The 72,089-nt window shown below is 32.1% G+C and overlaps 1 protein-coding gene and 1 long non-coding RNA gene across 3 annotated transcripts; one reads left to right on the top strand and one right to left on the bottom strand.

Annotated features, from left to right (window-relative positions):
* Positions 1–1,632: 1,632 nt before the first annotated feature.
* LOC127736560 (uncharacterized) lies at positions 1,633–3,365 on the bottom strand. Its single transcript, XM_052247122.1, has 4 exons — positions 3,274–3,365; positions 2,614–2,787; positions 2,045–2,079; positions 1,633–1,757 (listed from the first exon to the last, which is right to left on the bottom strand). Exons 1-4 carry the CDS (start codon positions 3,363–3,365, stop codon positions 1,633–1,635), a joined length of 426 nt encoding a protein of 141 aa, XP_052103082.1.
* A 42,700-nt stretch (positions 3,366–46,065) lies between these two features.
* On the top strand, positions 46,066–49,296 carry LOC127736554 (uncharacterized). 2 transcript variants are annotated; one of them, XR_007999019.1, is made up of 4 exons: positions 46,066–46,339; positions 47,528–47,568; positions 48,219–48,287; positions 49,177–49,296. It is a non-coding gene; the product is annotated as an uncharacterized LOC127736554 (long non-coding RNA). The 2 variants fall into 2 exon arrangements; XR_007999018.1 differs by lacking the exon at positions 47,528–47,568 and having other exon boundaries at positions 46,069–46,339; positions 48,178–48,287.
* The last annotated feature ends 22,793 nt before the right edge of the window (positions 49,297–72,089 follow it).

The following is a 72,089-nucleotide window of genomic DNA, read 5'->3' as shown; positions in this document are numbered from 1 at the left end:
ATTTGTAAAAAGTAACAATTATAGATCAAATTATAGCCTTCAACACATATTTAAAATATATACAATATACCAAACATAACATGGCTATATCAATTCAATTCAAAAAGCAAAAGGTTTAAAAACCATTTGGTTTAGTATCTTATGTAAATGCATGAAACCTTATTGATAAATAATTGAAGTCAATTAATAAGGTAACAAATACTTCTTTGTTTTTGTAAATAAGAAGATTTTAACTATGTTATCAATGATTGAATTATCTCCCCTTTATATTATCAAACTTGTACAGTGTGTATAATCAAAATTGTGTTAATTTTCAAATTTTTGATAACAAAGCAAGTCTAAATGACTGTTGTGTAGTTTGCTAATACATTTTTAGGATAAAGTTCAACATTTTAACTAAACCCCCACCCAAAAAAATTATTAAGGGATACAACTCTAACACAAAATTAATTTAACCTGTCCAAGTGTAAGTAAATATAAATCATTAATTTATTAATTTTATCTGGACTTAAATTTTAATAACCATTATTGCTATGAAAAAATTCATTTGATAATATACTATTATACAATTTTATTTTGTAGAATCTATAAAAGATGCAGGTGGCAATGTTACAGACACAACTATAGCTAGACGTAGTGAGATGGTGGGTGTGTCAAAATACCTTGCCAGGTTCATGAGCCAAGTGTGTATTTCTGCCTCACAGCATCATCGCACCAGAGGTTCTATCAAAAGAGAAGATGATATAATTCATCTTGTTGACCAACTTTTAAAAAACAGCATGTGCAAAAAAGGTGAACCAAGGCAACATTGTGGTTTTAATAATATTAAACATAACAATTCAGCAGCCCATCCAGTCCATATGAGGAAGCGTATTGAGAAACTACTGAAGAAGAGAGTGAAGAGAAACAATCTGTTACAATAATGTGTTGCTGGATGGATAAATGATTGAATGAATGGATGGATGGATGGATGGATGGCATATTCATGATGAGAACATGATAATTTTTGTAAATATTGACACATTGAGTATGAATTTAACCAACAAATTTATAAGGTAAAAGTGTTCAGGAAATCATTACACTCTACCTTATTATATTATTCTGACTTCTGGCTGACCAGTCTTTGCTAATTTTCAAAATTTGTTAATACCTATCAGAGAAGTATCCAATAACTATTTTCATGTATTTGGTTTGAGTTGGTTCATATCAATAAATAACCTCCTGCACTCAAGGTTAGGTCCATTATAAGCATATAATATTTAAAAAAAATGAAGAAATAAAGTTAATTAACAATAAAATTGAGATTCAAGTTACATGCTATAGAAGGATGAGTTGCTTCTGCTACATTGCACCTGATATATTATTTGAATGGGAATGACAACACATGAGTGAAAAGTTATTTTATAATTTAAGATGTTGTGTGGTATTTTGTCAAGTGATTAACTAAATTTTTTTCTTTACAAAAGCATTTCATTTTGCAATTACTACAGCATCTACACATCTCACATTTACAGACATCACAATCATTCATTACACATGCAGAAGGTGTTGGGAGGGCTTCATCCATGCCATCCAAAATAAAAAGGCTCAAAATATGTTTGCGAAAGCACCCCTTTTCTTTAACTATGTCTTTCATTTTTTTGTCAGAGCATAGTGACAAACTCCTTGAATATGGATAAGTATAAGTATAACCGTCACGACACCCCAGCTGACAACAATATTTATGTTTGGGATATCAATCCCTAATCCAAAAGCTACTGTAGCAAAGATTAAATTTATTGTACTTTCAGAATTTTTAAGGTCACTTAGTATTCTGTGCATACTATTTTCGTCTGTTCTGCTATGATACATTTCTATCATTCGGTTTTTTATGTTAACAACACCATTTACGTAAGCTAAACTTTCTAGGCCTCCGTTAACCATATATACAAAGTTTCACATTGTCTGAGATTTTGGCAATACACAATTGTCTTAGGCGTTGTTGATTGTAATTCAGACAATATATCAACTTTCCACTACAATTGTATTTCATGGTTTTGACTACAGGGTTGCTGTTCAACATGTATAAATACATTAGGTCTGCAAAACAATTATCAATTTGCTAAACATAAATTACAATGCAAACCGCAACACTTATAATCTTATTGTGATGTAAAACATTTGTTCATGATTTTAAAAAGAAGGGATATGTGGTTGATTTTCTTCAAATAATCATATCATGATAATAAAATAGAGGAATATTGAAGATTTATGACAATGTTTCGTTATATATTTTGATCTTTTATTATTCATTTTCATTTTCCTGCATATAATCCATTAAACAGACATACATGTATAAGATTTGAAAATGTAAGCAATTTATATTTTTTTTTAGAAAAATGTAAAGTGTATAATCTTGAATATAGTTTAATTGAATTCATTGTGATGTTCTATGTAAAGTTTTGTTTTAAATGTGTAAATATATTATGTTATGGATATATATATATTTGTGGTAATGTCTGAATGAAGTTTTTTTGGGCAATGAATGACATCAGTTGCAGTTCTATTTCACAACTTACTGTGATCATAAATGTTTTATATACAAGCAGAAGCCATTATTAAAAGTTAAATTACCTATCAGGAAGTTTAGCAACTACTCTAGTGTTTTCTTCATCCAAAGCTAGCAGGTTGTACAAGTCATTTTGGACAGACATTGTAGCTGTGGTACTAAGTAGAAGTGTTTGAATATCGGAGAACAGGCTTACAATATCTGATACTTTCCTATAATCTGGCCTAAAATCTAATCCCTGTAGAATTAAATATGCACCTATTTTATCTATCTAACAATGTATGGTGTAATTATACTGTATGTGTACATATTGTACTTTTATGTAATATATATATATTTTTGATTTTATTTTGAAAAAATTAATCTTTCAAATACTTCATTTATCATCCATGTTGATAAGTAATTTATATCATGTTTAATTTATATTTAATCTATGCAAAATTTTTTATTTTCTAACACTTTTTCTATAATAGCAGCATTGCCATGTACGGATTTTTTATACTATAAGATGACATAGACATCTTACATCTTACAAATAGATATCAGATGAAAAATAATATTTGAAATCTATTGTTTTCTTACTGTATTGATTATTTTTCTGGTACCTCTATTTGAATTCCTACATATTTGAGAAGATATCATGCTGAATGGTCTCACTATTCACCATCATTTTATTAATAGTAAAATAAATATCATTAAAATGATCTAAAGTTTTTATTATTTACCATTCAGAAATACAGTGACATTCATCAAACACTAATAATGAAATTTGTGATTGGTGGTACTTAAGGACATCAATTTTGACAGGTCTCAGCATTTCTGGTGACACAAATATGATGTCGACAAACCCTTTCTTGATATCTGAAACCATATATAATACAAATATTGTATTCTTTTATTTCAATGTGAGTTTAAAATTGTTAATAGTACAATTGTATTTACTGAATATTTCACAGTTCTCACATTGTTTTAATAGTTTTTGATAATGAAGAAATTAAGTGATATTGATGACATCTCATGAAAGACAGACCATTAAGTAAAAGAAAAAGAATACATACAAATGCCGGTAGATTAAATAATGCAAACTTGAATGTGGCAAAAAGACAAGAACACAACCAAAATGTACAAATCAATCCAAGACCAACAATGTGTCTTCAATACAACAAAAATCCTCTCCCGGAGATGTACAATGTAAATGAGCAAGCAACCAAACAATATAAGCAATATAAAAATACATGGACATCCATGTACAAAATTAAATCCCTAAATTGAAAAATTAAAGAGTAATGACTAATCTCGACATAATGAAATCAATTATGTATAACCTTCCATCATGTCTGGTGGTGTATCTTTAGTCATGTAAGCCGCCTTCACATCATGCTTTTCCAGTCTTATCACCTGATCAATCTCTCAATGGAGACACTACTAAACTTGTCTTTCTAGAATAAATCATGTAAAAAATTTATGTCAACAGTAATAATTTCATTCAGATGTAAGTTACAATATAATGTAGTATAGAGAGAATGGACATAGAGAATTTGTTAGAGACAACAAACTGACAAAAGAACAGACAACTCCATTTTAATTTTAAACTTGAACATGAAGGAATTAATGAAACAATCTTGTGAAGAATGGTGTATATGTATCTGTTTTCAATTTAAGCACTCTGAATTCACTGCTTCTATCAAAAAGGTAATGAAGGCAATCATTTGAGGAAAGTGGAGCAACACTTGTTCAGTAAGCTATTTATTTTCAACATTTATTGTTTTGATATATTCACTTAACATGAACTCTTTTCAATCAACGGTTTCACTATCAATTAATTGAAAAATGGATTTAAAGTATATCACTCTACCCTAATGGAAGTTTATATATATGATTGAATATATTCATACCTTTTTCTGTATAAGAGGGAAAAGGGTATATATCATACTCTTGCCAAACCCTGTAGGCAGCATAGCAAACACATTGGTACCATTCCAAAGATGCTTCAAGCACTCGGTCTGTTGAGATTTGAATTTTATATTAAAACTATGATCATGAAGAACTTCATCCAAGAACTCCATTTTGATATTTTTATCTCCCCTTTGAGACCTTGTTTCACATTACCAAAAAGAAAAGAAGACAGAAAGGAAGAAAGAATAAAAAAAATTTAAAAAGGTAGAAATTCCATGAAAACTTGTTATTATAATGAAAGTGATTGCAATTATTATTATTGATTTATAAATATGTGACCTTTTATTGTATCATTGGTTGAATTGAATTTAAAACCAATGTAAATATATAAAACTATTCAAGTTCACCTTTTAGTTGCGCTCAACTTAAATTAATAATGATTTTCTTTTATAAAAAGCAAGTTTCAATACTTCTCACACTGTACAAAAACATAAGCACAGCATGAACAAACAAATTATTTGTATCCAATGCTATAAAATATCATGTAAAAATATTCTGTTGATGGCCCAGATTGTCCCTAAATTCATGTTTTTTATCATTAACATGATTAATAGGTTGAAACAATCAATGTTAATAATGTGAATGATATTTCCTTATTTTATTTGTTTAATATAACATTTCTATTTCATCTATTTTATTAACTTTTTGTGTGTAAAGGCACTTTGAAATTTAATAATTCAATAATTGACATTGTTTTTTTTTCATAAGATGGTTCACTATGTAATCCAAAATTGTGAGGAATATGAAACAACTGTGTTTCTTTTAAAAGCGGCCAAAGTAAAACATTAATTATTTCAAATTAAAGAGGAGTGTACATTCACCGTTTATTATAATTTTAATTTTAATTCTTTTTAGCGCTTTTTCAAATTTATCGCTGTTTTTTACTTTGCTTAGGTTATAATTAGATATCCCGTGTTATTCGTACGCCAGAAGGTAGAAGATCCGAGTAACCGGAAATCAACGTTGATTGGTCGAAATATTTCAAGATGTCAAACTTGCCTAGAATGAAAGTAGAATGCATTGAATGTTGCAAAAAGTCGATTATCTCGACTCAGAAAGGTCGTTGATCATAGTAAGGCACACGAAAATGTAGAAAACCCGTTTATCTATAAGTGTATATAGGTACAAATGTCTGAAAAGTACAAAATAAGCGAAAAAAGAGCGCAAACAAATTGTATGCGAATCTCCTGTTTTGAATGGACACTGCTTTCTGTCTCTATATTGCACAAAAAAAAAAACCAAAAAAAAAATAGAAAATAGCAAAATCAGTAAACAGCAAATGTAAATTAGGAAAAAATGCATTATAGGGACAGAAGAATTCGGTCTATTTGTCCATTTACGCTTACCCCATATCTTTTTTTCGGTACGTCTGAAAGCCGCCCAGCGATTAATTTCACAAGGAATCTTACGAGAAAAATACTCGTTGTCATGAACATTAAAGTATAACTTGCGATCAATTTTTGTAGTAAATTCTTTTTGGGAAAAAAGCCCCCTCAGGACACTTTATGGTCATCGTATATGCACACAGAAAAAATAAATAAAACAGTCTCAAGCTGTTTGAATCAGTGAATTTTGAAAATGTTGTTTTGACAAACCGGTAATTACTTTTTTGTCCCTTTTCTTAACAATTAGGACACGTGCCACTGATTATACGACGAGGGGATTTTTAACGACCTTGACTACCTATGAGGGTCTTGCACGGTCGACTGATTATACAACAAGTCAACTTTCATAAATAGTCCAAACAGCAAATTTTTGATTGGTTTGCCATAAATGCTTATGAATGTTATATTTTTTCAGCAATATTGTAACATCAGGGTTTATCCTTCAGTATAAAAAAAAATGATTTGGTATCATCAGAGACATATATTCACTCTAGTATTATTTAATTAATTATATTCTTATGGTACATGTATAATAGTAATATTTTTAGATTGATAAAAATATAATTTCATTAATTTTTTAAGCATTATTTATATGATTATTCAATATAGTTTGGCAGTGCATTATTGAATTTAGCAAAATCATGATATAGAAGATCGCAAGGTTAATTCCTAAGAAAAAAAACACCTTGTTATTTAATTGTATGTAAAAATACTTTTCTATTCTTCATCAACTGGACACACAAATATGTTATAGTTATGGAACAATCAAATCGGTAAATTGCATTTTTTTTCTGCACGGCCCGGGTGACATTACTTGACCCGAACGGCGTAGGAGTTTGGGTTGAAGGGTCATCCCTAACGTGCAAATTAAATGATATATACCGATTTGATCGGCCAATAACTGTTTTAACACATGACAGCACCATATTACATGAACGTTTTGGATATATTCGGACGCTATTCAATCAACGGCTTACGGGAAAGTTTCTTGTAGGGTAAAGGAAGGGGGAAAAGGCCTTTAAGTAGTAAAACTTTAATATTGGTAACTATTAAATTATTAACTTTTTTTATATTCAGGCTTTCTCCTAAATTGTTAAATTATTTAGAGAATCGTGTTTAAATGCCAGATCTTTGCTTGTTTCTGTTACAACAGAGACATATAATACATGTATTTTATGTTTCTGGTTAAATTTATTTACAATTTTGAACTTGGAATATTGTGTAGACACCTGTCTATTGTTGAACACTATATATGTTGCCATCTAGATGTCCTTATGTGGATTTTGTCGTTTGATTGCTGTCTTATTGACGTTAAACCCAAAACTTCTACAGTTTAAGTTCCTCCAGTATAATATACTTTTAAATCGATTTAAGACAAATAATAATTGAAAGTGATATTGAATATAGATTTCCCCTCAAGAATTTGCTCAGAGGAAGATTAATAGAAGAGGTTGGTACATAAATTTTTAGTGCAAAGGAAACAAACAAAAACGTTTAACCTTTTCAAATTTTAACTACAACCAATTTTTAAACAACGAAGTCTGGTTGATCTCCAACTTACTAAAAATATAGAAATAAGGAGATGTGGTATGATTGCCAATGAGACAACTATCCACGGCCTTCAACAATGAGAAAAACCCATACCGTATAGTATACCTGTACCCTGTTTTGGCACATACCTAAATGTTTACCTCATTACATTTGATCCCAAAATAGTCACTGAAAAGGAATTAATATTTAATATGTCGTAATAAATTTCATTGAGCACAAAACATTTCCAAACCAGATTTCAATTATATATGGATATTTTAAAATATCTTAAGAAATTGTAAAAAAAAATAATTATCTTCTTTGACTTTAAAACAATATTTAATAATTAGATTGTGCACAAAATATCATAAAATATTCCTTGGAATGAAAATTACTTTCTATTTCCGACGAAGTTTGTACAAAATTGTTAATTGCAAGGCGAGTGGTTTACCCTAAAATCGTTAAATATTTTCTTCTTCATAGAATTAAGCCCCTGTGCCTTTGAAAAGTCCTGGATCCGCCCCTAAAGATAAGAGTACATTTGAACTGTGCATTATTCAGATTATAGCATATGAACTACTGCAACAATTTTTTAGGATTTATAGTTTTATATTTAGACTTGTTTAAGGAACGTAATAATGGACAAGATAAAGGCAACAGTAGTATACCGCTGTTCGAAACTATAGCTCATTAAAAATGGATTGGTTGATTTTTGTTTGCTTTTCGAGCAGTGGCAAATAGTTCCTATGTATTGCGGACAAAACAAAGATGTACAATAATATAATAAAGTTTACTGTAATAGGAAAAAAAATATACAAACTTTATGTCACAAATAAGTCAGGTTCGAACTTTCAATGTAATGAAAATTTTGCTGATATTTTTCGGAACAAAATTAATTATAGCAAACTAAAACAATAATGTTTCTTGATATGCCAAATTTATAACGTCGAAATATTTTGCGTAACTGTTTCAATTTTTCTCGTTAAATACAATAAATACCACTTCTAACTGTCAAAGATTCAAACGTGACAACTTGCAAACGGGCTAATTGTTTTATTCTTCTGAATTTCATTTCACTCAAGATTTTCAATAAGCATGATTTTTATGAATCCTATCATTTAAGTTCGCTATTATTCAACAATTTTTAAAACTGTGGATCTCACAGCTGACAATAAAAGTCTTCAGTGCACAATTTTTCATGTTTAAAACTTGTTTATTAGATAATTTCTAATCATCGTTGATATTCACAATAAACATTGGTTATGCATGACATATCACAAAAGTATGACACGCGCCGATAATAACCTGCAGCGATAATTTCATAAATATTGCATTCATAATCGTCAAACAGGCACATAAAATAGTTTTTCGAATTTGTCAATTGATTTAGATTTTTTTTAATTTGATAATATATTCTGTGTGCACGAAAGAGTCAGACCTGAGTAAGGTAAAACGTTCAACATGTTTTCTCACATTGCAATACGATACGTCTAAACACTGCTAATGACTCCTTAGTGCGTGCACTAAGGATTAGAAGGGGTGCTGTTACATGTTTTTTTTTTTATAGTATGGTAGAGATAGATATTAAATGCATAAACTCCAAATTTTATACAAAAGGAACCACAAATAAATGAGTAATTGAACACTTTTTAGGCACATACCGGTTTTTCTTTGATACTGCCGAAAATCAGTGAACCGAATGACACGTGTCAACATTGTATAGGATCTTTACTGAAGTAAAGATTTTGATTTAATACTGCAACTGATAGATTTCTATGATGGCTACCTTCCTTAAACAAGTCAGTGATTCTATGATCTTTTGCTGATGGATATTTAAACACAAAGTGTTCTGTTACCTCCTTTCGGGGCTGCAACGGCGGCGGCGGTGGTGAGATAACTTCCTTCTGCGGCGGCGGCGGGGTAACTTCCTTCTGCGGCGGCGGAGGATCCGCATGACTGCTCTGCGGATATGTTGAGTGATTTCATGTTTGTTTTTGTGATGTCGCATCATAACGTCTTTTCTTGAAAATCTTAGTTTACACACGGGACACGTTTTATCATCAATCTGCTCTCTTTGATAATCAATCGTTAAATGAGTATATCTACAATATGTCCGTATTTATGACTATCAAGCAAATATTGGTAAAGTTAGATTATTTAAATCTTTATATTTTCCAGAATTATTTCTTTTGTACTAGAACTATAAAGAAGGAAGGATGGCACAAAAATACGAATGTCAACAATGTGCAGCTTCATTTTAAAACTTTGAATGTTAATCAATCATCGTCGACAATTTGGACATTAAGCATTAAGATATATATCCATGTACAATTTGCCAGAAAACATTTGGACGAAAAGATAATCTAGATCGTCATACATGTATATTGAGACCCCAGGATAGGTCGTTATTTCAATGTAACGACTGTGGTATGCTTTTTTCGATGCATGACAATTTACAATGCCACAGAGAAGAAAATCATATTCAGATTGGTAGAGGTTTGAAAAGACCATTTGAGGATGACCTTAATCAAAGTTCAAAACGTCAAGTAACGAGTAAAGACGATCCTGAAGAGTTCTACGACTTACGTGTTTCGTCAACACAACATATGCATAAATTTAATACATCGACCACTCGTTACAAGGTATCGTTGAAGGAATTAGAAGTTAATTTTCTACCTAAAATTTTGAAGACTTTACGCTTGTTATTTGCATCTATAATTAGAAATATCACAGAGTTCATGCAGTCAACAGACCTCATACGATTGTCAGTCTAATGCCCGGACTTGGATTTTCCTATAACCATACCTTTCAAGAAAGTTTCTCAGTTATTAGTTGAAACATTACTGCATGATATAGAGAGAGTTTTACAGTCCTATGAACAATTTGTGTTGGATAACACGCTTGAAATTGAAATGACACACGTCGAACTTCCAACGGGAGGGACGAAAACGCCAAGTAAATACGTTGACCTAGTGCGGTTTTTGAAGACCAAACAATGCATTCTAAGTATAAAAACAAAGAACAATTATGCTGCGCAAGGGCTTTAGTTACCGCAAAAGCAAACATCGACAATCATGAAAAATGGAATAGTATTCGGCAAGGGAGAAAACTTCAAGATTATCTAGCAATTGAATTACATACTCTTGGAAATGTTCCTCTGCATAAATGTGGAATTGAAGAAATCAAAAAGTTGCAAGCAGTGATGCCAGAATATCAAATTCATGTTTTTTTCAATGGAGCACTTCAATGGAATCATTTTCCAAGGACCAGAGGCAGAAAAAAAGATGTATTTGTATTTTCATGATGAACATTTTGATGTTATCATTAGTATGCCTGCTTTTTTATCCCGTAGTTATTATTGTCACACATGCAAAAAGGGATACCAGCACAAAGAGGAACACCGTTGCAATAGCATCTGTAAATCATGTCATACAATTTACGAGAAAAGAGATGAGAACTGGATATACTGCACCGACTGTAACCGTCATGTTAATGGTGAACTATTATCGACTACACGCACAGAATTTAATGAAAGGTCATTATACACACATGACACATGCAAACGTACTTTAGTTGCAAGGTTTGCAGTCAAACTATCAATCAGAAAATGCATAAGAAGGAACTTACATGTGGTGAAATCTATTGCAAGACTTGTAAAGATTTCTATGAGGTTGGACATCTCTGTTTCATGTTGCCGGTGGAATGTGAAAAATTTACGGAAAACACTCTAAATGATAATGTGGTCACCTCAGATGAAAATCACATAAAAACCCAGGGTTATATTTTCTTTGATTTTGAATGTACTCAAGACGATTTAGTGGCATGTGTAGATGGGTGTAAACCAGACGAAGACACCACCAAATGCAAGAATTGCAGAAAATAAAAATGTGGAACTTACGAACACAAACCAAACGTATGTGTGGTTCACAAAGTATGTTTAGAATGCTGGGACCTTACACCACTAAGCGAATGTACTTAATGTGGAAAGAATGAACTTGTTTTAGTAGCATCAATACGACAAATGATTTTTGTCAATGTTTTTTTCTGGAGAAAACAACGGAGCCACAGTCCTCTGTACTAATTTCAAAGGATATGATTCTTTTCCTGTCCTACAATATCTATACCAGAACGGTGTTCTTCCAAAGATCGTCCCAAGCGGAGCCAATAACATGTCCGTTGAAGTACCATCTTGCAACATACAAATGATTGACTCAATTAATTTTTTTACCTATGGCACTTTCAAAACTACCTAAAGTGTTCGGTATTGAAGAAATACAGAAATGATATTTTCCACATCTGTATAACAGAAAAGAAAACCACACCGCTGTGTTAAATCATCTGCCAGATGTCAAGTTCTATAACCCTGACGCCATGAAATCAGAGGATAGAGAAACTTTTCTTGAATGGTGTTCGAAATTTGTATTACTATAGCATCGGCGTGTAATTTGGTGTTTCGCACTAAATTTCTACGTGCTGATACAATAGGTATCATTCAAGCACAAGGATATCGTCCTGAAGAGAAGCACTCTGTAAAAGCCTTACAATGGATTAAATATATATCACAATCTAAGAGGTTGCACATTCAACATGCAAGGAATGGTTGTGAGAAAATCATTGACCAATTCAAAGTAGATGGGTACTATGAAACCAGCGAAGGTGAAACAATTGTAATGGAATATCATAGGTGTTTTTGGCATGGGTGTCCAACCTGTTACACAAAACATACCATTAACACTGTGAATAAATTATCGATGGAGGATTTGCATAATCAAACCATGGAAAAGAAAACTCACTTTGAAAAACAAGGGTACACATACAATTGTATTGGGGAATGTGATTTCGACAAGAATATCCAAGATGATGAGTACATCAAAAGATTTATTGAATCCGTCGATATTTTCACCCCTTTGGAACCGTGAGATGCATTTGCAGGCAGAAGAACAGAGGCGTTTAAACTTTATCACCAATCTTCAATAGGGGAATCTATCAAATACTATGATGTAACTTCACTTTACCCATACATCAATAAAACAGGGAAAGCCGTATTAGGTCATTCAAAAATAGTAACAGAGAATTTTGATGATTTAACGACATATGAAGGACCTATCAAATGCAAAGTATGCCCACCACGAGTTCCTTACATTACGGTCCTACCCACTAAAATCAAAAACAAATTGATGTTCTCCTTGTGTAGAACATGTACTGAGTTAAAACAACAAACCCCGTGACATCTCGACAATGAGGAATGTTTTTTTACTGGAACATTGGTGACAGATGAGTTGACGATGGCTGTACAAAAAGGATATGTTCTAAATTAAATATATGAAGTCTGGCATTTCGATGAAGTTGAGCAATATGACCACATTTTAAAATCAGGAGGGATTTTCACGGAATACATCAACACATTTTTAAAGATGAAGCAAAAAATAAGCGGATGGCCAAATTGGTGTATAACCAAGGATCTCAGACAAAATACATTCAGGATTACTTAGAAAAAGAAGGCATTTTACTCGAGTACAGTAGAATAGAAAAGAATTCTGGATTACGAGCACTGGCTAAACTTATGCTTCATAGTTTCTTGGGTAAATTTGGACAGCGGACTAATTTACCACAGGTCAAGTTTGTTTCCGATCCTTCTATATATTTTGATATGCTGACCAGTGATCAACAGGAGGTAACAGGGGTGAACTTTGTTTCAGATGAAATGATTGAAATGCGTTGGAAGAATAAAGAAGAATTTGTTGAGTCATCAGGAAGAACAAACGTTGTTCTGGCGGCATATACAACGTCTCAAGCTAGACTTAAACTGTACAAGTACCTGAAAAAATTAGGAAAGCGTTGTCTTTATGCTGATACTGACTCTATTATATTCACTGTGAAGGAAGATGAATGGGAACCGTCTTAAGGGGGCTACTTTGGAGATCTTACGGATGAGTTTCAAGAGAATAAAATTACACATTTTGTAACAGGCGGTCCAAAAAACAACACGTACAAGTTACATAACCCCGATGATAAAGGAAATCAAACCATATGTAAAGTTCGGGGTATAACCTTAAATTATAAAAACGCTTTGACCATTAACTTTGAGACAGTGGGTGAAATGGTGACACATAGTAGAAATGATGACATAATAACTGTTTGGGAGATATCAAGATTTAAAGAGACAAACAGAACACTAGAATTATAACTAGTAGAGAGAGCAAAGATTATAAAATTGTATTTGACAAAAGAGTTGTAATTGAAAATTTCAAAACAAAACCTTATGGATATTAGAATTTGTTTAATGTCATTTTGTTTTATAGCTGTATGTAATTGCTTTTCAATTAAAATTTGATTCGTACAATGCTTTTTTGTCCTTTGTCTTTTCATGTAATGAACTTATATTACTTTTTAAATTGTTTTGCAATACACGAGATAATATACAGTTTATTCTACCACTGGTCATCAACAATAAACGTTTTGTCTGGGTTAATTGATTTGGTCAAACCCTTGTTCTAACGGTCCTACAAGAGGAGAAATAAATCAATAAATTTAATTAGACACGGTCCATTGTAAACACTAAATATCAATTAGGAATTAAAGTAATATCCTTAATCATATTACTAATAATCAAAACTAATTATTTGTTAAGAACACATATAAATATGCTTGATTATATTACTAATTAAAAAAAATACCCACTTGACCCATATCGAAAATTCCCTCCTCCAACCAGGATGGCGGCTTTAACATTAGGTCTACGGGGGGAAAGTGGTCTAGTCTAACAGGGATGACTCCTACATCAAACAAAGCATTTTAAATTACATTTTAAAAAATTGTCTTTTACAAATTGCTTCATAAAATTTTTAAATTTTCAAATGTTCACTTTCCATACTTTTTCCGTCCTCAGATCATTGCTGGTGACCTTTGTTTTTGCGACATTTGAACCTAACGGGAAGTTGTTTAAATGACTTTTTTCCCGGAATGGACTTAATCGCGATAAGGTGTATAATGATGTCGCTTATAGACATTACCCTTAACGACACCATATGTAACCATATCTATGAATATATGATAAACAGAAAACAGTTTAGAACAATTTGATGTCAAAATAGAAAAGATGTGATTATTCACATTGAATATAAATGTTTTGAGCATTTTCAGCCTAATTATTTCTTATTTTATGGACAGCGTGGACACATTTTATAACTTTTTAATATATATATGTTGTAACGGGTTAGCCGTCTACTAGTCCTATATGTATTTGTAAATCTAAAATAGCCTCATCTATCTATGGAATTAAATAAACCTTAGCTTACTAAACTAGCTAGCCAAAGAATACGTATGAGACCAAAGGTAGCTTTCATATTTTATTGATGCCATAGATAACGGAACGATATAATGCAGTTTTCTAGTAATTGTAAGATATAGTTCAACATGTTTAAAAAATAGATATGTATATAATAAAGCTATATTCAATTTCTCTTCTAGCTGTGATACTGCCATGTTAGTTATTGTCCTAATTCACATAAATATATAGCCGCATTCGACAGTCTCACTTCACATTACTGTCAAAAAGCCAGGATTAAATCTAGTTAATTCTAAATGATATCAAATAGCCTTCTAAAAAGCCTTTTAGGGTTAGCTTAGGCTAAAACACTGAGTCATCAAATACTTCATGTTTTAGTATGAATGACGATTGTATAATAATATCAATAATACAAAATATTTGCAAACCATTTTCGCTGAACATAAAAAAAAAGATTTCCCAGTTTTATCAGAGAAATTATATATATTACTACTTAAAATTGTCATTTTTCAAATATAGCATAGCCGACTTAATTCTCTCAGGTAAATTCATTTACAAAATAGCAATAGGATAAACACATATCCCCAAGTTCCTTCTTATTATTCAGGATGCCATATGTCTAGACCTGGATATCAATTGCAAATATATGCGACTGTACTATATTAACGTAAGTAACTTCTTGAGTTCCAAGATCAAAATAACAAATAAAATTATTTTTTCTTCTTTTTCTCATCTTCATAATTTACTCAGTTATTGACTATAAAGCCAAACAAACTTTTTTCAGGTTATTCTAATTCAAGCAGTGCAGGTCTGAGCTGAAGGCAGCAGAACGACTTACTTACTAACCAAAGTACGAAATTTGTCGCTACTTGATTTATATATTAAGTATTGGGTAAAATGGTCCTTTTTATTGGTTACAACAATATTCTACGAAATTTGATGGTCATGTGACTGCCAATATTTAGGCTATTGTATATCTATATACTTATATTGTATGTAGAGGTGAATCAAAGTAATATTATATGCTATTAATAAAGGTATCTAGTGTATCTGATTTATAACGCGAAGCGTTATTAATCTAGAAATGTGACTCTTTTCACAAAAATCTTACGATTAAAATTAATCGTAAGTTATACTGAAATGTGTATGACTTACGAGTATTTTTACTCTTTAGATTTTTTGTGAAAAGAGTCGCAGCATCGAATTGCCAAGTAACAACAATATAAGTGTAGCGTAGGTAGCGAGAACTGCGAACTTCTTTTATGAACACGTGAAACTAAAATGCTGCTGCTGTTCTAAGACAACGATAACCTGTTGCAGGCTGATATAGTCATTTAAGAATGATTTATACTATAGACGGTAAGCATATACATAGTTTTAAGAATTGACAATTTCTAATTAATTACGAATTCCAGAGTCCAACGATCATAATAAACACCAACAAAAAAGACTCATAAAAATAACACTAAAATACTCCGCCATTGAGTCGACGTGTCCACAAATGCAAATAAATATTAACAAAGGCAATTAATTATAAATAGTCAACAACATAAATAAGCTTACATTATTATTTTATCAAATTATTACAATACATTTAACAATTATACCATTTAAATTATTGTGCAACATTCACTCTGTCTATATACTGCACTGTTAAAGATGGATCTGACTAGAATATTACATGTTTTCATACATGATAACACACATACTATTAAATTAGAAATTCACCTCTCAGAGTAGCAATGAAAATACACTATTTCACTAAATCTTTAAAGTAAACCCTACCATATGTTATAATATATAAGTAAAACATATTATTTCACTAGTAAATATATAAAGTCATGACTGGGGAATAACAATATGGTTTCGTTGGTCTTCTTCCAACAGGCGAGAATACCCTTGCGAAAGTGGGGCAACCGTTTTGCTGTGCAAGATGTATAAGTACGCAGTCACGTCCGGTCAGAATAGGAACATTATATCCGATGAATCGTATAAAGAGATTGTCAAGCTTTCTGCAAGTTAAGAACCATTGCAAAAATTGTTAAGTTATACTATAATGAAGTTAGTGGATACCATAGACATTGATTTGACATGCTTAAGCCCCATGCAATAATGAAGTGATTTAATATTTTCAACTTCTTTGACTCCGGAGTAAATAAGTTTTTGACAGGTTTCCTATTCTGTGGTAGGACATTCTGGTGCTCGGTCAAGTACGTGCAACCCCAAGAAGTAAAATCAAGGTTATAATCGGTGCAACTTAGGGAACAGTTTGTTCCGATGATTGTATGCGTGTATAGAAATCATAAAACCATTATTGTTTTCCTCAAATTTCACCTCTTGTAAGCTTTATTTTATTTCTTTTATTTGCTCTTACTTGACCAAGTACCAGAATGTCCTCTCACAGAGTAAATAACCTGTTAAAAAAATATATACCCCAGAGTGAAAATCAATCAATCTACAGGTTTCAAATCTTCAAAGGAAAAGTTTATTAGTATTATCGTGAAAATAGTCTACTAACGATAAAACAAGTAAACTTTTTTTGACGATTTGAAACCTGTATATGGATTGATTAATGATTGACTGTTGGTCTTTAACGCCACTTTCAACACTATTGGCTCTATCGTGGCGGTCAATTTTAATGGATGAAGAAAAAGTGCCCGAAGAGAACCAACGACCGTCGGCAGGAAAACTGACAATCCTAGTGAATTAAGATATGAGTCGAACGCACATGCCACGTGCCGGGTTCGAAATCACACACTCAGTGTTGACAGGCAAGTGATAGAGTAGATACATACATATGTTGGCGATAATTATTTTAATAATTCTTCTATAAATACAGTGGGATATCCAGTGAACGAAAACAAAAGAAAATTCATTCTTCTTATGATAGATTCGAGAAAGCCAATAATAAAACAATGCCGGTGACGATACTGATGAAAAGTTATCTCTAAATAATAATTGTACATTTTAAAGAAATTATTTGTTAAACTGTGTTATTAGAAATAAACATGCAAATACACGATGTTTTATGTTCAGTATTTATCGAGATAATTGCATTAGAAGCTTGTGATACTGAAATTTAAAAAATGCCAATCTTTGCTGCATATTGATAAAAAAAAATTGGAAAAAATCATGTACATACAAATTCTAAAATCTAAAATCTAAAGATCTTTCGGGTCACCAATTTTTGGAGTGTTCCACAAAGTCCTTAACATGTTACAATTTCCCAAAATATACTTATTTTTCATATTCTAAGTTTTCGAGAACACCAGTCACGTGAAAATTCCACATAGAAAAATTGTCTTTTCATAAATATAACAATATAAAAGTCTGTTTGTGCAGGTTAAAAGATAAATATTCTTATTAAGCAGGCGTCTTTTAACTTTTTTTTATACAATTTTAAGAAAAAGTCGTCTCAATTATGTACAAGTATTTGCGGTCTTCTCGATATATTCACATTCAATGTTTACATTCGGATAAGGTCCGTTTGAATTTGCTTAGTAACTCAATTAAAAAAGTGCCAATCTTTGCTGCATATCAATCGATTCCTGTGGAATTTTTTCAATGACTTTCACTGATCTAGCTGCATATATATATACGGATATTTAGCATGTTCCAGATAGGTATGGAGCCAGTAAAAAATAAATTGAAGTTTGTACTCCAGGAATTCATTCGCATAGCAACATCTTAAACCAATTTTACACCAAGCTCCTTTAGTGTGCTGCACTCATCATGCTCATCATGCTCATCGTTTTCTACTTTAAGAGGCAAATGATAACATAAAATGGAAGTTTTGTTTTTATTTCAACTTATTTCTATTTTCATTATTTACCAGAACGTTTTCCCGTGAATCTATAATTGATAGCCTCCTTGTTAAAATGGGACAAACATTGAAAAGATCAAGTTTTCAGTGTTTACAGGGGAAGTAATATTTTGTCACTAGATTTCCCACTGAATAGCAAGTACCTGACTGTGATTTTGCTGTATAGTCCAATATATTGGCACAATTGATCACTTTATGGTAAAAGCATGAAAGTTTGGACAGAGTTAGTTATGATGCTTATAAACAATTTTGGATATGGAACCATCTAAAATAATTCCATAATGGCCACCAAATTCAAAATGGCCGTCAATAGGCTACTTCCTATATATTGGTATGATTGATCATTTCATGGTAAAAGCACGAAACTTTGCACAGTGCTAGTTATGGCGCTTACAAACATTTTTGGATATAAAGCCATCTAAAAAAGTTCACTTATGGCTGCCAAATTTAAAATTGCCGCCAATAGTCCAATGTATTGGTGTAATTGATCTCTTTATAGTAACAGCTTGAAACTGTGCACAGTGTTAGTTATAAGTTTTTTAAACACTTTTGAAGATAGAGCCATATAGAAAAATTCCAAAATGGCCGCCAATTTCAAAATGGCCACCAATAGTCAAGAGACTAGATTCAATATATTTGAACAAATTTTGCAAAGTATTAGTTTAAATGCTAATGAACATTTTCTAATATGAGGCCATCTATTTAAATCCATAAGAAGCGTCTGTACCTCAGTCATTGCTGTCTTTGGTCAGCATGATTAAGTCTGGACCCAACCTTCTGGATCGTTCATATTCTCAGTCGAAATTAACAATAGCACAGCTTATGATGTATAGTTGTACAAAGAAACAATCCAACCGTAACACGGAAGACCATGAACCCCCAGTGTGTGCTTATTTGGAAATCATGATTCACTGTTAGACTAGAAAACGTGATCTAGTAGACACTTTCTTCAAAATTGGACTACTAGTACCTGTTTCCTACGACAGAGGGTTAGAAATTTCTACTTGCCAATAATGCTTGTCGTCGTTATATTCAGGAAGGTATTGTTTGCACTACCCATCTACGGTAGAATGTTTTCACTTCGTCCTGCAAATCTTTATTCCAACATATTTCATAGGATGTTCAAGCAGTTTGTTTGCAAACATTTGACCAAACTGAAGCTATTTTAAAATGATTTTTTACCAGAGAGTTATTCGAATCTTCCGCCAGGTGAAATTAGATTCAGCGAACCAGATATATCATTAGTGGAAGGAGAACTATCAATTGATATGTCTCCATTCCAAGTTGCATTAAAAATGGAAGTCAAATAGCTCAAAGATGTTGCCGAAAATTCAAGTGGTAAGGCTGAAGTTTGAACAAACATTTCCTCGTCCGCCTATCATGCTGGATGGAAATAAACTACCAGCAATCTGCTCTCCTACCTCTGTTTCACTAGGAAGCTAAATATGTGTTTAAAGCGATTACGACATTTATTGAACTGTAACATTTGAAGGACCCACACCAACTTATTAAACCACCAAAGCCACTGTAGATAATGTATAGATGTTATTTTATAGACTATTTTACTTTATTGTTTATAGTAATTTTAATAAAGTTCATATGTACATAGCACACAAGTTCCGGAAAGTTTTACACAGTCACTCCTACCTAGGATTCTACTCCCGTATTCGGAAGAAGAAGAAGAAGAAGAAGTGCTTATTCGTAGAGCTGTAAGAAAGCTAAATCCAGGTCAAACTCACGTTGTTGTTTTTGACCAAGCATTTTTCACAGTAGTAAAACTAGAACTGGTCTCGGATATATGGTGAGGAAAACTTTGTCATGTTCGGCGGCCTACACATAGAAATGGCTGCGTTCAAAGCCCTTGGTAGTTGGCTTGACGATAGTTGATGGACTAGTGTTTTTGTAAATGCTCAGGTTACATCACCCGGTACGGCAGATCCATTCCTGTAGGCGTCTGTTGTTACATAAACACATTAAGTTACAGCATGTAGATTTAACCATATATTGTCAAACCCTTATCGACATTACACAGATACTTTGAATAATAATGAGGTAATCCTAGAATTCGAAAAGGGGTGTTTGGAAAGGTCAAAGTTTCTTCTTATTCTACATCCTGGTATGTAATCCTGCAATTTCAATTGACAGTATTGATATTTGTAAGGTCTATACGTTAGACTCACGCCTTGTCGATCAAAAAAAACGTCTGTCGTTGATAAAATCAAAAAAACAAGTTACAACTTTTCCAAACACCACCTCCTGAAAAGAAAACTTTTACGATAGATAACTGTATTTGAAAAGTAATTGTTCTTTATTTTCAAAAATGTATTTTGCTAGTCAATCAAGAGATTGAAACATCGCATAGTCAAAATGGTACAATCCGTCTTATAGAACTAAAGCTGACATAATTTCAAAATGTCTAGATTATTTGTCGTCTCTAACAGATGCTCAATCTGTAGTGGCTTCTTTTATTTTTGGTGGATCTGCATATTCTGAATATTGGAAAAGATGGACAAAGAAATGACATTGTGTTTGGTACGTACGTTGATAGTAGCATAAAAACGTCAATACTCGTGAAAAACGTGTTAAAGATATAAGTAGGCGAGTTCAAGATGAATCGAATGTTCCAGGACCCTGGCAAGAATTCTTGCGTGTAGACGATATTAAAGTTGAGTTCGTTCATTTTCTCGCTGATAAAATAATCAAAGCTGGCATTGATAATGAGATCGTAGTAACTGACAAGGACAACGCCATTGGAAATACTGCAGAACACAGCAATGCATTATTCAGCTCATAGAAATAAGAAGATGTGGTATGAGTGCCAATGAGACAACTCTCCATCCAAGTCACAATGTGTAAAAAGTAAACAATTATAGGTCAAAGTACGGCCTTCAACACAGAGCCTTGCCTCACACCGAACAGCAACTATAAAGGGCCCAAAAAAGACTAGTGTAAAATAATTCAAACAGGAAAACCAACGGTCTAATCTTGAAAAAAAACGAGAAACACTTATGAACCACATCAATAAACAACAACCACTGAACAACAGATGCCTCACAGAAAAAGTCACAAAAGAATATTGATCAAAACAGTTGATACAGATATTGTATTGTCTGTGTCTTGTTTCAACAGACTGCAGATTAAACAGTTGTGGTTAGGTTTTTGCACTGGAAAAAACTTCCGATATATTTCATTGAAATCATTGAAATAGAAAGTCCATGCCTTCACAGATTGTGACACAGTATCAACTTTTCTGAGAAGGCTAAGAAATCAGCTTTAGACACATGGTCCGTATATGAGGAATTGTCAGATGCATTTGTGCAAATTATTAAAAATCCAAACGAAGTGGCAATATAATAAGCAATAAAAGTCATAGAACGGTATGTTGTGCTTTTGTTTGATCGGTCTAGTTAATCTAATATAGTGAATAAATTAAGAAAACATCTATTCACACAGAAGACAAGAATAATTGACAATAATCCTCCGACACGAGATGCACTACAACAAATATATATACGAAACATGTAGCGTACCAAGGTAGTGTTATTTGGGGTAATTATTTTATCGCAAATTCTGATATGCCATCACCAGATTTATTTGGTTTGCAAAACCTTGATGATACATGGGTATTATTCTTGTCAGGGCTTGCAGAAGCTGCAATGTCATGTCAAGAGCTCATCCACTGTGGATGTATGAAAGGATGTCGAGGGGCATGTAAATAAATGCTTGAAAGCAGCATTGAAATGCAAAACATTTATTATGTAATGCTCACCGGACTGTGAGAAACTGATTGAGACTGTGCTAAATTTTGATTATCCTGCTATGGATCTTCTTTCAATTATCAATAAATTGAAAATTTTCTATGAAGTTGTTATGCAAAATAGTTACTTTTGAATAACCATTTTTATTTTTGCTCACATTTTGAAAAAAAGAAATACTTGTCTCTGTAGGTTTTTTTCATTGCTGGTAAATTGAATTTTCTGAAGTCATGTTAACATTTACTATAACTGGAAAAAATATAAATGGGAGAAACTTTAAATATTAAAAAAGTACCAATACTTTTACAAATTACTCTTAATTGGATACTACAACCCAAAATATAAGTATGACTGTAATAATAGTACTGGTGTGTATAACCTGACTATACCAAGCTCAAAGTATCGACACTTAACATGGAAGTAGTTGGAGCTATAGTGCGCCAGTAGAGGTTATATCATCAGACTAAATTCAACTTTACGTTAACGGTAAGTCTGACAGATATCAAAATATTAAAGATGTAATGTCAAAACAACAACAGGCAATTGTTGATAAACTATATTCAGATCAGTGTTTATTCAAATGATGTGTTTCCCTGCAATTGCAAATTTTTGACAATTGTCAATTGCATTTAAATATTTCTTCCGATCGTCAGAATTGTGTACCTATTTTGATCCAATGAACAAAGAAATCAAAACTTTTATCTGATTTTGACTCAGTTGCACCCAAAAATCATAAATACAAATCAAAGCATATCTGTTGTTATGGGATATCCTATCTGACTTGGACTTTCATATATTTGAGTTATTATATTTTTATACAAATATTATATTAATACATGTAGCGGGTGTAGTGATAGAAGTGAAAAGATTAATTTTTTACTAGTATCCCAAATTACCTGTGACACATAATCAGTGTCCAGTGGCAAATAGTTCATGCATGTTCAGGACAAGAACAAATTAACATTGGGGACTGCCACTGAAAAATGAAGGCATATTGGATGGGGAAAGAAATTGTGCCTTACAACAGGTCAACTACGGACCCCTCACGTAGTTGTTACAAGTGTTCTTAACGTGCATAGAGCGTGGCAGAAACACTGGCGTCATTGAATAAAAAGCTGTCATGTAATCAGAACGAAATGACGCCATACTTATATTTAATTACCCGAGCTGTGCGCATGGTACATTGTGTGAATGCACGAGGACATTTTTCTCATGGCATATAATTCACTGAGTTCTGTCATATTTTAATCAAGAACTGAAAGATTCATATGTCATTGACGTTTTATTCTCCTGGATATGTGATCAAATCAGATTTTTTAAATCCGACTATCAATTTTCGGCAGGACGCCATCTCGACAGCATCTCGATTCAAATTACCACATAATATCTTAATACCCCAAAGTCCCAAAACAAGCATGGCATACCAAAGTTTCATTCAGTGTCAAAATGATGTTTATATGTATATGGTAAAACAACTTTTATTCATTATGGGTTCATCCATAATTTGATAATCGACATAGCTTAATAAATTGTTACCAGAGGTCGTCTGAAAGTGGCAGATTCGGATATTTTTATGACTTCCTGACGACCTTACAAACTCAACATTACGCAAAACGGGTATCCATGCATCGCTTCCCTTGTGAGTGAACCAGGTGTGCACAGGTAAAATGTATAAGACATATCATACCAAAAGCTATTAGTTGTAATATACATCCTGTGTACTACTTTCTGTCACGACTGATAGTTACATGTATATACAAGATATGAAATCATACATCATTTCAGGACGAATATGTTGGGTAGTGGCAGAAAGTTTGCCTTGCAAAAGACCGGTTATGGATCCAAAAGGAAGTTGTTGCAACTTTTTTTGACCTGGAGAGAGTACGGCCCTCTCCTCCTACACAAGGCATCAAATTTAATGACCGTCCATGGCTGCTAATTTATACATCCCTCACAGCTAAAAGGACGCCACATTTTAGCAGGTTGTCTACAACTGGAACTAGAGTGACAATATATCCAACTCTTGTCAACCCTTGGGGTTAATTTAAGTATGAAGTGGATCTGATAAAAATTGAAGGCGCTATCTAGGCCAAAAGCTAGAATTTGAGTTTTGCTATTGAATGTCTTCTTATTCTTATTGGAGAATTGTCAAAATCCATCGAAATTGCAGTTTCGAGTCATCTTTAGATTTTAAAAGTGTTTAGCCATACGACATAATGTTGTTTACAGCTCAAAGAAGGGATATGATGTTCAATGTTACTCTGAGTTGAGATTAACAGACTTTTAAAAAATGACACTCATGTGAAGCTATTTTAGACGAAATTGCCCCTATCTCTTTTTAAGTTCACAAGGAAAGTTGTAATCTCGATATATTTCTTGTGATTTTGTTCAAATTGAAAGCTGTCATGATGGTAGCCTCTTGTTGTTTACTGTTATAATGAAGAAAACGGTAGCCCAATAAATAACGCCCTGTCATAACTATTTTGAAAACTATCAATCTCATACAAAATCAAATAAAGACCCCTAATAGAACGTTTTTGTCAAGCTGAAAAAAAAAGTTGTCTATGAATAATAATGACGAAAAAATAGAATTGCCTCTTGTTAAACAAAGGGAAAACTAAAGAAAATTTAAAACATTTCAACGACCTACTTCATAATTTTGGAGGTATACAGTAATCTGATAAATGTCATTATCTATATGCTTTACCACTGTTGTTACAGTTCCAATTGCAAACGTAATCATAACCACAGTTCCAACAGACAAGGATCCAGTAGAAATTATATCTCACAACAATCAAATTTTCAACTGTAAAACAAATACCGGTCGCCCTTCATCAAGGATACAGTGGTATATATCTGGTAGAAACATAAATTGTTCAGCTACTCATCAGACTGATGTATGTAAAACTGGGTGTAATGGAAAATTTATATCATCTAGTGAACTAACGTACAGTGGGATTATTGCAGACAACGGGAAGATTATATATTGTACGGCTGTGAATATAGAAGGACACATTGTTAGATCAGAGAATAAATCGATTGTAACCGTGTGTAAATTGAACTATGTTTAAGACATTTCGTGCTGGCAACGAGATAATACTTTGGATATATATTATGGAACGCCACAGCTGTCTTATGTGGAACTCTGATATTACTTTATGTTGTTTTATTATTACTTGACGATATTTTGTCTTTACTTAATATGGTTTTGACATTACGTTATGATGTTTTGATATAACTCAATATGGAATAATCATTACTTAATGATATTTCGATATTACACGATATAGTTTTGTCATTACTCGATGTGGTTTCACCATTATTTAATGTGGCTGTGTCATTAGTCAATGTGGTTTTAACATTACTTGATGTGAATGTGACTTAACGTAATGTAGTTGTTTCATTACATGATGTGGTTTTGTTATTTTGTAATGATGATTTGCCTATTCTTTATATGGTTTTAACATTACGTAATGATGTTTCAAAATTTGACAATTTTAAACTACATGATGTGTTTGTTTCTTTATTTGATGTGGTCCTGTCATTCTTTGATGTGGTTATCCCATTACTGGATGAGGTAAAATCGCGTGACCAATTCGGAAAAACCTGTTCTATTTTTAGATAGATTTCCATGTTGTATGTGCCTTGGATGAGTGTTGCCATCCATCGAATTAGAGTTCAAATTAAAGTTCGGGTTACTGTTTGAGTTAAGCTTTGAGTTAGTCTTCGATTTCGAATTCAAGTCATTATTAGAATTAAAGTTTTAATTAGCACTGAGTTTCGAGTTGGACTTCGAGTTTGAGTCACATTTAAAGGTAGAGTTCTAGTTACAACATTAAATTTGAGTCACTTTTTGAGAAAGATTCGAATTTAAGTCTCATTTAGATTAATTAAGATTTTGAGTTGAAATTCGAGCTATCTTATATGAGTTCGTAATTAAATTTTCTATCGCGGAACAAGGACTTTTGCTCGGGTTTCCGACAAGAGGGCTCCGGGGTATGCGTACTAAAGATAAACAATGTAAAAGTATACAAAACGCAACATAGAAGTTGAAATAAAGTTAGATGTGGTGTGATTGACAATGAGACAATTATCCACCAGAGTTTAAATGCAGTGGATGTAAGAAATCATATATAGGCAACCGTACAGCCTTCAACACAGCGTATAGTCATCTACAAAAGGCCACCATGCACCATGTGAAAAAATTCAAACGAAAAAACAAACGGTCTTATTTATAAATAAACAATCTACAAAAAAAAAAGACACACATTTATACAACGACAACAATTGAACTTCATGCTCCTGACTTGGGGCAGGTACATAAAGAAAGTGCACGTGGCGGAGTTTAACATGTATGTGAGCGCTAAATCCTAACCTTAGATCGGACTGTTACAGTTGTGTAACAGCACAACAGGAGAAAAAAAATGTAAACTAGACAAAGTGATGCCCCCGCACTCAACTCATTTAACCGCTTATACCCCAAATTGACAAAAAAAATGTTCGATTATCTCCCAAAAGAGCAAAAGATAATAAAGATAAAAACCCTGACCACATGCACACCTACAATATATGTACAAACAGACAGTAAAGAGAAAACTTCCTAGGATTCAAACTGTAGGAGGAGTTATGCGGAATAACTATATACCCATAATGGGACGGACATACGGACGGACGGACGGACGGACAGGGGTAAAACAATATGCCCCCCAACTTTCAGTTGCGGTAGCATACAAAACAGTTTCATTTGGCTGATTCAATAGATCGGTATGACTGGGTAATATAAATCCATGATCTCGGATGCTCCAGAAAGGCACCCGTTGTGTTATTCGAGAAAGTACAAACCCAGTGATTTGGTTTTATTTGGTAGTTTACATTCAAGGAAAAGATGACGGTATTATGGTTACGACCACTGTAACATGTTCGTCGTCACATGTGAAACAGATATTCCAAAAGTTTATTTTTCAAATAGTGCGAGGTAGATCAGGGAATTCAATTGATTACAAATAAAAGATTGATATTCGTATAAGTTCAAATGATCATTTACGCTAAAACAAATTCGGAGAATTCTTATTTTATAGTATTGAAGCTTTGTCGATTAGTCCGAGCCCCCTCCCCCGTTTCCCTGTAACTTTAGTGTGAGTTGATTTGAAGTGTTTCATTTGTTAACAATAAAGAGCAAGTCTTTTGATTTGTGTCGACGAGACTGCGACATCAATGTAGCGGCAGTGAGACACAACAAATCTATATTTCGTCGTCGATAGTGGCGTCGGCGTCTCCATCTCCATTTTTTTTATTTCTATTGAGTTTAACCTTTCATTATACATGTTACTAAACATGTATGCCATCATAATTTTGTACTCTTAGAAAATCATACTGTATTTGTTTACCTCGACTATTGTATCTGTATTTATATTGTATGTTTCTCTGTAAACTTGTATTTAGTTTTTAGAGAATAAAGTATATATCTATCTATCTATTGATCGTTAGGTTTCCAGTTTTTTACATTTTTCATTTCGGGACCTTTTATAGCTTACTATAGGGTATGGGTTTTGCTCATTGTTGAAAACCATACAGTTTTGTTTTAGTTAAATAAAACCGAATTAAACTGTTTTGACATGATAAATTTGTAAACCTCCATGAAGTGTTTTAAAACTTGTATAGGAGATATTCCTCAATTTCAAGAAAAAGCATCTACAGAAAAACACTTTTTTTTTTTATTTTTTTTTTACCGATAAATGTATAGATAAATGTACAGCCGATCAACATGACGCTTTTACACTTACAGCAGCAATATCAGGCGAGACACAGGGTTCCGTGGAATATTTTACAAATTTATTACAAAAATACTGCTTCCGTTTGAGAACTTAGGAAAAAAACAACTGGACCAAGTGGTTTGGGGACATCTTAATTATGTCCGAAATACTGTAAACTTTTTAATACTTTTTTTCTTATTATTGTCTGCCGTTCCCCTTTTTCATACCAAATAACTCTGAACAACTACTCGAACTTTAATTTGAACTTTAACTCAATGGATAGCGATACCCATCCAAAGCACATTAAACAAACGATATATTGAAATCTGTTTAAAAATAGAACATATTTTTTTTCCGAATTGGTCACGTGGTTTTACCTCATCAAGTAATGGGATAACCACATCAAAGAATGACAGGACCACATCAAATAATGAAACAAACACATCTTGTAGTGTAAAATCGTCAAATTTTTAAACATCATTGCGTAATGTTAAAACCATATAAAGAATAGGCAAATCATCATTACGAAATAACAAAACCACATCATGTAATGAAACAACTACATAACGTTAAGTAACATTGTTTGTTACCTTGCTTTGTCTTCTTATCGATTTATGAGATTTGAACATCGATAAGCAACAATATTGTTGCCTTAATTGCTACTAACAATACCACGTTAATGTGATCAGTGATTTACAAAAGTACACTGTATACAAAATACACGTAAACAAAATGATTCCTTATTGAGATAAAACGACCACTGGTTCTGCAATTGCCTTCCTCATGACAGTGTAGCCAAACTTATTGCCAAGAAACTCCTTTCTCAATTTTGCCGAATGGAAATTAACTTTTGTTTTAAACTTATAAACTAAAAAGAGGAGATATGTCAAATGTTCCTCAATACATTTGACATATCTCCTCTTTTTAGTTTATAAGTTTGGAACAAAAGTTGATTTCCAATCGGATAAATGCACTTGAATAACTGATGAGTAATTGCCTACACATTTAGATATAATATAAATTACATTTGTACATGATTTATACTTTCCAAATTAAATGTGAGAGGGCTTTAACAGGATTTGCCTCTTGATCAATTCATTTCATAAATAAATGAATGCAATATGTGTCAAATAAAAAAATGAACAATGCTTTGCTCAAACAAGATTAGAATTAGTGAAGATGGTGCCCATTTTTTTGTGTGCAGATGGTCCACTAATTTCAAATATTTCCAAACACCAAGACACAATAGACATGATAGAAGGACACAACTTCATTGTTTCTCCTATAATTGATGCAAATCCAGTGGCTAGATTGATATGGTGGACCAGACAGAATGATGCAAACTTTATATATGATGGTTATGTACTTAGAATCAACACAATACAGAGAACATCAAGTGGAAACTATGCTTGTTACGTAATGAATACCCTTACACCTTCAGGAATGAATGAAACAAACAGAACAACTCGCGAAACTTTCTATGTTAACGTAGAATGTATGTTTTAAAGATATATTGAAGTATTTCAGTAAAGTTCGGGTTTTCTTCTTATTTCCCACGATTATCACTAGTAAGTGAATTTAAGTCTTAAACGGACATTCTGATAAATGATTTATTCAGTCATGTTCAGTCTTTCAGTAATAAATGCAGTATTAATAATTGACATTTTTGTAGCATGGTAAAGACAAGATATGTTATCAAGCACAAAAGAAAATACGGCATGTTTGTTGCAGGAATTGTAACATTGGTTGTCGGTTTGTTGAGTCTTACGATATCAGGAATTATTGTTGTCCGGAACAGTAGGTTACTTTTCTCTCAAAGAGTGATTTAAAGAATAGAATATGAAAATGGGAGATCAATGAACAGCAGCCTTTTCAAAATCCAAACGAAATATCATAATACGTTTTAATTGTATACCTTTAAGCTTACAAATCGTACTTTGAGATACTAGTATGTACACGATTATTCCAAGAAACGGAATCAATAGTATGTAACAGAATTATAAGAAATAAATGAGGCATAACATTGGACCAAAATTGTATACATAAAATCTCTATTTTGGTTGAGATTTCAGAGTTTTTAAAAGTTTAAGTTTGAAAAAAAAAGTTAAAAAGAAAACGAAAAACGAACTCAAGACAAAAAAGCAGTATACAAAGCACAACATAGTAAACGAAAGACTGAGCAACAAGAACCCTACCAAAACAGGGGGTGATATCCTACTCCATATGTGGCACCCGTCGTGTTGCTCTTGTAAGTACACAAACGTCAACTAAAACAGAGAAATTTAAACGCTGTCTATATTAGTTCTCTAGCAGTGGATCACGTGAACTGAGTTTGAAAATCCAATCTTGATAAATCATATATACAAAAATAAAACAAACTATTCTTAATAAAAAAAATTGTTTCAATACAAATACACCGTTTCAATAAAATACTTTACTAGCATTTCATCAGAACAAAAACCAACGACAATGTTCAAGAGATTTTGCAAAATGTTTATTTTCTGAAATATAGATAGATAAATAAAAATTAAATTTAGATTCAAAGACAAAGATAAAACTTTCAATGCATGCATAATCTGTTTGATTGTTAAAATCTCATACACGAGGATCATGAAAGCATTATCTATGAGTACAGTTGAAACTAATCCAAAATTCATCGCACTGCATTTTCAAGCAAACTCTGTAAATACAATTGAGAATGGAAATGGGGAATGTGTCAAAGAGACAACAACCCGACCAAAGAGCAGAAAACAGCCGACAGCTCCCAATGGGTCTTCAACACAGCGAGAAAATCCCGAACCCGGAGGCTAGCTGAACCTAAACAAAAATGTGTACTAGTTCAGTGAAAATGGACGTCACTAAACTCCAAAACATATAAATGAACTAAAATTAAAAAACATACAAGACTAACAAAGGCCAGAGGCTCCTGATTGGGACAGGCGCAAAATTGCGGCCGGGTTAAACATGTTTTGTGAGATCTCAACCCTCCACCTATACCTCTAGCCAATATAGAATAAACAAACACACAGCAATACGCCCAGTAAAAGAAGTCCGAGTCCGATATAAGAATAGGTAACAAAAGAAACTAAGCAAAATGACAATGATACATAAATTAACAACGGACTACTAGCAGTTACTGACATACCAGCGCCAGACCTCAATTAAACTGATTGAAAGATTATGTGTACTTTGGGATTCTATCAATACATTTAATCACCAGGTATATAATTATAAGCGAGTGTATATGAAACATTTTCAGAACTGACGAATATACTGGTGTTCAGAGAAGCAATACTGCATTTAGAGATGCATATACTACGTTACATTCTGATATCGGTATGAACATTATAAACACGTAGATATATTCTGCATATAATATAGTACTCGTGCAAATACGACGGTATAATGTCACCTGCTCACTTTGACATTTATAGTAGTTTGGTGAATAGTTGTATCATAATGACATTGGAAATCATACCATACCTCCTTTTTCAATATTTCAAAATTTCGACTCAGATGATGCCTTGATGTATCAAGTAAACGAATTAAGAACACCAAGTAAAATTCGGTAGTGAAAATGCATCTGATTCAGTGGTTTTCTAAGTCATGCTGGATTTTATGTTCGTGTAAATTGTGTTGATGTTATTTTCTTCTTGAATACTTGTCTTTTTGAAGGGTATTTGTAACATATATGAAAAACAAATAAAATTATGAAGTACCACCATAGGGAACGAAAGTAATCATAAATGTAATATAAACCTTTACATCGAGGATAGAAAAAAACTATTTTAGTGATTCAAATGTACAACATAAGGGACTTACTAACCATAATATTAAGATATTTCATTCAAATTAAACGTGCCCTTTGGAAAATCTAAAGATAACCTCCTCCACAAACATCGAAAAAATTCATTTCTCAAAATTTTGAATACTCTGCGCGAGGACACTACTGATTTTAAGCATACAAAATGTACAGTAATATTAGAATAAGAAATACATTATATGATGTTATCATTTCATTCCTCATGTACCTAGCGACGAGGACAGCAGGCTATAGCAGTTTTGTGTTTAATTAATTTGAAATCATGCTATGGGAATTCATTTCTCACGTTTCTACTTCAATCAGATTTATTTTTGATTTTAATGTCACTGGATTATGCCAATTCTCCGTATATATAGCAACAAGTACAGAATAGTGCTTGGGAAAAATATGCAGCAAAAATTAAAAAGCTTGAATTTAAGTCACTAGTCAAGTTCAAACGGACTTAATTTAGATATTAAATGCGAATACACCGATATGATCGAGCAGGTATGTATAAATATCGAAACGACCTGTTCTTAAAATTCTTTAAAAAATAGTGAAATCATTTTACGAGTAATCAGTTTTGTAAAACTATTTATCTTTAACGCTTTACCTGATCAGAAATACATTTAAAATCGTTATATTCGCACAAAGACAATAGTTTGTAATGAAAATTCCTTTTGCAATAACATGCCCGAAAAAAATCATAGGACATGTATCTTCCAATTCAAAATACATGCATGTTCATATTCAATACATGTAACCTGCTTTTGACTAGACTGACATGCTGATCAAGATTTTTAACAGTTCACGACCTTAAACCTGTTCTTGGAGAAATTGCATTGTTCTTGGACAAATTAGTATTGCCAATGTTCTGTCTCACTAGAAAGCAGAAACTAACAATTTTTAGAATACTAGGTTTGACATGACCAGGGGCTAACCGTCTACCTTTCTTTTTTTTTTTATTCGAGGCAGATAAGTTGTCAGTTTAAGTACTTGCGGATTAGGTAGAAAAATGATAAAAGAGTCCTTTTGTAAATTATCATTTATTATTTGTAGAATCAAGGGCACTTCAAGAACAAATGTATGTATTCTTTTATAACATACAGTTAAGTCTGTCTTATATCTTTCCTAACATCTACAAATTGACAATCAGGGTAATCGAGAACAAACATGACCGTAACGACAAAAGGAATTATTTCAGCTTCGTAATTGTGCACTTTCCTTTTCTAAGTAGAAACATTCCAGCAGCGCCTGCATATAGAGTATTTATATTAACGCTTAATAAATTTCATGCGTCCGAAGCGCTATTCTGGATTTACCTTTATCAGGAACGCTCAAAGCCGAATATTTGAAGCCAATTAAAAATCGGTAAATTAATATAAAGCACTTTAAACATAACTACTTTTAAAATAGTATGAAACTATTGATATACCTTATGAAGTTCTCTTTTCCAATGACTGGTGTGTTGTGTTGTACAGGTCAAAATTATCTGTTGGTAATGAGGTTTTACGTAGATTTGTTTAGTCCTTATGGATCATTTAATCAAGTGGGATTTAGTTGAAATGAGGAAACACCAAATACCAAATAATCGTTCGTCAATAGTCGAAGAAAAACAAAAAAATAGTAGTCGAACGAAAAAGACAAAGAGAGAAACATTCGTCACAAGACACTTTACAGAAACCTTCAAAAAGAGAGACCCCTTTAAACACAGACATTGAACGCAGATTTCGAAAGGCTTATTAGCTGTCAGGTGATAATTTGCTATCGGTAGTGTCATATATATTTTGACAATGAAGATGTTAACTTCTTGAGCTTTCGTACTTTAAAAATCACATCATGTTGATGGTGATCCCTTAGTACATGCCAAATCGGCTAGGAAATTGCTTTTTATTCGGCCTTTTTTACATGATATAAAACATATTATATCAAGCTGGTATATTCTTTCAGTATTAACACTTATGAGGAATGTGAGGGGACTCTTGAGGCACATGCATACAGTTCTGTAGACAAAATGGAATCTGGTGAGAAAATTAATCTTTGGGGGTCGCCAACCTTGGTTTATAAGCAGCAAAAATGCTCACGCAAAACGTTGTTTGTGTCACTGAGGCCAAATATTTGCTGGGAGAATGTTAGTCCTCTAAATTACCTTCTGCCAATAAGCTATTCCATAAGTCTACGAGTTAAATAATAAGTGTTGTGTATAACTTTCCAGATCATAAATTATGCAATCGTACTTTTACTCATAAAAAAATAGTCAATATAAATAACTGTTCAAACAATATAAAAAGCACTTAATCAATCGAAGTTGTAAATTAAAACTAAAACGGACAACAAAACCTCTGTTGTCAATGATACGTAACATAACAAAAGAGAACTGCTGATAAGGGTTCAGAGGCTCTCTTCTGAAAAATTCTGTCGAAAAAACTCGATCGTTACTTATACTGAAATGTTTATTACTTTTCTGGTTTTTTTTTCGTAAGATTTTTTGTTTTTTAAATGATTCGATTGGTTTGTACAGGTATGTAAACATAGTTGTTGTCCAGTTAATTTGTTTTATCTCTGTCTCTATTTAATCACGAATAAAATCGAAATAAAAAACGCAGAAAGAGATCATTCGGGAAAGCATATTAATCTAGATGCCATATTTTTTTTTCCAGATCCAAGTCAACCTCAACAGCATGAGTATGTATACTGAATACTATTCATTGTGTTTTTGATATTGGGAAACGATATGTTGCGATAAATTGTAGATAACAATTAAATTAAAATGTGATGATAATATTTACACTGTCATTTCAAACTTCATGTTTAATAATATAATAAAAAAAATATGAAACAATTCAATTGAGAAAACATACGGCCTAATTTATAACAATACAATTAAAGAAAGACAAATATAACAGAAACGAACTAGCGGGTATTTGAACATTTAAAGATTTAGATATCTTCTAAATTAAAATTAGTTTTTTATATAGATGCTTATCTCGATCTATAAGATTTTGAGGCATGTCTGATTTTTTGATAATATTTGAAATATCAAAGCATCGTGTCAGAATATTTTGTCGCCAGTCTTACTTTTACAATGTTGTATGTTGTTTAATAACCCTTGTTTGTGACTTTTTTACTTTTTGTTCATGTTCTCATATAGTACATTTTCGTGTAACATAATGCAAATTGAAATGCTGTGGACCATTGATTGTTTGTAAATATAGGTTATTTTCGAAATATAGATAAGTCAGTTATGATTCCTACCCAGTCAATTGTATTTTTAGTAATGGTTATAGATAAAGTTAAGGCTTTCTTTTTTATAACCAAAAGACGAAAGGAAAAGTGTTGTGCTCTTAGAGAATTTATCCTAAAAACCCATCTTTTCCCATTACTATTCTCCAGAAATTTGTAAGAATATGCATCTGAAGCAAAACGGTATACTTCAACTTGTAAAAGGGCAATCTCAAAGGCTATTAAATGTCCAATGATAATAATTAATAGACAAAGCTCTACGAAAAGAGTTAGATCACTGGAGTTCATACATAACAGGACAAAGCCTTTCCCTTGGGTTAACGAACGTATTGTCTTTTTCTCTTTCTTCGGACGCGTTAGACTATAAATTGGGAGCTATTTTTAATAATGAAGGAGTTAGACATGATTTTTCTAATTATCCATTTTTAGATGGTGACGTTCCCTTGTCACCATCTAAAAATGGATAATTAACGATAGGAAATGAAAAATCATCTCTTTTATCATATATTTTAGTATTAAGCTTTCCATTAATGATATAGATATCAAGATCGAGGAAAGGGCAGTGGTCATTGTTAGTATTAGCTTTATTTAAAGTAAGTTCAACAGGATAAATTTCTTTAGTATACATACTGAAGTCGTCATTATTGAGAGCCAAAATATCATCCAAATATCTAAAAGTATTATTAAATTTGTGTATCAGATGTTGTTTCGATGGGTCTTTGCTGATTTTTGTCATAAATTGTAACTCATAGCAATACAAAAAAAGGGTCCGCAATAAGTGGTGCACAGTTAGTCCCCATTGGAATTCCGATAACCTGACGATATACGGAATCTCCAAAGCGAACAAAAATGTTATCTAGTAAAAATTCAAGGGCATATATAGTATCAAAGCATGTCCAATTGACATAGTTTTTTTGTTTATTGCTACTAAAAAATGACCTAAAAGAGTTTGAACATATATATTCACATTCTGACTTTTTAAATGCCCATTTAATTAGGTGTGTGATTTTTTTCTTAATGAGAATGTGAGGCAATGTGGTATATAGGGTAGAAAAATCAAAACTTTGAACAGATTCAAAATCACCAATATATGCAAGTAATTTATCAAGTACTTCCAACGAGTTCTTGACACTCCAAAAGTAATTAATTCCACTATTTTCGAAGGCCTTATTTGAACAATTTATTATCAGGTTTTTGATTGTACCAAGTGTACTGGTAAGAAGAATAGACAATTTAGAAGTGGAACAATGGCTTGAAGACGAAATAAATCTATATTTGTAAGGTGTTTTGTGTAGGGACTTTCATTGTATTTGGTTCTGCTTGTAAAGCGGTAGCTAAAAGTTTATGTTTGTTACAGATGTCGTTTTCTGAAAATGGAGTCAGTTGGAATGTTGGTGAATTGGTGATTTCTTTTTTCAGAACCTCAATGTAAAATTTACGTCAAACAATAATAATATTATTAGCAGCTTTATCGGCCGGGACAAAAACAAATTCCTTGGCTAGTTCTTTTAGTTTATGTTTGATACGAGAAATAGGTTTATTGTGGTTATTGTTAAGAGTAAAATGTTCTTTAAAATGTTGAATACGTATATCAACTATGTTCATAACTGAATTAAAAAAAGAGTCCAAAGATTTTTTGTCAGCTTTTTCCCGTTTTATCCATTTCAAACAGTAAGTATGGAGTGAGTCGTGGATAATATTACGACACTCATTCCAATTAATAATTGACGGGGGACGATATTTAGGTCCTTTACTGAGGAATGATTTTAACTCTCGGTCTTGAACGATGTTAAGATCTCCTGTTATAACATGGGAAATGGGTCCATAAATGTATTCGGAATTACTGCAATTACATGAAGTAGGTGTATTTTCACTGATATTAACATCTTTACACAATTGGCTATAATTAAACACAAATTTCCGGGTAGATTTCTTGTAAATATAACAAATAAGAGGGAGCTCAGTATTATCAAAATATCCCGGAATTTGTTCTTTAACAGAATGGTCGTTATACTTTTTGACCAAATTCACAGAATGGTGGTTAATGATCTTAAACATGTTTGTTAAGAACCTATAAGGACTTATGAGCTAAGAGATTGACATAAAGTATGCATGTTACTGAAATAGTTTAGTGATATGTTATGACTTGTTGTGTTATTAAAAATACAATTTACAAGATTAGAGTTAGTTAGAAATTGAAGAATTCGTTAATTTCTATAATCAATAAAAGCTGTTTGGTTAAAATGCCATTTTGATTATTTTAAAGATACTTACCGAGGCTCGGACTTTAACATTCGATAATTTAACTATCTCGATTGGATAAATCCGATTACCCACTGGTACCAATATGATAATCTATATTTATATTACCTTTGTGGTATGGCAGGCTAGCACTGTAGTACAGTAGTGAATTTGGTCAACGAGTACTTCTTAATTCAGTAAAAAAACTTTATTTTTGACGCCATTGATCTATTATTATATCCTATAGGAGAGGAACTTGTAAAAGTCAAAATTCACTTGTTTTCCAACCCTAAAAAAATTGTCATATTGCAATGTTTATGTTAAATATTGTTGATACTAAGATAATATTTTTTCATTTGGCAGACTTTCCCTTAATACCAAATCTTTTATTCCTTCCACAATAAGAGATTGGACTTAGCTATGTCCACATTTTCGCAACGTCTACTTTTTATTTATGAAAGAATTGAAAAACGATAGTAAAGTTGAAACGTTTAATGTGTAAGGTCAGAAAAGATTAAATCTTAATCAAACTTAATTGCAATTTTCGTTCATTCTTAAACTATTGCTTTTTTCGAGCCTTCCTGTCAATGTGGGACAGATATTGAGAATATACATCATTTTATTTCGTTTGTCCAAAATGCACTTCACGTAGAGAAATTTATTCAATAATCTTATAAAAATAAGGAGATGTGGTATGATTACACAACTATAAAGAATGTGGCGGGGTTATACATGTTTGTGAGTGCTTAACCCTTCTCTAACCTGGGACAGTGGTTTAACAGCACAACATAAGACCAAATCTTGATAAACTGTTAACACAGAGATATGTCTCGCCTATTTGTTATTTTGATAATGCAAATGTTAAAAAGAAAATAGCAATACTTTAACATGTAAGTTATGCAAATATTCAAAGTCAATGAACCATGACTGAAGGTACAAGGCTACACAATCTCCATGGAAATGAGATGTGCCAATGCTAATACAACTGCAAACCAAATACCATTGACTTTTCATAAGTCGTTCCCTTTAAACCAACCTAAACACAAACATTAACTTGAAAACTATGTAAAAGTTTCAAAGTCAATAAACCATAATTAGGGGTGGGGTTATATAATCGCCATGGAAATGAAACTTGCAAATGCCAATACATTTGTCTATCATTGACTTAACATTAGTGGTTCATCTTAAACTGAACTAATCACAAACTAAAACATGTAAACTAAGCAAAAGTTTCAAAGTCAATAGACCATGACTGAGGGGTAGGGACCAAATATTCTCCATGGAAACGAGATGTGCTAATGCTTATACAACTGCATACCAATTGTCATTGACCTACCACTAACAGTTCCCCTTAAACTGACCTAATCACAAACTTGTACATGAAAACTAAGCAAAAGTTTCAAAGTCAATAGACCATGAATGAGGGGGCGGGGCCAAATAATCTCCATGGAAATGAGATATGCCAATGCTTATACAACTGCATACCAAATATCATTGACCTACCACTAGTGGTTCCCCATAAACTGACCTAATCACAAACTAATACATGTAAACTAAGCAAAGTTTCAAAGTCAATAGACATTGACTGAGGGGACAGGGCCAAATAATCTTCATGGTAATGAGATGTGTTAATGCTAATTCAACTGCATACCAAATATCATTGACCTACCACTAGTGGTTCACCATGAACTAGACCTAATCACAAACTAATACATTGTTGACGCCGCCGCCGCTGCCACCGTCGTCGTCGTCGCCGACGCCGGAAACAGCATACCTATGTCCCGCTTTTTGACTCTTTAATTTCATCCTCTATAGAGACGGTATCCACCCTAGTCAATATCTAGCCCAAGTCTGGCTACGAGAAATTGCAAAACGAATCAAAATTGATTGTTGGGAATAGATATAAATCAAGAGTTGGATAGTTTATAGTGAATGACCAGTACGCATGGGATGCCAAGCTAACAGATCTTTCTAAACAACACCAAAATCTTGAATAATATCTAGGCTAACACTGCTAATATCTATTATAACACCTTGAGATAGAGCTGTCTGTAATCTATAACCGCTTACTTTCTACTATAGGTTGCATTTCTGTAAATATTGACCATGCAATTTCCCATAGGAACTCCTTTTACGGCTAAAGTTTTGAAAAAAATCATATCCTAGAATGGAAAGTTCATATGTACTGCAATTTTTTTCAAAGGTCAAAATATAGGGCTGCGGCATATTTTCAACGTTTATATGCCCCGAACTTCTAAGAGTTTAAACTAACACTAAATTTCTTAACTATCGCTACCTTGACTGTAGGATTACCACAGATTTCAATATAAACAATATACATATGTATATTTACTGGTACATTCCCAAGTTATGTCTCAATGAGATGAAACATAGAGATCATAACTGGGAACCAGTATAAAAACAAAATTAATTATCTATGAATATTCTATATCTCCCCAAAAGAGGCGTGGTTTGAGAAACAGCTATATTTACAAAGTGCAACCTATACAAACATTTATTCCAATAGAAAACTCTCTAAAAACGCTTTTTCTCACATTACTACTTATTTATCAGAATTAGAGCCTTAAAAAATTACTGCAAAAACTCTAAGTTTTCTTTTACTGTACATTTTATACCCCCTCCCCTGTTTCAATTTTTTAAAGAATTTGAAAACAAGACCTAATTATTGCCAGCTTACCCTATTTGCATGTTTTCTGACATGAAATCCCTAGAACCTGTTTAAAACTGTTCTGAAAACATATTAAAAGCATTTCAGAATACTGTAAAATTTATGTAATGTTTAGCAGTCAATCATTCCAACATTCAAGTTTATATAAAGTATCCAATCCTGCCTGTGTCTCCAGTCCACATTTTACTGTATGCCTATTTGTCAATGAATGTTCACAATTTCTGCCTCAAATGGTCAGTTTAGAATTCATGTCACAACAGTATCATCTCTAACCATATATCTGACATAATTTAGCTAATATATGAGCTAGAAGTGTTAAAACAAAACCATATTTGCAATAGTTGTATGTATGCAGATACCAGTCTGATGTACAAATTGGCTTAAAATTTTAAAGAAATGACTGCTAACATCTGATTTTTGCATAACTTCCAAGCACAGTTATTGTTTTCTATATAAAGACCTTTAAAATCATAAAATCATAGCATTCAAAAGTTAAATTATTTGTTTTATGACCCAGGGGGTAGGCAATTTTCTCTGTTTTTTGCCCCTGTGGCCTCAAATTTCCTAAATTATTCTGCTGTTTCTAGCAATATGGAATATTTAGTACATATTTATGAAAGAACACACTATTTTAAGTTGAGATATTTTTGTATTTCTAGCTTTGTATTTTTTATGCCGCGGTGACAAAAAAGCAGATTTAGGCGTTACGGCTTACTTTTATGTTATCGACAGGACAAAAACACCCCACCAATAATATTCAGGAAGGATCTATGAGTTTCAATGAATGCGAAGAGTAAATATAAGCACTTCTTAACAATTTAACTTACAAATATGCATATATTATGAATTTATTTTGCATTCAGGGCTTTAAGTAAGCTATGCATACTGTAAACTGTGAATTTATGCTGAGTCATCATAGTTAAGACCCAGGATTTTCTCAATCTTCATGAAATATTTATAAAACTTCATATTTGAGTTAATTCTTTAAAATCTGTGAGATAAACCAAATTTGGTTAAATTCTACATGTTCTCTTTTTTCACCCAATATAGGTTGCATTTCTGTAATTATTGACAATGCAATTTCCCATAGGAACTCCTTTCACGGCTAAAACTGTTCCACTTTACTATATGCTTTCTCTATTTCTTACAATTTCTCGGCTTGAAAATGCAATAGAAAAGAACATTCTACAATGGGAACTAGAAATTGAAAAAGACTTCACAGAATCATTTATAAACAGAATAGGAAAAATCTTAAATAAATATAGCTTACCAAATCCAAAAGATATTATAGAAAACCCGCCATCAAAATACAAATGGAAAAATATGCTGAAAAGATCCATAAATAGATACTGGTAAATATTTGGAAAGAGAAATGCTTAACAAAAACAACAATTAAATACTTGTCAATCCAAGAAAACCCTACTGAAAACCCACACAATATCTGGAAATCTGTCAGAAACAATCAGAATGACATTCGAACAGCAGAGGTCAAAAGTAGGCTAATAACCGGATCCTACATGCTTCAATCATCTTAGGCAAAATTTAGTAAAAATCAAACTCTGGAATATGTGAGCTCTGTACCAAAGCTGAAGAGGATATAAAGCACTTTTTGCTTGAATGTGAGGCTCTGACGAGTGTTAGACAAAAACAGATGAACAAGATTTTATCTTTAACCGTGTTGAATGGGAGAGATGGTAAGGTAATTATAAACAGGAGGCTGTGCTTCAAATTATAATGGACTGCTCAAAGTTATCAACAACTACCTTATCTCATCTAAAAACAGATGACCTGAAAGAAATAAAAAAACATTCTCAAAATTTCTGTCACCAAATGCATAAGAAACGCACCGAACTACAATCACAATGATACATTAATCAGAGGCTGAATTGAAACTGTAGAAACATCTAAGTGCTTTTCCTAAAGACACTCAACAATATGAATTTACATTTAAACAGCATCAATATTACTGTATCGGACTATACGTACTAATACAATGCATATACAAAATAGGACAGATGGACCAAGCAGTCTGCATGGAATGCCAAGCTAACTGCTCCCATCTATGACTAGATCTGCTGCTTGCATCTAATTATATGCTTAGACTATGGCAGGGGGTCACCATATTTCCAAATTTTACGACATATAATAAATTTATAGTTACTGATATATTTTATTTTTGGTTATCTCGTCTAAAGCTGATACCATACTGACTTAATTTATTCCCTTTTTTATGTTTTAATTAACTTTATTTTTATCTTTTTATTTTTTATATTTTAGTAATTTTTACTTTTAAAACATATGGTATAAACATCCCTCTGTCTCATTAAAAGAATCTTAAAGATTACTTGAATCCTAAATTTTAACCTAGGTAGAACTATAAATGATGTAAATAGCACATAATTATTAATATTTATTTTTAAAATCCACAGTTCTCATCTGTATATAAAACTATTAAATTTTAGCACCCCACCACACTATGTAAATATCTTTGTAAATATTTGTTGAGTGCTAAACCTATATCCCAAGTGGGAGTGCTCCGATATATAACGGAGGAAAATGCCTGTACAGAACAGAACAGAACAAAAGGACGCTGCCAGATATTGTCAGCAATACTTTTTGTTGTTGATTTAACCTTACAAACAATATCCAGGGCATATGAATCAACAAATAATCAATGAAATGAAACTGGCAACTCACACAAATGCTTTATTGTCGCAGAAGTCAACGGAAGCCCGCAATGAGAACGGTTTCAATCTTTTGCTGACGACAACTTCAAAATCTACTCATTTTGATGACAACTTATGAACTGAGAGTGAGCACTGTCAACAGATCAAGGAAACTGGAGATCTAAGGTAAAGCATTACGACTTAAAACAAAGATGTTCACATTTCATTTGGTTAATATGGTATGATGATCATGAAGTTGAATATGGATCAATATGGTGTTCAAACTTAGGGCAATTTTAGTTTACTACAGGGGAACCTGTAAGGGTAAAGTATCTTCTTTTATTGGTTATGGTAAGTTCAGGGTCACGGTCAGTTTAGTTTTTAGGAAACAACCATTTGATATTTGTTTGGGGGTGGGGGTTGACGGATAGAACTATTTTTTTCATTTTGATCTGTTGCTACGCATGCTTAATTTTTACTGGCAAAGTTTCATTTTTACTTTGTACAAAGTTTATTCCTGCATTTTGAGTTGCAGAGAATAATTTTCCTCCTGCCTTGGGCAAAACCATTTCTTTCAGCTCTTACCAGCCAACGGGGGAGGGGGGGGGGTTCTTCCTGTGAAGGTATTACCCAGAGCTACAGCTGGTATGGGTCACTTTTTTTGGAGTCAAATATATCTATGGGGTGCTACGGTGAAAAATTTTGTCCTGCATTTTTTTTTAGTTGTAATCTCTGTCCTGCCTTTTTTTTTTCACTCTAATCGGTCCTGCCTTTTTTATTAGTTTATCCCGACTTTTATTACATAAATTGTCATCCTGCCATTTTTTTATTTTTTTTTTGCAAAGTTGCTCATCCTGCCTTTTTTTTCACTCAAAACTCCTGTCCCGCCTTTTTTCAAATTTCATCCTTGTCCCCCCCCCCCCCCCCCCCCCCCCTAAAAATCAAGTTGTAGCTCCCTAACACTACATTGTATATACAAACGATGGCTATTGGTCTATATTGTGTACAGCATGAAAAATATCATTTACCAGAGTAAAAATAGAAATTAATATAGTAAAATAAATAAAAACAAATGATCTTAAACTGATTTAATACCTGACATGCCTGACCCAAACTTATATAGACATCAAAGTTAAACAGGTAGAAGTAGTTTGTGTTCAACCTCTATTCAGGTTTAGTGTGTTTCGACTGTTAAAAATTTTGGCCTGGTAAATTCCAAGTGGGCCTGTAGATTTCAGAATGTACAGGTCCCCTTGGCATGTGCTTTGAAAAAATAAGCAAAAATACTGGTTAGGATGTCTGTAAAAACTGTGTTTTGGTCTTTTCATCACATAATATGAGTCACGGATCCCATCTGGCTAACATCTCATTGAAATCAGATGTCATGATAGCTGGGAAATATACATGTTTATAATTGGGTTTTGATTCTCAGTTGGACGGCAAACGATTTAATGGCTTCTAAGGTCAAGACATTGGTCACGTGACAAAAGGTAAGAGTTTACGGTTTTTTGGTAAACGTGCATGCCTGGTGGTTTTTTGACTCGTATCGTCTTATTTGTACTCGTACATCAATAAAAGTCAAAGCGTTCAATTCTAGATTGAATAAGCTTCATTATTCTTTATAATAATTATTAAAAAGTGTTGTTAAAGTATTATAAATTTACGAGTGAAGTGAAATTTTTTTTCTGAAAATTTGCGTAGGTCCACGGAAAATCCTTAATTATTCCTTAAATAGGTATGGTAACGTGTTGAGGGGTATAAAATATGAAGCAAAACCATTTTTTACGTTAAATTATGATGATAATCGATCCTAAATTCACTGGACACGAAATTGTGTCAGCTTAATCGTGGCGAAGTGGAGACCAAAGGGAGATAACTCCGTACACGCGTCGTAGGAAATTGCAAGTTCACAACAGTAAATTCGAGTAAAATTAATGATTGTAGTTATATTTCGACACTTTCTTGAATAACCATTCAATATTTCATGTTCCTCTACTCTTGTAACATTAAAATAGTCATGGAATGGTTGAATGTGGCATTTTTTCAAGTACCCTAAAACAGGTTTTTTAAAACTTCCAAAGAAGAAAATTATAGATAACTGACTTTTCTCTGAAACTTGAACTTATTTGTATATTCTCAAACACCCTTTTGGTAGATGGAATGATACAAGTCTTTGTTTTACTTTCTTTGTATCAATATTCTTAGAAAGGATATGAAAATAAACTCAGTGTTTGTACATGTTGGTTGTTTATAGAACAGTTTGTTTAAATATATTAAAATTTCACTCTAAAATTAGACTTGAATTTTTATATTTACATAAGTATCTAACAAAGAAAGTTGTTAATCTGGCGCACTGAAAATGTTCCATCAGAAATGAGATTTAATAAAGTTATTTAGACTGAAGAACTTATAGATTGTCACTTTTTATGCTGATCATATGGGGAAAAAAAGAGTAATATTATAAATTCTAACACAGCATCAATTGTGAAACAATAGTTCTCTCCTTCAGACATTTTATTTTTCAAGATGCGAGGCTTGCCGATCAATTTACATATTTAAGATTTCACTGTTAAGAGTGGAAAAATAACTTATTGACAGATTCTGTATGGGAAAGTTTCTCTTGATATTTTTAAACAATACATTTATGTTACCAACTACATTGTATCTTTGTTTTTCTACTATCCCAGCAAACACACAACATTTTAAAAACATTTTTTAAATGTCATATGGACGTCTCTCACAAAATATTTCAATAAGATATCATTTAAACATAAAAAAAATGTTTATTTTATTGTTTTTGAAATGTTTTATTTCTAACATTTAAGTAAAATGTTTTTACAACATTAACAAAATATTATTTGCTAATATCTTTTATTCATGTTCTCGAACATTGTTCTAAAATATCCCGTAGATATTTTATAATATAAAAAAAATAATATTTTCTTCAATTGGTATTTTATATTTTAACAGCATTTAAAGTAAATATTTTCCAAATATCCAAAAAACATTCTGCAAAAAAATGTTTTACAGAAAACATAGTTTTGCTATTTGCATAAAATGTTTTATAACGTAAAATTAAAATGTTTTACATAAAACATCTGAAAAATATCAGCTAAATGTTTTCTATAAAATATTCTGACATACACATTACTTAATAGTCTTACTGATATTTTATGCAACATTTTACGGATATGAAAATAACATTTTATTTAAACTTTATTAAAAACCCCACAAACAACGTTTTGTGGAATTATCTCGTTTTTTTCAGGATAAGATATTGTACATTTCATCAATATCATGACAAGCAAGATACTATGGTTGAATCTTGAAGATCCTTGAAGTCAGATTTTATTCCTTCTTATATTAAAATTCAAAAGAGTCAACATTAAATTAAGCAATAATGTATTAATAAACAATCACCTTTCTTTAATGTTTATTCATTTCGTTCGTGTATATTTTAGAAATTAAGAAATGAAAACTGTAACTGTACTAAGTTCAATTTTCGTATCGTTTATATGCCTTACGGAAAACCGACCTTTTCCGGAATCGACTTTTGTTTTATCACCGGAAATGATTTTGAAATTTGAATTTCGAAACGAAGACAGGATATCAACAAAGAGAGCCAAGAAAATTGTTTGTTACGCGATATATACTCACTTGGTAAGAATGATTAATCTGTTAAGGTGAAACTTGTGCATTCATTGTGTGTGTTCAATCATAATCGGAACCAAATTACATCTGTTTCTGGAGGTGCGGATGAAGGTTTTGAAAAAAGGGGGCCCCTGCCCAAGGCAAGCAAACGTTTGGAGTGATACTTGTAAAAAGTCTATACATTTATCTTATAAGTAGCTCCATAAGGGGATCGGGGCCCTAAATACGCCACTGTTCAAGCATCTACATTCACCAATTATGAATTTGTTCATTGATATAAAAAAATTATAAGGATATGTGGCTTGTGTGTTTGATTTGCCAATACACCTTATCGCTATTTGTCCGCCATTACTGGCCATGGACATCACAAAAGTTCCCGTAAAATGTTGACGTCATATTAGAAAATATTTGACACCACAATTGAAAGTAATACACCTTATCGCTATGCTATTTGTCCGCCATTACTGGACATCACACAACTGTCACAAGTTCCCTTAAAATTTTGACGTCATCATAAAAAATATCTGATGCCACAATGGAAAAGTGATTGTTGTTTGACGTCAAAAGTTCAAGCAGGATAGATTCTCGGGTCAAGATGGAATATCGATAAGGTGTATTATATTGTATGACGTATGCTGACGTAAAAAGTTCAAGCGGGACAGATTTCCAAATACTGAAATAGCGATAAGGTGTATAAGACAGCTATCCACCAGAATTTAAATGACTTGGATAAAAGAAATTATAGGTCACTGTACGGCTTTCAAAGCTGAGAAAACCAATGCCATATAGTCCACTTTGACAAACAAATGTTAAATTTTTATCAACACAATTGAAACAAAACAACTAACTGCCTACATTAAATACACATTATGAAAAAGAAATGTGACAGACATAAACCAACAACAACTATTGCAATAAGCATGACTCAATACCTTGTTTCTGAGGCACACAAACAAGTTACAATAACACTAATATAAGCACCATTTGAATATGGAGATTTTTTTTTCTAATAAAATCAGTGTATGTATGTATGTATTTGCAAAACAGTAAAATAAATTTACCTTAACAGCTTAATGAACATTACAAAGACTATGTAAGACTTCAGTATAAGCAAGATAATATAAACTGTTGCTTAAAATTATATTTATTGCTTCATACACACAATGTACATACAATGTATCTTTTATTTTTTAACAGGAGCTGAAAGAAAAGCCACAAAGGACAAGTTCAATATGCAGGTTTACAATTTAGAAGTGGCGCAGGTTCTTTGGAATGTCTACAACCTTTTAGGAGAATTTTTTTTTGAAGTAAGATTTTCATACAGAATTACTGTTTTTCCATATTTAATTCAAATATTTAGCATGAACAATGCATTACATTCAAGAATACAGAAAAGATATCTGGATATTTGAATAAATTATTTTTTTTGTGACAAAATAGAAACAAGTCGTTTATTTAAATCAATCTTTTAGTCCAATAGTGTGCTTTCATAAACAACATATTTGCTTTCCTTTGAAGTATTTCAAATGCATATAAACAACTCATTTAATGACATCTGTGTGTTTCTCGGAAGTTAAGTTATATTATTATCATCGTTGCGAAAACAATGCGTAACACTTCGATAAGTTATTATGTGCCTATATTATACTTCTAGGAGATTTTTTTTCTAGTAAAATCAATGTATGTATGCAGAACAGTAAATTAAATTTCCCTTAACAGGTTAATGAACATTACAGAGACTATGTAAGACTTCAGTACAAGCAAGATAATATAAACTGTTGCTTAAAATTATATTTATTGCTTCATACACACAATGTACATACAATGTATCCTTTATTTTTTAACAGGAGCTAAAAAAAAAGCCACAAAGGACAAGTTCAATATGCAGGTTTACAATTTGGAAGTGGCGCAGGTTCTTTGGAATGTCTACAACCTTTCAGGAGAATTTTTTTTTGAAGTAAGATTTTCATACAGAATTACTGTAAAAAAAAAATTGTTATTCCATATTTAATTCAAATATTTAGCATAAACAATGCATTACATTCAAGATTAAGGGCATACAATACAGAAAAGATATCTGGATATTTGAATAAATTATTTTTTTTGTGACAAAATAGAAACAAGTTGTTTATTTAAATCAATCTTTTAGTCCAACAGTGTGCTTTCATAAACAACATATTTGCTTTCCTTTGAAGTATTTCAAATACATATAAACAACTAATTTAATAACATCTGTGTGTTTCTCGGAAGTTAAATTATATTATTATCATCATTGCAAAAACAATGCGTAACACTTCGATAAGTTATTATGTGCCTAAAGTATACTTCAAGGACTGTATCATATGCCCTTAGATACAAATGACAAGTTATAAACTATGTCACTCTACAGAGTTTAACACTTAAAAAGGACAATAAGATGTTTAATGACATTATGTAGCAGGGCTTTTAAAGGCCCCCTACATGATACAATGCATTTAATGAAAACTAAAAAAAAAACAAGAAAAAACAACAGCCTGATTTATACAAAACAATAAAAGAAAAAAAATATGATAGACAACAATCAACGAGTATAATGAAATAAGACTCTTGACTGGACACATATCTAGTCTAAAGTTTTTTATGTGTTTTTTTTTTAATAACTAAATGAAGTTCAGCGTGGCATATTGCTCTCTCTTAACACGGTCAGCCATTTGTCGTCCCCTTCCGACAGACTATCATCGTTATTTGTTTCAAAACTTTAAAGGGGGGGGGGGGGGATGTATATCCTTCAGGCAACGTGAATCGTTCTATAATAAAGGAATGTGCAAGAAGTTTATATATGAATGTAAGATTAATTTTTTTTTCAGAAGCATGGCACAGCAAGAAAAAGATATAAGACACGACAAGACATTCCAAGTGATTTTGAATAAGACAATTGATTGACTTTTTCAATGTATTCTTAAATAAATCAAATAGTTGATGTAAAATGGTGTTTTGTTCTCATCTCTTCAGCCAATTATCAATGATTATTGACTTAAGATGTAACCCTATTAGAAGTGTAGCGTTTTATTTTAGAAAGAGAAGTTGTATAGAAAAATCTGAATTTGGGACAGAAGTTTTAGTCAATGTTACTTGAACTTAAAAATGTGTATAATGTTTGCATAATGTCCAATGGCATATATATGTCATGCATGTTCAGGTTGACATATGCATGATGTGTATAAGATAGGTTATAATAGTTGAGAGTGAAAAACTAAACATTATACCATTGTGGTTGGAATGTGGGCTTTCTTGCACTGTCTGTCGTCTGTCCACCTATATTTGTCGGATTTTGTCAAACAAATATTTTCATCACTGTTTTCCCAAAACTGCTGATAAAGATGAGTTCATATTTAATGAGCTGCTGGAGTTGATAGTGATGAACTGTGATGTGTGAACATTTTTGTATCTGGCACCTGTTTCATATGTTTCCTGTTTGCTTATACATTGTATTTCAAAATGTTGAATGTTCTCAAATTTTTCATTACTTTAATTAGTAATGCTGATGAACAGAATGACTTCATATTTGGTAAGTGGCTTGACCATGATGAGTTGTGTCTGCCATTTTGGATGTGTCAAAATTTGTAGATACTTCTTGTTTTTAGAGACTTTGAATTGTGAATTTCATATGCTTAGCAAAACAACTGATTTATTCTTGTTTGTATATAGAATTAATCACTGTGTATAAATTAATTTAACTAATGATTTGTTATTTAAAAAAGCAGGAAACTCAATCAAAAGTACGGAAATTTTTATATTCATATGATCCAGATATCAACCAAAAACATCTTCTTAAAACATTTTGAAAACATTTTTTAGGCACAGTCTCACTTGCAAGAAAACATCCAAAAAACATTTTTGTAACATTATTTGATGTTCATGATGTTTTTCAAACGTTCAGAAAATATTTCTAGAAAATATTTTTTAAAAGATTATCAAAATGTTTTATACGCCATTGTTTTTCACATTATCATGATATTTCTTTACAACATTTTAATTATATTATGCAAATATTTAAGAAAATATATTATAAAACGTTTTAGCGATATATATTCTACCATACATTTAATGTTTTTCTCACGTTTTTTTGTAATATTTTCATGACATTAGACACAACATTTTAAAAACATTTTAAAGATGTTTTTGTGTTTGCTGGGATGATCTGCAAAGAGATGGGTTCTTTATGTGTGACCTCAATGATCGTCAAGCATGATTATTGGTAGCCTTTATTCCTGATGTAACAATGGAAAATTCTAAGACTTTTAAGCAGATCCAGGTCTTTTATAAAGAGAGGGTGGATTATTCCTAATTTCCATATACAGAAAAAACATATTTCATTTCATGCCAAATAATTACATACAAGAGGGGTTTATCAGCCATTTGTCAGCAGAACTTGTGTTACAATAGAATTTAACTTTGCATTACATCAAAATACAATATGGAAAAAAAGAAAATGTAGACAATACATGCTCCAAAATTGTGAACATTTACATTGAATGAAAAAAAAGTCAATTTCCAGTGGACAGAAGTACAAATTTATTTTTATATTATACCTGCTATAAGATACAGTGGCGGATCTCCCGGGGGTCCGGCGATTGGAATCCCCTCTTTTTATCGACAACCAATGCATTTGAATGGGGACATATAGTTGGAGTTGAGTCCTTTAATTAAATTATTGATTGAATAATGAATGATTAGCTAAGCTGATCTGTAAATAAAGTCTGAAAATGCTTTGTTTAAATAAAAGTGTGTTATTATGTCATAAAATATACTGAATCAACTTCAAATTTAATCCAAATGCATATTGAACTGCTCTAAAATGCTACAAAACAAAAACCTGAGACTACTATAACATAGAGATTGGTCACTTCCCATGTTATAGTAGTCTCAGACAAAAATAAAGCTGACTTAAATACATGTACAGTATGTTCAGAAATTTTTTAAAGAATGGACAACAATGAGATATTTATTTTTCTGATATCAGAAAAAATCTCCTAGTATCAAATCAGAATGCGAGTTCTTTTTATTGAGATAATCAATTTAATCACATAATTTACTTTAATAAAAAACCTCATGATAATATCTGAATTTACAGTCATGACTTAGCTTGTCAACCTCTACACTTAAAAATTTAAGGTTCCTAGGCCTAAAAAGTGGTTGAAATACAGACAATTTTGGTAACTTTTACAAAAAATCTCTTTTTTATGACATACATTACAATTTCAGAATAAGCTGCATTAAGTTATATATGTATCACATATAAGAATGCTAGTTTGTATTAATATCATGATAATCATGATTATTGCAATAAGTTGTTATTATTCAATTAATTAAAAAAACATCAATTAGTTTTGAATTGATAGATCTGAAACTAGTAAAATCATTTTAAATGTACATACATTTGTTTTTTTAAACATCTTTATACTATTCATTAGGGAACTTATTCAAATATATTTTGTACAAGACAGTCATGACAGTTCACAATTACAGTGGTCATTATAAACATAATGACACAATTTACATGTATATAACCAAATTTTACTGTTGATATATGTAAACTGAAATCATTGCAGAATTTTTCTTTCAAATGATTTAATGTTTGTTAGTCACTTACTTTAAATACTTAACCTGTACTAAAATAAAGAGATGTGGTATGATTGCCAATGAGATAAAAGTATAGAAACTATCCATCAGAGTCCAAATGTCTGTTAGCAGTTAAATTATAAATCACTGTACAGACATCAACAATGAATACATTTCATTGTTATCAGGCAGCTGAGGAAAAAGAGTAATGATAGCTTTTTAGCTTACTACATGTACAACAGAATATAAGAAATATAATAATATAAATAAGGAAATAATAGAGACAAAAAAGACAGGACTTAGCCACTGGACTATATGTAAAGTGTTCCCTTACTAATCCATAGAGGAGCTGCTGTATACTTAGAAAAAAGGATGTTGAGGACTTGGCCACATCTATTAGCATTTTTAGACACAACATTATGGTCAATTGCAATCTGCCCTATTTGCTCCAACCTATAATGAGTATTAAAATTAATACCTACATGTAGGGTGGGAATTAAACCCATGTATGTTCATTTACTCTATTGTTCTCTATGTACATACATGTACATGTATATGAAATATATCAAATGCAAAAAAATGCTGGAATGTAAATATGGTAATTTACATCATGTACATTATTACAGCCTCATTTTTTAAGGACCTAGTAGTAGTAAAGGAAGTCCCTGGACCTAGCTAGACCTATTTCTTAGGCATTATATGACTCTTGAAAGTAGTAAAATGAAATTGTAAAATTAATTTTATCTGCTGTTAAACAATAATAACACGATAATGGTTATTTCTAAGTATTTAGAAACAACAACGTGCAATTTAGGTAAACAAACATCAATAATCTACCACGTGTTTGTCTGCTGTGCTTGAATATTCAAAACGACCCATCAGGTTTATTTACACGAATTTTTGCTAAAGCAGACAGTTAAACATGTCTGTTTACCTTATAAGTTCTATAAAAAATGCATTTGCTGCTATGACTTGTGTATGCATGGAAATATAATGAACATAACATTGATTATTTACCGTAAATATTGAATACACATCATTCCTGAGCTATACACACAAAACACATGGCTCTTTTGTAACGATGGATGGTAACGTATAGCCACTTTATAACAGTAAATCCCATTGGATAAGCTACCCTACACAGTACATAATATGCAAATTAATGATTGGATACGAATTTGTGTCAGCTCTCAGATCGATGGAAAAATGTAAACATTGGAATCCGCCATTTTGACATAGCAAACAAACTAATTTTGAATCTTGGATTAAAGGACATTGCGCACATTGCCAGCGTATCATGCATAACTAGTCATGTGCAAATATATCTTTTTAAAATTAGTTTTATACACTTACTTTACTATGTTTTAGTTAATTTAATGTTTTAATTTACTACAGAACGGAACATCGTTCTCAAAGACGCCGTAGAAAAAATTATAGGTGTCGCTGTTTGTGGGCGTAAACATTTTACATACGGGTACTTTTTTTGTCGACAAATTGACCTCTATCTGTCAGATTCAGGCGTTTGCCGTTCAAATGTCTTTTATTAAATATATATGTGAATGGGTAGGGATTTTCACATCAACCAATATATGAATGGGAGGTGTTTTTCAAACCCCAACAAAATGTCTGTTCCCAAATTTGTAGGTTGAGACCCCCCTGCGTACCAGCCAGGACAAGATATGGACAACTTTAGAATTCGTCGCTTCCCCATATATTTCCTATGTCACAATGCTTATGTTGTTATATCACAGTAAAAACTGATTGTTCGATGTAATTCATTATTAAAAACCAACTCGAGATTGGTGTATGTATTTTCAAAATCCTATGTATGAATATTCAAAATCAATACATGACAATATAATAGCATTACAAACAGGGGGACGTGTCTTGGGTCCTATGATATAAGATATAAGATATTTATAAGTATAAAATCCAAACAAACGAACTGCTACAAAATAACACAAATATACAATAAACATTACAAGTATGTAAGATTTACAAAAATTAAAATCAATTAAAGAAAATCTAAGTTTGCTTGTTTGTTTTTTCTTCTTTAATACTTTTCTTAAACCCTAGACAACATGCCTCTCCTCAAATTAACATAAAAATTGTTATGTTTAGAGCAGTAAAAAGAAAATGCTATGAAGGAACATAGGAACAGAAAATCTGACTTGATTTTCCATTTTTTTTTTACGGTCAACTGCCACCGACAATATTTATTTATTGTATACATGTACATGCTTTGTACATTTGGTGAGCAGAGCGAGTGTAAAAAGATTGTACGTTTTCATTATTTTGAGTCAGAATATATATTTTCATGTGTGATAAGTCAAGTATATTTAGTTCCAACTTAATAGGTGCCAGAATATTTATTTCCAAAATGTACCAGCACCCCACCCCTTTTAGAATCAATGGTCGTCCCCTAATCACTGTTTGAGATTTTGCTACACTTTACCTATTGACATCAATCAGACACACATTGCTTTTGTTTTGTGACGTTAAACATTTTATCTAATATGACGGTAATATGTTAAGATCCGTCACTTATCTACTTCCTGTCTGCTGTTTAAATAGATATAAAAAGATGTGGTATGAGTGCCAATGAGACAACTCTCCATCCAAGTCAAAATTTATAAAAGTAAACCATTATAGGTCAAAGTACGGTCTTCAACACGGAGCCTTGGCTCACACCGAACAGTAAGCTATAAAGGGCCCCAAAAATTACTAGTGTAAAACCATTCAAACGGGAAAACCAACGGTCTAATCTATATAAAAAACGAGAAACGAGAAACACTTATGAACTACATCAACAAACGACAACTACTGAACACCAGATTCCTGACTTAGGACAGATGCAAACAAATGCAGCGGGTTTAAACGTTTTAATGGTACCAAACCTTCACCCTTTTTCTGAAACAATAGTTTAACATCACAACATAGAAAAACACACTATAAAATATCAACTGAAATAGCTTAACTCAATCAAAGGACATATTAACACCAGTGAACATACACTGAACAAATAAATTTGACCTATGATACAATGTAAATACAAAATAAATAAACTAAGGGAAGAATAATAAAAGTAACATGTTATACCGGTATGAAACGTTAAACAATTTAAGAAAAACAATATGTTCGAACAAAATATCAGCCATTTACAATTTCTTTAAACACAGGTAAATGAAAATAATTTTGTTATTAGGTTTACGTGTACAGTTCCAATAGAGAAAGGAAATATTTTTACAAAATAAATAATTTTGATGTTCATAGTACGAAGTGAAAATTTATAGTAATACCAAACACTTATCAAAGCTGGTATATAGACCAGATATAACCCTGAATAACATTAAATAACAACAAAGCATTACAATACGTATCAGCAGGTCAAATAAACAAAAAAGTACGATTTGAGAGTACTCGCAGTTACTGACAGCTAGTTAAAAGCCAAAACAATTAATAATAAAAAATCATGCATCAGAGACTAAAATCAACTAAAACACATCCCAGGGATTTAGTATTTTAACGTCATGGACAGTCAAAGAAGACATGACTTGTGCAATGCCAAAAATAAATGTATCGACAGACAGTAGGATAGTTAGGAGTTTAACCTCTTTATCGATCAAAATGAACGTGGGTGTGTCTTTATACATCCCGTTTGAAAAGAATACAAATTTAGTTATGTTTTAATTTGCTGATGACAAAATCGATATTAGTGCCAATGTAAACTATATTCAAAGATCTAATTACAACATTGGTAAGATAACCTTTACTAATAAGTTTGTTTAAAGGTTCGATGAGTTTACACGGATCACATAGTGATTTCCGCGCTTTAAGTACAATATTGCCGTAAAATTTAGGATGTGAAATACCGTTTTTAATCAGTTTTCTACAGGTACAGCCAAATTTACTAATCAAATCTTTGTATCTATGAAATAACTTAGTAAAAGTTTTACGTAATTTATGGTAACGAAATCCCTGACTTAATTATTTACCAGTGATGCATTGATTACGTTCGTTAAAATCTATGACATCACTACACACACGGGCATAACGAACGAGTTGGGATATATAAACACCGTATGATGGAGCCAAAGGAACATCCCCGGTTAAAAAAGGAAAATTAACAATAGGGAATGAAAAGTCGTCTCTTTTGTCGTAAATTTTCGTATGGAGTTTTCCTTTGGAGAATGAAATGTCGAAATCTAGAAAAGGACAACTACTGCTGTTTATGTTAGATTTAGTTAAAGTAAGTTCTATTGGGTAAATTTCGGTAGTATATTTAGAGAACTCTGGATTATTTAACGAAAAAATATCATCTAGATAACGGAAGGTATTGTTGAATGTATCAACCAAATGTAACAATGACGTGTCTTTACTGAGTTTGGTCATAAACTGAGATTCATAGCAATACAGGAATAAATCTGCTATTAAAGGGGCGCAGTTAGTGCCCATAGAAATACCTACTACCTGTCGATACACTTTATTGCCGAAACGTACATATATGTTGTCCAGGAGAAAATTTAAAGTTTCAATCATATCTTCACATTTCCAGTAAATGTATCTAGCATACTTTCCTTTTTCGTTACAGAAAAATGCTTTAAACGAGTGTACATATTTGAACACCATCTTATTTCTATGAAAAGTAATCACTAAAATCTCTGTTCATTCTGTCTTTAACATTGGTTTTTCAAAAGATATGAACGAAAAGGGACTTGTCTGGCATGAAGGTCCATCCATATAAGACCCAAGAAAATGGTAATTTCTGGGAGTACATGTACTTCAAATTTTGACATAATACATGTAAATTTATAAGAGAAATAAATAAAATCAAGAAAAATAAATGAATTTGACAACATATGAGCTGCTTCGGATAGTAATGACCTTATGCAAATGAATAAAAAAAAATACATCTGTTTACCTATTTCGGGTTGACAAAATCTATATGCAAAGTCTGTCACTGTTTAAAAATTGAGTTGACACAAAACAGACTAAAATTCATCTTTTATTTTCGTATTTGAATGTTCCAAATTCAATCAAAGTCTTATACATGTACACATGTACATGTAAACATGCACTTGCATTAGGTTGTCTTGATTTCTAATCCGACGCAGCTCATATATAATGTTATTTTTATATCCTGAACACCATTCTTTAAACCTACATGTACATGTAAGTTATGATGTTATGTCAAATTTAAGGTCACGTATGAGAACTTTAAAATCTGCACTAAATTTGGGACCAAATGTCCACCTTAGTGCCACTATTCCTTTGTCATTCAAGAAGGTATTACATTTATAAAAATGCACTTACAAGAAATGTTTGTCAGATTTTTTTTAGCCCACCTGGCCCAAAGGGCTAAGTGAGCTATTTTCATCCCTTTTCGTCCGTTAACTTTTCCAAAAATGTTCTCCTCTGATACTACTGGGCCAAATTAATTTTACCAAACTTGGCAACAATAATTCATCATTGGAATATCTATATTGAAAAATTTGCAAGGGGTTCCACGGAACCCTCTGTCTCGCCTGCGATTGCTGCTGTCAGTGACTGTGTAAAAGTGTAATATTGACTTAAAAAGTGAGTCAATTTATCAGTAAAATACAGAATTTAAAAAAAATATATATATGTATATATGTATATTAGGTATGGTTTTAATTTACTGATAACAAAATTAATGTTTATACCAAAATAAAATATTCAGAGATCTAATTTAAGTGTTTAATTGGTATAAATCTTTTAGAATAATTTCCTTGTTCTATATTATCATTATCATGGAGACTGCAATGATAAATTATAAAGCAATAAAATTTCTGAATCTCACCCTTGCACAGGCCAAAAATGCTAAGTCCGTGGACTCACCTTTAAAAAATCCTTCAAGTGTGAACCCTGATTGGTAAGGTAGTATTTGATGATTATTTTACAAAAATTATATCCTGAATTTTATTTTTAGATAACAGCAACTGTATGAAGTATTCCATGAGTCTGACGCGGTTTATAAATACATTGTAACAGGATTTCATCATTGAATCAACATCTTATAAGGATATACCATGCAAATGTATGAAGGAATCCATGGTTACTAATAGCAAATATATGCAGGATAGAACTGTTAAACAATATCACAATGTGACAGACATACAGTGGTGTATTCAAGAGATCAAAAGAACCTGGAATTAACTTGTCATCAGTGTATATTTTTTCAACCACAAGCTCTTTCAGAATATTATACAATTCAAATTAAAATTATTGTATAAACATTACAGATAAAGTCTCAAAATGGAAAATTTAGTTTAAAATGAAATTGAAAACATTGAAATAACAAAAATTTTGAGACTTTCAAAAGGGCAACATGCAGTCCATACACTATACATGTAGCATGCTCTCAATTGTTCGGAGTCTATAAAAGTTGTGAATAAGATAAATAAAAACTATATCAACACAGAATTTTCCAAATAACATTTTTTTGTTTTTTTTTAAATAGTATTACGTAGTTTTGATATGAGACAACCAATAGGAAGGTTTTAGCTTGGTACAGGCACTTGAATGTTTGAGTAAACTATTTTTAGAAGATTAAAGTATTAGTAGATAAACAAAACTTTCATAAAAGAATTAACATATTTCATTTCTGTCTTTTGCAAGTAAGACTTTTTTCCATAGGTAGTTTGTTTCAAAATTGATCAACAATAATACCACTATCATCCAGGATGCGGGTCATCGATGTACATGAAATTCTACACCTGTGACACATTTGCTTGCCTAATTTGTTTTTATTGTCTCTCCTGCGACATGCAAAACAAAGGGATAACAATCCTGCGGCAAAAACTATTTGTATTGAGCTTTATATTTTAGGTGGTAATTGACCTGGAGACTTCATGCCTTGTTTACAGATGCCTTATATTACGAAGGTCTGTCATATGTCTGTTGGCCTTGACCTCATTTTCGTGGTTCAGTGACTGCTTGAAAATTAGTTTCTTTTTAGCTATGTGAATTTCTCACTTACCTATTAGTTATAGGACCTAACCTCGGCCCCATTGCATGGATCAATGATCAAGGCTAAATTAACATGATTAAGTTCATTTCTCAGATACTTTTAGCAGTAGGTCAACTATATTTAGTGTATGGAATGATTGTAAGGTGTACATGTCCATCTGGCAGGCTTCATCTGACCTTGACCTCATTTTTTTATGTTTCAATGGTCAATATTAAATTTTCATGGTTTGTCTGTTTCTTGTATATATAAGCAATAGTAAAACTATATTAGGTGTATGTAATGATTGTTAGCTATGCAGTCTTTCTGGCATGGTTTATCTGACCTTGACCTCATTTTCATGGATCATTGAAATGTTAAGTTTATGTGACACTTGTACTAAAACATTATCCTTAGGACTATCAACATAAAATAATTCATGAATAGTAAAGCAGGTGAGACATTTCAGTATGTGCATTCTTGTTGCATCTTATATGTTGCATTATAGACATTTTTGGTTGGAGTTTACAGGATTGACTGGTATTGTTGAGGACCAAAAATTTTGAACAAGAAAGAAATATAGAATTGTAGTATGAACACAATGCTCAATACCAAAAAGAAGACTATATTTTAAATTTATATATTATAAAAGAGAGAAGGTATACTAGCTGAGCATTAACATTATCTAAAATATGTTCAGTTACTGTTAAATTCATGTTAATTGCATATGAAATTTTTCATGTGAAAGCTCGATTCACTTTAATTTCACATGAAATTTTTCATGTGAAATTCAAGGATAGAAAATTTGTCTGTGTATTTTAAATAATTCTTTGATACCAATTGTTTTGGATTGCTTTAGATCAAGGCAAAAATTGCTGTTTTTGTAATTGAACCGCTATTAGTAGTGACGTTAAAGATGAAGAAAACCGAATGGATAGAAGGGTTACTGTTTCATGGGCATTTAATATTTCCTTTTATTCAATTTATGTATTTTAACTGGAATCTGCATTACTACCCTAAAAATTAGTTCAGCTCTTCATTCAAAATCTACTGCTGTCAAAATTGTCATGCAATATTACAACCACACAAAGAACAAAAAGAAAAACACCAACATTTAGGTTCTAATTTCCTGCCATTGAATAAAAAATACCGATGTTGGTATTACTGGTTTCTTGTTTAAACCGATAGCCAGCTATCTGAAATGCAAAGTAATCTTAAGCATTATATTTGCAACTATTTTTTTCAAACAAGTTGAAACTCCCAAATTGGTGTATTAGAATATGAAAATAAGGAGATGTGGTTATAATTGCCAATGAGACAACTATCCACCGAAGCTCAAATGAAGTGGATGTAGGCAGTTATAGGCAACCGTGCGGTCTTCAACAATGAGAAAACTAACGGCCTAATTTATAATAAAACAATTTACGAAAACAAATATGACAAGACATGAACCAACGACAACCACTAAACTACAGGCTCCTGACTTGGAACAGGCACATAAAGAATGTGGCGGGGTTAAACATGCTTGTGAGCGTTCAACCCTCCTCTAACCTGGGACAGTGGTGTTACACCACAACATAAGAACAAACTATAAAAATCAGTTAAAAGGTTTTTAACTCATCAGATCGATACAAAGCAGACAAACATCTAACAAAAACACAGACCAGACGTGACAGGCTATCTAAACATCCCTAAAAACAATAACTACATTTGTATGGTTTTTTTGTCAACTGAAGTATCGTCTGCAGAAAGTACTTGATGGAATTTCCCTGCAAGGGTTATCCGTTACTAAAATATGAAAACAACACGTTATAAATGCATGCGTATAAAGTGCTTTTCTGGATTTACCATCATCAGGAACGCTCGAAGTCGGATATTTGAAAGCCAAGAATGTATAAGAATCGAAACAGTTGAAGAGCTATATGACCAAAAAGGACCTAAAAGAAGGCAACGTGGGAAATTAAAACTTGGGTCTGATCCATTTGTCCTTTAGAACAATAAAATATGTTTAATCTAAGGTTTAGTCAGATAAAGGGTAATGTCCTAAAATTGATTAAACTAAGCCAAGATTTATGTTATATAAAAATCTTGAAATGTGTGCACTTTCTTTAAAATTACTTTGAAATTATTACCATAACAAAGTATCATGGTATCAGAAGAAAGCGTTCCATCTATAGGAGAAACATGTGAACTACATTACAGACTTTATTATATGGTGTGGACTGCCAAACATTGAAGAACCGTAATGGTGGCCTCTGTATGTTGGTTTTGTATTTGTTGCGTAAGTGAATTTGGCTGTCTTCAGGACATTGCTTCTTTTCCGTTTTTCACACACATCAACACTGAAAAAAATCATACCGCATGAAAAGCTATAAAAGTCTACTTGATAACTAGTGAAACTAATCGTAAGAATAAAAAACGTCCTGATCTACATGATCTACGTCAAAAACATTGAATAACACCATTTATGACAGACGACAATCAAAAAGTCCTGACTTGAAACAGGCACAAAAAGAATGTGGCCATATAGTTCATCAAAAGAATATCTAATGTCTTAACGGGTTGAAATGAAAGAATAATCACAGCAATGGAGTTTTAAAAGAAAATACTTGTATTTATCCAAAACCATCTTATGATATTTGTGAAAGCATAACAGAGAACCTTTTATTTAGGTCTTGAATAGGACTACAATTTTCAGTACTTAAAAATGACTGAAATTTTTAGTACAGTAAAAAGACTGAAATTTTCAGTACTGAAAAATGACTGAAATTTACAGTACTTAAAAATGACTGAAATTTACAGTACTGAAAAATGACTGAAATTTTCAGTACTGAAAAATGACTAAAATTTTCAGTACTGAAAAATGAATGAAATTTTCGGTACTGAAAACAACTTTTTCTCAACATTACTGAAAACATGCATATAATTAAATATACTGAAAAAATATGGGTAGGAAATGTACTGACTGATTATATTTTTTATCAGTACTGTATACAGACCCTCTAAAATTCAAACTGACTACACGCAATATACACGCACGGACGATACACGCACGGTAAATGCACGATAAATGCACGGTGAATGAACGATCCACGATTCACGCACGATAAGCGATGAGCGTTACACGGAAGATTAACGAAAAATGAATGATGAACGCTGAACCAACGATACACGCACGGTGAATGATGAATGATGAACGCACGATACACGCACGGTGAATGATGAATGATGAACGCACGATACACGCACGGTGAATGATTCGTCGACGAATGAACGATAAGCACTTAACACACGATACGAAAAGCCATTTTATTTAGAATGGCATTTAAAATTGACATATGATAATTAAAATGTATGAGGGTATTCAAATTTTAGATATCGCGCTTTCAGTGTTGATTGGTCGGCAATTTTACTAAACATTCAATGTCGTCAGGGACTTTCTATACTAACGGGACTCGTCTCTATTGATTTTAATTAATAACTACGCCTCCCGTGTAAAGCTACCACCCAACAATAAACTTAGTTTCGTATCTCTGATATACGAAGCTAGTAGTTATTTGTGTATTTCAAAGTACGTTGTAATTTAATATTTTTTAATATAAAATCTGATTAAAAGCCATTTACCATCACAAAAAATATAAGATTTTTAAAAGAGCGTTAAATTATTAAACTGAGACATATCGTTTTTAAGAAGACTCTAGTCGTGCAAAAGGGGTTACATATTGAACAAGATGGCGGCCACTCGAAATTTACTAACAAAATACCTCAAAGTTCAAAGGTCTATATTTTAAAAACTATCCGAGAAATCTTTTCAAAAACCGCATTTTGCAATGACAAAATGTATAAAATTTCATAAAAGATGTTATTTCATTAAACTTGAACATATAGTTATGAAGAACACTTCGTAAATGTGAAATGATTTGCTATGAAGTCACGTGACATCAGCGACGGCACAGTTCTGTCTGCAAATTTGTATCTATAGACATTGTTATTAGTGACCAGTCCCGTTAGTATAGACTGTGCCTGATGTCGTACATAGATTAATTGTCGTATATTTTTTTAGTGTATTTTCAATATCAATGAGTGTTGTCAAATTATAAAACTCATCGATTTTTATAATTTAACTATAATAATAATTTATCTATAAATTGAAAATGTTACATTTTAGGATAAAAGGGGGGGGGGGGGGGGGGGGGGGGGGGGGGGGTAGGGTTCCAACCATATGTCCCCAATCAAAAGCATTGATCATCAAAAAAAGGAGGGCTCCAACCCTCGGACCCCCCCCCCCCCCCCCCCCTTGGATCTGCCTTAACTTGTAACCTTACCTAATTTTTGATCATTTTTTTCGTCCAGAAATGTATGAAATATTTGCCACTGGACATTGCGCAAACATCAATAAATCACCTAACACATATCCAAGGAATGCCTTATATGCATTTACATGTTTAAAGATTGAGTAATCAAATAATTATTGTGTAAAAATAACTTTATAACATTTATACATTTAAACCATTCGTTGATTTATCAAAATGTTTGGAAATATAAAAAAATATATATGAGTAGCAGTAAACATTAAAGAATAACCTGGAAGAAAAGAAATATATATATATGGAATAAAAACGTACATTGTGAATGCAACATTGCAGATAATACTTTTTAAAAATTCACATTATAAAACGAAGGACTTTTTTAGTATTTTTGACGGGATAATGAAGTTTTGATAATTTCCCGGCCCATAGAAAACACCCATAAGAGACAAAAGAAACTAGGTTGGTTCCCTCCGTAAAATATTCAGTATGCCTTCGGAATATACAAATATTGTCAAGCTTGTCAATAACGGGCAGATACCAGTCTAAAAGAAAACCCTCATAGATAAACAAAACGTCTTAGATGGCCATCTCATTGGTTTATTCCCGATTGTCCCACTTTTTAAAATTTTAGAGTTCTGATTGTCCCACATGAAAAGCTCTGATTGTTCCACATTATTTTATGATGTAAATGTTCTTAAATAAACAAGGTAGTTGTTGTTTGTTTTGCTAAATAAACAAGAATTGATTATTGCATGTTCAAACTATAATTTGATATAAATTCTGTAAATAAAATATGATTTATTTTTTTTAAATTATAAGATTAATGCACTTTTGATTAAAAAAATTATATAACATTTCTGGGTTATAAAACAAATCTATAATGTTATTAAATCATCACATTGATGCACTTTGATATTAGGACTCGTCACCAACTATAAAGGAGAACCAGACATTCATCAACTTATACGCAGGGCAGCAGTTCTTCTTCTGGTCCTACATACAGAAATAGAAGACATCATTGGCTTTGAACTACCTGTCAGTAGCTGCGAGTACTCTCAGATCTGTACTTAGTGCCTTTTTGTTGTGGTGATATATAAGTACCCTGCCACGTCCACTCTGTGTTTTTGTTAGATGTATTTCTGCTTTGTATCGATCTGAAAGCCCTTTCAACTGATTTTTATATATAAAAATAAGAAGATGTGGTATGATTGCCAATAAGACAACTATCCACAAGAGACCAAATGACACAGAAATTAACAACTATAGGTCACTGTACGGCCTTCAACAAGTACGGCCTTCAACAATGAGCAAAACCCATACCGCATAGTCAGCTATAAAAGGCCTCGAAATGAATATAGTTTGTTCTTATGTTGTACTGTTATTCCACTGTCCCAGGTTAGGGGGAGGGTTGGCGCGCCTTCTAACTAGTTTAACCTCGCCACATTCTGTATGTGCCTGTCCCAAGTCAGGAGCCTGTAATTCAGTGGTTGTCCTTTGTTGCTGTTTATCATATTGTTTTTCGTTCATTATCTTGTACTTAAATCAGGCTTTAGTTTCCTCGTTTGAAATGTTTTACATTTGTCAATTCGAGGCCTTTTGTAGCTGACTATGCGGTATGGGTTTTACTCATTGTTGAAGGCCGTACGGTGAGCTATAGTTGTTTATTTCTGTGTCTCATTAGCAATCATACCACATCTTCTTATTTTTATATCTGGTTCGATGCTCTGGAAGACCTGGAAAATTCGGACTCAACAGCAAGTACCACTCCATTTACTGAATACGTCACAACATACTTGGTTGAAAAAAATATGCAGCTATGGAACCAATACCTATATGAAGGACGACTAACCACCTCGCAGGATGGCACAGCAGCTTGAAGAAGATGATCTAAGTACCACACCCAAAAATATAAACTCTACTCAACTACTCAACGTCTTCAGAATGGTGAAGTTAGTGTGTTTCAGTATGCTAGCATTCCCTCTTATCTGTTACACTTGGACTGATGTGATGTGTTGTGATGTTTATGTTATGTTTTATGTGTGCTTTAATGTTGGTTGTGCTAATGTATTATTATTGTTGTACCTTCTGTGTGCTTAATAGTAACTTTTTATAATTCAGGTCATATGTGTGCTTTATTGTATTAAGCTGTCTATTATGTGTGCTTTATTGTATGAGGGTCTGGATGGGATGGGAGGGGGGGGGGGGGGGGGTGATAGGCCTTCATTTCTCTATTCTTTAAGTTTTAGCCATTGTATTTCAGCACCACATTATTCTCTATTATTTAATCTCTTTTTTTGTCTATTTTTAATTTGTTTACCCATATTCCTGTAGTATTGGCTTATTATTCTCTATTCTGTAAACCCCATCCAGGAACCTCTTGTATTAAGCAGTTTATTATATGTGCTTTGTTGTAACTCTTTGTTATACATTTATGCTTGATATGTGCTATTTTATGACTTGATATTATATTCTATGTTTGATGATACTTCAATTACACATTTTATGTGCAAAATAAAATATGTCAATATTATTCTTGTTTATGTTTATTTTATATAAGTTACATTGATTAAATAAATATCTGTAATTAACTGTTGTACTATTTCATAACAACTAATCTCTGTCAAAACAATTCCCGATTGTCCCACATTTAAACTTCCCAATTGTCCCACAAACATCTTCCCGATTGTCCCACAAAATTTCATTACTTTTTTACCTGTAATTCAAAAAAGTGGGACAATCGGGAAGATTATTTCAGAATTTGGTGTATACTTGATAATTTGGACATCTGTGCCCCTGGATCTAAACAACAATTTGTTCAATCTAAATTTTATCATGTCATTGTGTATTAAATATGATTTCATGCTACATAATGTCATTTCGGAATCCGTATTTGATATAAAAAAAATCCAATAACTATTGACTTTTTAATATATTGGTATAATTACTATTTAATTAGTTGGAAAGCGCCGATGTTGTCGCCACGGTAAGTCTTTTAATCAACGAATACGTGTTATCTCTGCGGTCAAGCGTAACCGGGGGTTTAAGACATGCGTTTTTAATTGGAAAGATAAAACCGAACTCGACGGACACTAAATAATCGCATATCACTAAAACGGCACTATTTAAAACAATGGCAAATTCAATATAAAAAATGTCTGTCACAGTGGACGAATTTTCGAGAATCGAAATTTAAAGTGTAAAATAATTAATCGTTTTATTTCTATTACATGCAGTCTTTTTTTTATTCTCTCTCTCTCTCTCTCTCTCTCTCTCTCTCTGATGTTTTTTGCAGACAAAACAATTCGCTGAATTAATCTAAATAGTCAGAAATTAAACTCTCTCTTATAAAACTTTTAGCTTCAAATTTAATTGCATGAAATTCAGTAAGTATGTTGTTATTCTCATCACTTTTGTGGATGACCTTAACAAAGACATATATACTCATATTTGTATATATGTCTCTGCCTTAATAATGTTTACATAGGAAAAGATGCATGTTTTCGAGTGATTTTTACCTTTAGCTTAAAAACGAGCACATAGACCCCTCTTTTTTAAAATGACATATGGCTTGATACTGTATGAAGATTATTCGTGCCAACTTTTATGAAGAAATCACCGACGTTTTTTTTAAACTAGATAAATATACAACAAAAAATGCCGTTTTTTTCTAAAATCAATATCTTTTAATAAAAATGAATTATTAACAAAGCATTGTTACACAAATGTAGAGCCTAATTTTGTAACGAAGATATTCCAAATCTCTTTACCGAAATCCGCATATGTTTATCTTTTGAAACAAAAAAGTTAAGGATGTCTGTTCAAAAGACGGAAATGTCCAAGAAACCGAAATTTTAAGTGAATGTCGACAATTTCGAACCCATTTATCTTTTAAATTTTGCCCATGAAGATAGATGTTTTATTATATATTCCAATTGATTTGGTAAACAATAGCTTGTATGCAAACTTTCGTCAAAAAATCACCGTGGGATCAAAACTGTATGGTATGCCCATAATTGCTCTAAAGCTATATGTCATCGTCAGATGCATGATGGTCTGGATGGGAGATCTTTATTTCTGTATTCTATTATTTGTAGGCCATTGTTCTCTATTCTTTATACTTTTGCCAATTATTCTTTATTCCTTATATTTTAGTACCTCATCATTCTCTATTCTTTATTTGTTTGGTCATTTTATCTATTCTTTATATTTTTTGTCAATTATTCTCTATTCTGTAAACCCTAATCCACACCCTCATGTATAATGGAAGACGATAAATATTTTAGTATACATACCATCTGTTGTTACTTCTCACCTGGACACAGAACTTATATATACACTACGTAATAATAACGAATGTAAAATTATCGATATAGTAAATTCAGTAGAATATAATCTGTATCAATGCACTGGCATGTTAAAGGTATTTTGATCTGACAACAAGACGAACAATGCACAAAACCATCGTATTTTCAAAAAATCTCTAAAAACGTGCTGATTTTGGAGCCTATATCATGTATATCAAGAGATTGGTTTTACCTAGCTTTTGGGGTTTTGAAAAATATCTATTTAGGAACCAAATCGTGGCTTTTTTATATTTATATCAAAATTGAAATTCAAGGCCATATTTTGCCAAAGAGAACAAGGTTAACAATTATACAAAGCGTGACATGCGAGAAGAGGCTTCGTTTTCCCTAAAAATAAAAGAATTATTGAAGTAACGAATCTTTTAAGGTTACGTCACGTTAATATAAATGGATGCACCTCTAAACAAAAAAAAAAAAAAAAAAAAAAATCAGTGGGTATGCGTCAATCAGACAGCAATCCAACACAAACACAAGTAAGTTACCTGACATCTAGAATTAAGAGGTTTAAGCATAACCCGCGCTGGTATCAACTTTCTGAGTTCTGAGTAAAATTCATATACATGTAGGACTCTGAAACGTGAAATATACGAATTTTCAAAGTGTTTGTTACGTACGATGGAGCGTGGCATTCCCTAAATACATGCGGGTTCACAGAATCTTCTTATTATAATGTAACGGTAAACGAGGATCTCATGAGAGGAACAAAGTAAAGAAACATGTAACCGCAGAATTATTTCCACATGCAGAAAATCAAAGAGGACGATATCTCATTTAGTATACAACTGTAACTAATTATAGATATAGACAATAACACTAGTAAATGCAAATTTATATACTGATTTTGAAACAAATATACTGCTCATAATAATTGCACATCTGTAGATTTTAATCTAGCTATCACGCGTCATATAGACCATCGCACACCATCGAACGGACGATTGCACTTCGGCGCAGACCATCGCACTTCGGCGTGACCATCAAACTTCAGGGTCCCCATTGCACCTCCGAGTCATACATATATATATACACTTCTTTTTACTTGATTTCAATAATTGCAAACACTTTTTTGTGCCGATTTTCAGATAATAATGTTTTTTTTGTACTAAAGTAATAATTTGTAATTCCTGCGGGTTTTGCCCGAGGGAAATATGATTTATTTAAGGGTTTATAAATCTTCATAGCTGAATTTTTTTGGTGCTTATGTCACGAACAGATATATATAGCAAACATTTCTTAAATTGTCAGTATATGAATTTAGAAAAAAATATTAAGAAACGAAGGTTTCAACTCCCTCAGACTAAGTTGGCCTTTGATGGTTTAGCTCTTATGTAAAAATAAGGAGATGTGGTATGATTGCCAATGAAACAACTATTCAAGAAAGTTCAAATCAAGAGGATGCAAGCAGTTATATATAGGCAACCGTAACACCTTCAATAATGAAAAATACGGAAACCGTAAAGTCGGTTATAAAAGGCCCCACCCCGACATGAAAAGTATGAAAAAATTCAATTGAGAAAACTAACGGCCTAATTTATAACAAAGCAATTTACAAAAAAAAAAAAACAAATATAACTGACTTGAAGTAACGATCAAGACGTAGGGATGTAAATGAGTGGTTTATGTGTGCAATAATGTCGACCTCCTAACTACAATGTAAATCTGCAGTTGTTTCATGTAGTTGATATACAAATTATCACAAACCTAAAAGGATAAGATGGATGAATTAATAGTTGGTTGTTTAACGTGCAGTGGCAACTATTAGATGCATTATTAGGGGAGAAAATTAACTATGATATAATTATGAACATTGGCAATCATATCATACCACGTCTTCTTTTTTTATAAGAACGTACATGTGTAGATTTTCGTCTTTTACTGTAAACGACAGTGTCCCCGGGCGTCAAAAGACTTGTGTAAATTTCTGAAACATACATTTCATTATTTAACCAATGTAAAGTGTTCCGAATTCACTTCACATTTCTGAATTTATCTTCATTATGAAATCAAGAAGAAAGAATCATCAAATCCTCAGGCAAAACAAATAATACCGTTTTGAGCTATAAAGCCAAAGCGATCCTTAGGTAAGGATACACACAAGACCTAACAGTTCACCTTTTATTATGGTGACCAATTTGCGAGTCAAACGTAAAGTACTGCATGTATATTTGATTGATGAATCATCTATTCTGTATCATTCCCCAACAATAAAAGCTCGGATGAAAAGGAATTGGAATGGTTTAAAAACCAAAGTTATAAATGTACATGAACAGGCTAAAAAAAATATACTCCATCTCATTCATTGTTGATTAAGTTGCATAACATATAGTTTGACTATTATCGTTTTGAATTTGCAAATAATACACAGCACTTTGCAGCCAGCAAACAATATTCAATCTTATTCATAATATGACTTGCATTTTCAGGGAGAGAGCATGTTTTGCGATACACACTGACAGTGTGCGTATTATACCTTTTCAACAATTGTCTACACCTACAGTTGAGAACGACTACGACAGGTAAGATGTGAGGGGTCGTCTCAAAAATAAAAATAAAAAATAATAGCATTGATCACAATTGATTTTATTGCTTGACATTTATTTGATTAGCAATGATACAACTTTCCAACATAGTCCAAACGACATGGATTATTTTAATTAATTAATTATGAAGAAAAAGATGGGCATTAAATCACATTTCACCCTTTTAGACGTTGAGCTTCTGGCTGTGTTGGTGCAATTCACGAAAAAAAAAACCCAAACAAAACATGTATTGTTGTAGTTGATGTTTTATTAAACAAAGTTTTATGTCTGTTGACAAGGGCGGCACATGTTTCTACAATGTCTGTTTATTTTGGTCTTGGGTGCATCCATAATGTATTCATTACTTTATACTTTTTTAATTCACCAAAATTTTAAAGGCCCTTGGTGTATCTTCCGATTCCGATTAAAATCATGAACTATTTTTAACGTTCTCTTGCTTTTTTGTGGCTTCCGCAGTAGTCTTTACGGTGAACCCCCCCCCCCCCCTCCAAAAATAAAAAATAAAAAGAGAAAATAAAATAAAATAAAGAAAATAAACATACAGCGATCTCTGATCGACTAAAAAAGGAATCAAATATGAAGGCAAATCATAATTTGAAAATATCACATCATTAAGTAAAAATTCTACCGTGGCAAAGACGTAAAAATTACCAACATATTCAGGACTTGGTTCAGGCGCACAAAGCATGTGAGGTGGTTTTACTAGTCTATTTGAATCCAAAACCTCCCTTATTCATTGTCAGAGATGAAATTAATAAACATCTACGCCCGTCGTTTTTTCAAAGAACAAAGTTCAATAACTTCTCAATGTCATATCAGAAATTCATGAAACATAAACCAGTCATTAAAGTTTAATGATAACTGCTCAAAGCATTGTCCGAAAACTGGAAAATCCCGCATTTTTTATGAATAAAATCACATAACTCCGAAACGGAAAATCTAAAATTTATAAAAATCAAAAGGGAGTTTACGTCAAAAGATATAAAAAATTCACCAAAGTCTCATGAAAACTGCTGAAAGCATTTTTGAATTATTGTCCGAAAACTGGAAAACCCCCGTTTTTCTAATGAATAAAACCTCGTAACTCGGAAACGTATAATCTTAAATTTGTCGTACTGACTTTTCTGCTGCGTCTGATGACTTTTAGCGCCTGGTGTAAAACAAGAGAAAGTTCTAGTAAATATAGATGTGTATTTCTTGAAATCAGTAATCAAAGTGCTACAGATTTTACACAATAAAATAGCAAGTCTCACTTGATAATAAATTTAGAATTTCACAACTGAACTAAATTAAGGGACATAACTCTATGCAAATTTTAATCAATTAAATAAAACTTGCCCAAACTCTATTTTATCAAGTGAAACAGCTTTACAAAACTTTACGTACAGGTTAATGCATAATACAATATGTTAAATAAACCGAATCGTTTCAACTTAAATGGATACTTAATTTCAAATGTTTTGCATCATTATTTGTTGCTATGGAAACAATAAACTTTTAAAATTAATAAAATCTTTGTCATACTATCTTAATATTTAATCGCATAAAATCTAATACCAAATACAATTTATTTATGAATAAATTGGTATGTAAAATAACCTTGCATAATGCTTAAACAGTATTTACTCCTTTTGCAAAATATTAAAATAAAGAATATACCCATGTTGCTAAGCAACAAACATGTACTTCTGTCACGAGTTCCGTGTATGTGTGTAATACGATAAATTAATTAAATTCAACTTAGATATAAGTGCTAAAGTCAATTCAAATGTTCAAACAATTTTGTAAACAAACTGAAATCCTGCGGACAAGTGTCGCTTTCCAAAACCTAATTTATGAACTAAATATGCAATCTATATACAAAATATAAAAACACAACTTACAGAATAATGAAGTAGAAAATAAGGTTTCATGTCTTTGTTATTTAGCTTTCGATAAAACTCTATAATCATTGCTTTATCAACAAAAGACATTTCT

This window comes from Mytilus californianus, unplaced genomic scaffold (genome assembly GCF_021869535.1).
Source record: "Mytilus californianus isolate M0D057914Y unplaced genomic scaffold, xbMytCali1.0.p SCAF_33, whole genome shotgun sequence".
Classification (NCBI taxonomy): domain Eukaryota; kingdom Metazoa; phylum Mollusca; class Bivalvia; order Mytilida; family Mytilidae; genus Mytilus; species Mytilus californianus.
Note: the sequence above shows the minus strand (reverse complement) of the source record. Positions and strands in the feature narration are given on the sequence as shown.

What these genes read in the sequence shown, in the direction of transcription:
- LOC127736560 (XM_052247122.1), bottom strand. Translation starts at nt 3,365, where the DNA reads ATGCTGAGACCTGTCAAAATTGATGTCCTTAAGTACCACCAATCACAA. An exon ending in TGTCACTGTATTTCTGAATG is followed by an intron (nt 2,788 to 3,273) that starts GTAAATAATAAA and finishes TTTAATTCTACA; the next exon opens with GGGATTAGATTTTAGGCCAG. An exon ending in ACATGTTGAACAGCAACCCT is followed by an intron (nt 1,758 to 2,044) that starts GTAGTCAAAACC and finishes TCTTTGCTACAG; the next exon opens with TAGCTTTTGGATTAGGGATT.